Consider the following 71,607-nt stretch of genomic DNA (forward strand, 5'->3'; position numbering starts at 1 on the left):
TCGAACTAAACAGGGTACTTTATCGACTAAACTTTGGTCACTAAAATTTAGTCTAGTGACTAAGGGAACCAAACATGGCCTCAGCTAACTTGCCTGCCCTGGCCTTTTCTTGCCGACGCAAACAGCAAGAAAGCGCGACCAGACCAAGCCATTTTGGCTCGTTCGGTCGTTCCACAAAAGTAAGAGAAATCTTGCTAGCGAAAACTCCAAGATAGATAGCCAATAAAACCTAGCGGCTACACTCACTCATAAATCTTGCTTGGCGTGGCAGCACAAATGCCGATCTAAAAAAAACAAACAAACGCGGCCTAAGCTTTGCATAGAAACAATAACATGTGATAAACTCATTATGTCAATAGCATTATGTTATATTACATCCGTTCTTGAATATTTGTGGTCCGATAGCTTATTTTTAAACTAAAATGAGATGAATAAAATAGAATAAAGGGAGTAAATAGTAGGGTTTGTTCGATAGACACGGTTGTTAAAGCTGCCTCATTAGGGCCCGTTCGTTTGTCCAGGATTAGACCAGGATTCATTCCAACTTATCAAAACTTACATAAATTAGAGAAACAATCCGGCTAGGAACCGTTCCAGGCCTTCAATCCGTGAAAAACGAACAGACCCTTAGTGGATGCACTTCTCTCTCAGATGGGCAAGAAAGGGGGGGGGGGGGGCTGTACCTGCTATATCAAACACATCCTAAACTACACCTAATGCTAGAACACTCTGCGGTATCACATCCCAGCAGCATAACCTTAGAGGAGGCAGAAAACAAGTATGGGGAGGCCATGAGCAGAAAAGTACCTAATTAAATTAACAATCGCACGCGTCGATCGCTTATTCGCTTTCCAAAGGCATACGTACAACTTTGAAAACCGCCCGTCCATTGCCGAGCACTCGGGATCGGATATGGTATCCATGGCGCCATCACTTGAGGGCCTCCGGTCCAATCAGCGCCGTATATTCAGCATCCAATGAGCCGGCCTGCCTCCCCAGCACCAGCCCCAGCCAGGGCAGGACAGGACAGGACAGCGCCATCGAATCTGGATCCGACGGCGGCTAATGACACGCAGACGGCAGACGGCCCCATCGCTTTGCCGAGTCACGCAGACGCCCACCCCAATCGTCCAATCGCGGCGGGCTGGCGGCGTCACGCGGGACGTACGCGCGCGACCTGCCGCCCCACGTGGAACCACCCCCCTTCTTCGTCCTGGTCCTGGCGAAGCAGGGGCAGGGCAATGCTCCCCGGCGGGCCCCGACGGGCGGTGTGTCGGTTGGACGCATCCCGTCCCGTTGGTGCGCATGGGAGTGGGAGTGGAAGTGGAACAGTAGCCGACGGCGGCTGAGAACCTCGGGTGGGACCCGCGAGTGATAATGGTTCGGTGGGCCCGAGAAGTGGAGTTGGCTTGCGCACGGCACGGTGTTTGACTCGGGGGCGCCGGCAGCCGGCAGGCAGCTCGGACTCGCTCAACGGATCCGATCCACATCCACTGGTGTTCGCTGGCTGCTGGGAGTGGACGGCTGTAGTAGTAGAAATACTGGACAGTTGCTTCGACCTCGCATCCGTGCAGCCTTTCAGTACGCGAGCGTCTTCGGTTTAGTCCTACTATTTTTATTTGGGGGGTTGAACAAGCGGATAAGATCCACGTAAAACCGTTGCGTAGATAATCTGCAGATAGTAGTAACTTCTGCTGTAGTCAAGAAAGTGAGTCCAGAGGAAAAAAACAGAGCGTGCACTGTCTGGTTGGGTGCGTCAGATGACGCAGTGTATTTGGAGATGCATGAATCTAAACGCGGCAGTCACATGATTAGTCTATAATTAGAGCAGGGCTCACACAGGCTTCTGTAGTAGCCTGTCCACTACTTCCGCAGACGCGCCATTGGCTGGGTAATACTTTGGTTTATTCTTCACGGGGGGCATCGCTCGCTGTTTCGGAATCGGAATGGAACCAGAGAAAAGGCCGTCCGTGTCCGTGTGAACGCCCCCGCCTCCGATCAGATTCGCCACATATTGATGCGCAGCGGTCTCTTTCCTCGCTGCGGAGTACGGAGTGGACGTCGGAGTGCCAGGCAGACGATGCATCGCCTTCGCGCGTCACGCTCGTCCTCATCGCCAGCGTCACACGTGACGATTTCAACCTCTCCTTGATCCTAACTGATTAGCGAGGGCTTGCTTGGCATGCTTCTTTTTTTTTAAAAAAAAGTATAGCATATTGCGGCTTCTCCTCCGGTCTCGGATCCTCTCCCGCCAAACAAGTACTCGCTAATCAGTTGGGACTAAGAAGAGCTCGAAATCGTCATTGTACGAAGCTTGGCCCATGCAGCTTGCCAACCAATATATGGTCACATCGCTGTACTTGCAGGCTTAAGCTGTAGACCTGTAGTAAGCGCAGGCGCAGCTATGAGTAAAACTAGAGTTTAGTGAGATCAAACGTCAGCACATGAAAACAGAATATAACTATACTTCTAGGCAGTCAGTACCGTCAGTATTATTTTACGATTTGAATTTAAATTTTTTTGGTGGTTGAAGTATCGCCGCAGACAACTGGAATGAGTGGCCACGGCTCGTGGCAGCTAGGAATTCAGAAAGCGCCCATGGCAAACAGACGTTGGGCCTGTTTCGATGGTAACGCTAAAAATTAGCCCATCGCATAAAAATGGATTTAAAATATACTAATTATAGAATGGTAAAAAGCAATATGCACTAACCATTAATTGACCTCACTCGACTTTTATTAGCCTTGAATCGTTTATATTTACCTTTTCTAATTAGTATGAAAAATAAAAAGGGTTACCATTAGTCCCCTGGTCCAAACACTCCATCCAGAAGCATAAGATTTTTTTAAAAAAATAGAAGCGTCAATTCGCCGCGTATCTGTAGCAGGAAAGTGTCCGATGGATGGATGGCCCATGACATTGCGTGTTTCGAGAACTGAGATGACATTTTTCAGAATATGGACTATATATTGGATGGCGCTATCATATACTTCTACAGGAGTATTTCCTTTATATACACAGGAATATAAAACACGAAACCACGTGTTCCTCTACCCGTGCCCTTTCAAGCTCTAGTGGATGGATATCACATCTCGCTTCCGGCGTGTACTCCATTGAAGCCAAGTGGGAGAGGGGGTCAAGTGATCAAGTCTGCTCCATATTGAGCTCAAACAAACGTGGTCCACGATAGGGATGGGTCCGGATATTTATTCGGATGTCAAATTTTTGGTCTTTTTTCTTTGATTATGAACAAATAACATATAGAATTTGCTATATAAATTTATATTCTTATTTTTAGCATTGAGGCTATTAATCTTCACAAAAAATAAACATTAAATTCATTCTATATATTTTTAAATAATTGATATAAACTTCGGATGTCTATTCGAATACGGATTCAGATGTTTTTTTCACCTTTTTTGTTGTAGGGAGAAAATAATATACATAAAAAATTATATAAAAATTTATTTAAATACTTCATAATATTCTTAATAACATTATAAAAAAATTAGCTTTAAATTCTATGTATATCTATGCTAAAATATTAGATTTATGATACAATTCGGATGTTTTAGGAACATCCCTAGTCCACGAGCAACGAGCTTCAAACTCATCGGCCGACTGTAATGTAATTTCCTTATTATTAAAGCAGAAAGGAAATCTGCTTCTATATGCGTCCACGTCGGCAAAATTTCCTTGGCCGTTTGATCGTAGATCATCGGTTCCTGTTCTTTTCCGTGCAGCCCGTGTGTAGATGCTTCTAGGTGCTTCTCTCCTCGCATCTTCTCTGCGTCTCCGTCCTGCACATCTCGCGCTCCCTCCCCCGCCCGTTCGTAGCTCCGATGACAGCCGCCATAGCTTCGGGCTCCAGATCCCAGCGCCAGCGCCAGCGCCCCAAAGGTCCAGGTAAGCGGAGGCGGATCTTCCCCTTCTCCCCCATTCGTTTTCCTTGCTAGGGTTCGTCGTCCCCTCCTCATTCCCTTCCCGACGAGCTCTCTCCCCATTGCTAGGGTTCGTCGTGCTGGGGTTGGAGTAGACACGGCGGCGGCAGTGGCTCTTCCCCTTCCCCCCTCATCCATTTTTCCTTGCTGGGGTTTGACTAGACACAGAAATTCCTCATGCTGCCATTTAGGGTTTAGGGTTGGTTCTCCTACGTTTCAACCTCGAGGTATCAATGATTCTGAGGCATACGACATATTTTTTGCGGTACGACATGTAGCAACTACAAACCTGCTTGGGATTACTGTCTTTTGGGTCTGGGTGTGGAGGTATTTGAAGATATGAAGAATAATGTCTGAATTGGACCACACTAATTGTTGTTGACATGTTCTGCCATATGGAGATGGAAAGTGATGCCACTTTTCTTTGCAACATTATCAACGTCTATCCATATTTGACTATTTAATCTTAACGACGTGATGTTTATTTTTCTCATATTCTCAAAGGGGAACACTCACATTCCAAGCGCATCTCTCAAGGTGCCCAAGATATACTAAGCAAAAATCTTGTATCCTAATCTGATAACATGCATAAATGTGGATGGAATAGGGGCATATGACTGGTTCAATCAAGGCCATGCTCCTGCTGTGACATTTTAATGCTAACGAATAAGATATCAGCATCGATGAAAACAGCCTGAACATAACCCAGGTAACCTATGTCAGTTGTACTTACATTTTCCATATAACACCATGGCTTTAGGCTTCTATCAAACTGATGAAGACTGAAATTTGTCTAAGTTTTTTTAAAGCATACTAACATTCAAGACAACATAGCAATAAACCAAATCAATACTTCTAGCTCATTGGAATGTCCTCCTGCCTTATTTTATCCGAATTCTTTGAGAAAGAGGTAAGCTCAATGTTTGTTTCAGTCTAATTTTTTTAGTATGTTTTAATTTCTTCGCATCTGCTGAAGACTTTAAATTTGAACTAAGTCTCAGGAGAAGCATTTGAATTGTTACAGGTACTTTTGGTCTCACCTAATTGTGTGGTATTTATAGTTTGCTCATTTGTATACAATCATCGGCTTTACAACCTTGTTTGCTCAACCCAAAAAAAAGGGTGGACAGAGACTGTCTGTTTCATCACTCACCAAGCACACCCAACGTACATTTAAGGAGAACAGCACAAGAAGACAAGAAGCACCTAAACGGAAGTGAATAATTAATTAACCATGTAAAACCATGTCCTCACACGTTTAAATTGTTTACATTTCCTCATAAATGAATTTGTACCAATTCAAACAAGCTTGTTAGCAAGTACGAGTAGCATTTGTGTTAGAAAAATACAAGAAAAAAAGATCTCTTAAGTTCTCAACTTTTGCTTGATCTTGTGTGTTAGACTGTTAGTGTTCATATGGCGCATCCCAAATATTCCTGTCCTGTAATTGAACACAGATAGCCCAAATACTCCTTCTGTAATTGAACACAAGAATATGTTTAGTTGATGGTCTGGTCATGGAGCTCAAATTTGGTTCAACATGAATTATGATACTTACTGTGTACTCTAGATATTTATGTTTATTTTTTGCAATTTTTTTGTTCATTTCAGACATGGATGCACCCGATTTTCCCTGCCCTCTTCTATGCCTGTGAAAGAGTCATCAGGAAATTTCATGAGAACGACTACCATTCAGGTATTGTGAGGTAAGCTATTGAACTGTATTGATTTGGCTCATTCGGAGTTTCAAATTGTCAGTTGTTAATCAAATGCTATTATGTACATGCAAGCAGTAATTTATCTGGGAGATGTGCTCTCTATTCACATGAAGAAGCCTCGGGGTTTCAAGTACTAAAGTGGAATGCATCTTTTTTTTGTAAAATACCAGGTCTTACCTTTCGACTGGTATCATTTTATTAATTATTGCACACATATCCGAGAAGTAATTTATCTGTGGTTCTTGCTTACAGTTTTCCCATATATACAGGCACCCCTTCTCTATAACTCTGGCACCAGGAGATAACTACTTGACTGTGCATATCCGCACGCTGGGTGACCGGACATCCAAACTTTCGATTCTCTGAGATTTTGAACTTTGATGGCAGTGAAAGGGATCAGGCTCCGAAAACAGGGAGCAAGAATATGTGAAAGGGAAATGTGCCCTTGGGCCATTTCTAAGTGTTTTGGTGATTTAGTGTCCAACACAAGTGCCTAAGTGTAAAAAGGTAGACAAAGTACAAATCAAGGATAAAGGTATGTTTCTCAGACTTAGTACATTGTTTTATGGACTAATGTATTGTGTCTAAGTGCTGGAAACAGGAAAAATCCAATTGGAAATGTCTTGGCTCGAGCAGCCAAGAATCTGCTGAGTCTGGGAGCACCGGACTGTCCGGTGGTGCACCGGACAGTGTCCGGTGCGCCAGGCTGGCTCGAGTGAACTGGCCGCTCTCGGGAATTCACCGGCGACGTACGACTATAATTCACCGGACTGTCCGGTGTGCACCGGACTGTCCGGTGAGCCAACTGTCGGCCGGGCCAACGGTCGGCCGCGCGATCTGCGCGGGACACGTGGCCGAGCCAACAGCTAGAAGGGGGCACCGGACTGTCCGGTGTGCACCGGACATGTCCGGTGCGCCAACGGCTCTCAGGCTGCCAACGGTCGACTGCGCCACGTATGGAAAGAAATCTGGCACCGGACATGTCCGGTGTGCACCGGACTGTCTGGTGCGCCAGTCGACAGAAGGCAAGATCAGCCTTCCTAGATTGCTCTCAACGGCTCCTAGCTGCCTTGGGGCTATAAAAGGGACCCCTAGGCGCATGGAGGAGAACACCAAGCATACTCACAACATTCCTAAGCACCAAGACATCGATTCCGCGCATTTGTTTCTTTGTGATAGCATATAGAGCTCTTGTGGAGTTGTGAACTCATTGGGTTGTGTTGCGAGCTCTTGTTGCGACTTGTGTGCGTGTTGTTGCTCTGATTTGTGAGTCTTGTGTGAGTTGCTCATCCCTCCCTTACTCCGTGATTCTTAGTAAACATCAAAAGTGTGAGGGCGAGAGGCTCCAAGTTGTGGAGATTCCTCGCGAACGGGATAAGAAAAGAAAAGCAAAACACCGTGGTATTCAAGTTGATCATTGGATCACTTGAGAGGAGTTGAGTGCAACTCTCGTCCGTTGGGACGCCACAACGTGGAGTAGGCAAGCGTTGGTCTTGGCTGAACCACGGGATAAACCACTGTGTCATCTCTGTGATTGTTCTCTTGTGGTTATTGTGTTTTGCTAAGACTTCTCTCTAGCCACTTGGTGATTATTGTGCTAACACTTAACCAAGTTTTGTGGCTATAAGTTTAAGTTTTACAGGATCACCTATTCACCCCCCCTCTAGGTGCTCTCAATTGGTATCGGAGTCGTTCTCTTCACAAAGGGACTAACCGCCCGAAGAGATGGATCCTAAAGGGAAGGGAATCGTGATCAACGACAAGGAGAAGGAGTCCTTCGTCAACGAGCCAAGGGATGACAAGTCCAACTGAAAGGGAAATGTGCCCTTGGGCCATTTCTAAGTATTTTGGTGATTGAGTGCCAACACAAGTGCTTAAATGTGAATTCATGCTTATGGATGGAAAAAGTGCAAAACAAGAGCAAAGGTATGTTTCTAAGTCTTAGTACATTGGTTTTGTGTACTAATATACTTGTCTAAGTATTAGAAACAGAAAGAAGAAGAAAAGAGAAGAGTTGGCTGTGTACAGCCAAAAGGCTGTTTCGGTCTGGGGCACCGGACTGTCCGGTGGTGCACCGGACAGTGTCCGGTGCGCCAGGCTGCCTCGAGCGAAGTGGCCGCTCTCGGGAATTCGCCGACGGCGTACGACTAAAATTCACCGGACTGTCCGGTGTGCACCGGACTGTCCGGTGAGCCAACGGTCGGCCGGGCCAACGGTCGGCCGCGGAATCCGCGCGCGACACGTGGCTAAGCCAACGGTCGGAAGGGGGCACCGGACTGTCCGGTGTGCACCGGACATGTCCGGTGCGCCAACGGCTCCCAGATCTGCAACGGTCGACTGCGCCATTTCTGGAAGGAAATCGGGCACCGGACAGTGTCTGGTGTGCACCGGACTGTCCGGTGCGCCCGATGACAGAAGGCAAGAATGGCCTTCCAGATTTGCTCTCAACGGCTCCTAGCTGCCTTGGGGCTATAAAAGGGACCCCTAGGCGCATGGAGAAGTACACCAAGCAACCTAAGAGCATTCTTGATCATCCACACTCAGTCTTTGCGCATTTGTTTGTCATTCTCAGTGATTCGAGCTCCGTTCTAGTGAGAACCTTGAGATAGTCTTTTGAGCTCGATTCTTGGCCGTGTGTGTGCGCATTTTGCTGTGGATTTGTGTGTGTTGCTTCCCTTCCTTACTCCGTGATTCTTTGTAAACATCAAAAGTGTAAGGGCGAGAGGCTCCAAGTTGTGGAGATTCCTCGCGAACAGGATAAGAAAAGAAAAGCATAACACTGTGGTATTCAAGTTGATCATTGAATCACTTGAGAGGAGTTGAGTGCAACTCTCGTCCGTTGGGACGCCACAACGTGGAGTAGGCAAGTTTTGTACTTGGCCGAACCACGAGATAAACCACTGTGTCTTCTCTGTGTTGAACTCTTTGTGGTTATCGTATTGTGCAAGATCTTCTCTCTAGCCACTTGGCATTAACTGTGCTAACGTTTAACCAAGTTTTGTGGCTTAAGTTTTTAAGTTTTACAGGATCACCTATTCACCCCCCCTCTAGGTGCTCTCAATTGGTATCAGAGCCGTTCTCTTCAAGAAGGGACTAATCGCCCGAAGAGATGGATCCTAAAGGGAAGGGAATCGTGATCAACGACAAGGAGAAGGAGTCCTTCGTCAACGAGCCAAGGGATGACAAGTCCAACGACTCGGGCTCGGGCCACAGACGCAAAGATGGGAAGAAGAAGAAGACAAGACGCATCAAGGAGATCGTCTACTACGACAGCGATGAGTCTACTTCCTCCCAAAAGGACGACGACCACAACGACTACGAGAAAAAGAAACCGGTCAATTCGAACTTTTCTTTTGACTACTCCCGTATTCCGCATAGTTCAAGTTCACATTTGCTCTCCATTCCACTCGGCAAGCCCCCACACTTTGATGGAGAGGACTACAGATTTTGGAGCCACAAAATGCGTAGTCACCTATTCTCTCTCCATCCTAGTATATGGGAGATTGTAGAAAGTGGAATGCACTTTGATAGTTCGGATAGTCCCATGTTCATTAATGAGCAAATACATAAGAATGCACAAGCTACTACTGTTCTTCTAGCTTCTTTGTGCAGGGATGAATATAACAAAGTGAGCGGCTTGGATAACGCCAAGCAAATATGGGACACCCTCAAGATCTCTCATGAGGGGAACGACGTCACCTTGCTCACCAAGATGGAGTTGGTGGAGGGCGAGCTTGGACGGTTCGCAATGATAAGGGGCGAGGAGCCAACTCAAACATACAACCGGCTCAAGACCCTTATCAACAAAATAAGGAGCTATGGAAGCACGTGATGGACGGACCACGACGTCGTTCGACTGATGCTAAGGTCCTTTACCGTTCTTGATCCTCATTTGGTGAATAATATTGGTGAGAATCCCAGGTACACCAAAATGTCGCCCGAAGAAGTCCTTGGAAAATTCGTAAGTGGGCGAATGATGATCAAGGAGGCAAGGTACGTGGACGATGCCTTGAATGGACCGATCAACGAGCCGCAACCTCTTGCTCTCAAAGCAACAAGAAGCAAGGAGGCGCTACCTAACAAGGTGGCACAAATTGAGGCGGCCGGACTTAATGATGAAGAGATGGCTCTCATCATCAAGAGATTCAAGACGGCGCTCAAGGGTCGCAAGGGACAGCCAAGCAAGACCAAAGCCAAAGGGAAGCGCTCATGCTTCAAATGCGGTAAGATTGGTCATTTTATTGCTAACTGTCCCGATAATTGTCGGGGACCATAATTAGGGGTACCCTCAAGACGCCTAATTCTCAGCTGGTAACCCCCATCAGCATAAAGCTGCAAAGGCCTGATGGGTATGATTAAGTCAGGGATCAGTCCACACGAGTGACTCGATCACGCTTCACCCGAGCCTAGCCTCGGCCAAGGGCAGCCGACCTCGAGAGACTTCTGTCTCGCCCGAGGCCCCCCTTTTTACGGCGGACACATCACCGGCTCGCCCGAGGCCTTGGCTTCGCTCAGAAGCAACCCTGACTAAATCGCCACACCGACTGACCGAGTTGCAGGAGCATTTAACGCAAAGGTGGCCTGACACCTTTATCCTGACACGCGCCCCCCCCCCCCCCCCGGCAGAGCCGACGTGACCGCCGTCACTCCACCGCTCCACTGACCAGTCTGACAGAAGGACAGCGCCGCCTGCGCCACTCCGACTGCGGTGCCACTCGACAGAGTGAGTCTGACAGACAGTCAAGCCTTGCCAAAGGCGCCACGGCGAACTCCGCTCCGCCCGACCCCAGGGCTCGGACTCGGGCTAAGACCCGGAAGACGGCGAACTCCGCTCCGCCCGACCCCAGGGCTCGGACTCGGGCTAAGACCCGGAAGACGGCGAACTCCGCTCCGCCCGACCCCAGGGCTCGGACTCGGGCTAAGACCCGGAAGACGGCGAACTCCACTCCGCCCGACCCCAGGGCTCGGACTCGGGCTAAGACCCGGAAGACGGCGAACTCCGCTCCGCCCGACCCCAGGGCTCGGACTCGGGCTAAGACCCAGAAGACGACGAAACTCTGCCTCGCCCGACCCCAGGGCTCGGACTCCGCCCTGGCCTCGGCCGAACGACCTCCGCCTCGCCCGACCCCATGGCTCGGACTCGGCCTCGGCAACAGAAGACAGACTCAACCTCGGCTTCGGAGGAGCCCCCACGTCACCCTGCCTAGGGCACAGACCCGCCACGTCAACAGGAAGCGCCATCATCGTCCTACCCCGAATCGACTCGGGTCACGGAGAACAAGACCGGCGTCCCATCCGGCCAGCTCCGCCGGATGGGCAATGATGGCGCTCCACAAGCTCTGTGACGACGGCGGCCCCCAGCTCTCTTACGGAAGCAGGACGACGTCAGCAAGGACTCGACCGCTCCAACAGCTGTCCCTCCGCCAGGCTCCGTCGCACTGCTTCCTATTTGGGGTCTACCTAGACTGGTCCGACAAGCCCATCACCTTCGACCAGGCCGACCACCCCGACCATGTGCCGAGCCCGGGGAAATACCCTCTCGTCGTCGACCCCGTTGTCGGTAATGTCAGGCTCACCAAGGTCCTGATGGATGGGGGCAGCTGCCTCAACATCATCTACGCCGAGACCCTCAAGCTCCTGCGCATCGATCTGTCCTCCGTCCGAGCAGGCGCTGCGCCCTTCCACGGGATCATCCCTGGGAAGCGCGTCCAGCCCCTCGGGCGACTCGACCTCCCCGTCTACTTCGGGACGCCCTCCAACTTCCGAAGGGAGACCCTGACGTTCGAGGTGGTCGGGTTCCGAGGAACCTACCACGCCGTGCTAGGGAGGCCATGCTACGCGAAGTTCATGGCCGTCCCCAACTACACCTACCTGAAGCTCAAGATGCCGGGCCCCAACGGGGTCATCACCGTCGGCCCCACGTACAAACACGCGTTCGAATGCGACGTGGAGTGCGAGGAGTACGCCGAGGCCCTCGCCGAGTCCGAGGCCCTCATCGCCGACCTGGAGAACCTCTCCAAGGAGGTGCCAGACGTGAAGCGCCATGCCGGCAACTTTGAGCCAGCAGAGACGGTTAAGGCCGTCCCTCTTGACCCCAGTGGCGACACCACCAAGCAGATCCGGATCGGTTCTGGGCTCGACCCCAAATAGGAAGCAGTGCTCGTCGACTTTCTCCGCGCAAACGCCGACGTCTTTGCGTGGAGTCCCTCGGACATGCCCGGCATACCGAGGGATGTCGCCGAGCACTCGCTGGATATTCGGGCCGGAGCCCGACCCGTCAGGCAGTCTCTGCGCCGATTCGACGAGGAGAAGCGCAGAGTGATTGGCGAAGAGATCCACAAGCTAATGGCAGCAGGGTTCATCAAAGAGGTATTCCATCCCGAATGGCTTGCCAACCCTGTGCTTGTGAGGAAGAAAGGGGGGAAATGGCGGATGTGTGTAGACTACACTGGTCTCAACAAAGCATGTCCGAAGGTTCCCTACCCTCTACCTCGCATCGATCAAATCGTGGATTCCACCGCTGGGTGCGAAACCCTGTCCTTCCTCGATGCCTACTCAGGGTATCACCAGATCCGGATGAAAGAGTCCGACTAGCTCGCGACTTCTTTCATCACGCCGTTCGGCATGTACCGCTATGTCACCATGCCGTTCGGTTTGAGGAATGCGGGCGCGACGTACCAGCGGTGCATGAACCATGTGTTCGGCGAACACATCGGTCGCACAGTCGAGGCCTACGTCGATGACATCGTAGTCAAGACAAGGAAGGCTTCCGACCTCCTCTCCGACCTTGAAGTGACATTCCGACGTCTCAAGGCGAAAGGAGTCAAGCTCAATCCTGAGAAGTGTGTCTTCGGGGTGCCCCGAGGCATGCTCCTAGGGTTCATCGTCTCCGAGCGAGGCATTGAAGCCAACCCGGAGAAGATCGCGGCCATCACCAGCATGGGGCCCATCAAGGACTTAAAAGGTGTACAGAGGGTCATGGGATGCCTCGCGGCCCTGAGCCGCTTCATCTCACGCCTCGGCGAAAGAGGTCTGCCTCTGTACCGCCTCTTAAGGAAGGCCGAGTGTTTCGCTTGGACCCCTGAGGCCGAGGAAGCCCTCGGCAACCTGAAGGCGCTCCTTACAAAGGCGCCTGTCTTGGTGCCCCCGGCGGATGGAGAAGCCCTCTTGGTCTACGTCGCCGCGACCACTCAGGTGGTTAGCGCCGCGGTTGTGGTCGAGAGGCAAGAGGAAGGGCATGCATTGCCCGTTCAGAGGCCGGTCTACTTCGTCAGCGAAGTGCTGTCCGAGACCAAGATCCGCTACCCACAAGTTCAAAAGCTGTTGTATGCTGTGATCCTGACAAGGCGGAAGCTGCGACACTACTTCGAGTCTCATCCGGTAACTGTGGTGTCATCCTTCCCCCTGGGGGAGATCATCCAGTGCCGAGAGGCCTCGGGCAGGATCGCAAAGTGGGCGGTGGAAATCATGGGCGAAACGATCTCGTTCGCCCCTCGGAAGGCCATCAAGTCCCAGGTGTTGGCGGACTTCGTGGCCGAATGGGTTGACACCCAGTTGCCGACGGCTCCGATCCAACCGGAGCTCTGGACCATGTTTTTCGACGGGTCGCTGATGAAGACAGGAGCCGGCGCGGGCCTGCTCTTCATCTCGCCCCTTGGAAAGCACTTGTGCTACGTGCTGCGCCTCCATTTCCCGACGTCCAACAATGTGGCCGAGTACGAAGCTCTGGTCAACGGGTTGCGGATCGCCATCGAGCTAGGGGTCAGACGCCTCGACGCCCGCGGTGATTCGCAGCTCGTCATCGACCAAGTCATGAAGAACTCCCACTGCCGCGACCCGAAGATGGAGGCCTACTGCGACGAGGTTCGGCGCCTGGAAGACAAGTTCTTCGGGCTCGAGCTCAACCACATCGCTCGGCGCTACAACGAAACCGCAGACGAGCTGGCTAAAATAGCCTCGGGGCGAACGACGGTCCCCCCGGACGTCTTCTCCCGAGATCTGCATCAACCCTCTGTCAAGATCGACGACGCGCCCGAGCCCGAGGTACCCTCGGCTCAGCCCGAGGCACCCTCGGCACAGCCCGAGGTACCCTCGGCCCCCGAGGGCGAGGCACTGGATGTCGAGGAAGAGCAGAGCGGGGCCACGCCAGATCGAGATTGGCAGGCCCCGTACCTGCAATATCTCCGTCGAGGAGAGCTACCCCCCGACCAAGTCGAGGCTCGGCGGGTAGCGCGACGCGCCAAGTCGTTCGTCCTGCTTGGCGATGAAGAGGAGCTCTACCATCGCAGCCCCTCGGGCATCCTCCAGCGATGCATCTCCATCGCCGAAGGTCGGGAACTGCTGCAAGAAATACACTCGGGGGCTTGCGGCCATCACGCAGCGCCCCGAGCCCTTGTCGGGAATGCTTTCCGACAAGGCTTCTACTGGCCAACGGCGGTGGCTGACGCCACTAGAATTGTCCGCACCTGCGAAGGGTGCCAATTCTATGCGAAGCAGACCCACCTGCCCGCTCAGGCTCTGCAGACGATACCCATCACCTGGCCCTTCGCTGTATGGGGTCTGGACCTCGTCGGTCCCTTGCAGAAGGCGCCCGGGGGCTACACGCACCTGCTGGTCGCCATCGACAAATTCTCCAAGTGGATCGAGGTCCGACCTCTGAACAGCATCAGGTCCGAGCAGGCGGTGGCGTTCTTCACCAACATCATCCATCGCTTCGGGGTCCCGAACTCCATCATCACCGACAACGGCACCCAGTTCACCGGCAAAAAATTCTTGGATTTTTGCGAGGATCACCATATCCGGGTGGACTGGGCCGCCGTGGCTCATCCCATGTCGAATGGGCAAGTAGAGCGTGCCAACGGCATGATTCTACAAGGGCTCAAGCCTCGGATCTACAACGACCTCAACAAGTTCGGCAAGCGGTGGATGAAGGAACTCCCCTCGGTGGTCTGGAGCCTAAGGACGACGCTGAGTCGCGCCACGGGTTTCACGCCGTTTTTCCTGGTCTACGGGGCTGAAGCTATCTTGCCCACTGACCTGGAATACGGCTCCCCGAGGACGAGGGCCTACACCGATCAAAGCAACCAAGCTAGCAGAGAAGAATCGCTGGACCAGCTGGAGGAGGCTCGGGACAGGGTCTTACTACACTCGGCGCGGTACTAGCAGTCCCTGCGACGCTACCACGCCCGAGGGGTCCGGTCCCAAGACCTCCAGGTGGGCGATCTGGTGCTTCGGCTGCGGCAAGACGCCCGAGGGAGGCACAAGCTCACGCCCCCCTGGGAAGGGCCATTCGTCATCGCCAAAGTTCTGAAGCCCGGAACATACAAGCTGGCCAACAATCAAGGCGAGATCTACGACAACGCCTGAAACATCAAACAGCTACGTCGCTTCTACCCTTAAGATGTTTCCAAGTTGTTCATATACCTCGCACCTACGCAAAGTTTAGTCGTCAAGGAAGGGTCGGCCTAGCCTCGGCAAAGCCCGACCCTCCCTCGGGGGCTAAAAGGGGAGAGACCCCCTCTGCGTCGAATTTTTCCTCGAAAAAAGGATCTCTTTTTAGCAGGATTACTTTCGTGCTTCTTGACTACTTCGGAAAGCGGATCCTGGAAACGACGGAGTACACGTAAGCAGCCAAGGCTGACCGAGCCGAGGGACTCCTACGCCTCCGGGATACGGATACCTCACTCATCACCTTCTGCGATAAGTAACTCGCGCTCGGATAAAGCGACTCCGTGGACCGAACAAGTCTTCACGTTCGGAAGCTCTCCTGCCAAAGCAGTCCTTCAAGCTTTCTCGACTAAGTCGGGGACAGGGCCTCATGGACGGGTGAAGAGTCCAGATGCTCGAAACAAGAGGAAAAAAGACGCAGCTTCGCAAGCACGGCGAGGGTGTGTTTTCTGGCCTCGGCGGCCGCAGAAGGCACACGCTACAAGACGATCTGATCCTGCAGGCTCGGGTTTTCATGCTGAAGGGAGCCGTAGCACCCTCGGCATCGACGACGTCTTCAGCTAAGTCCGACCCAGCCTCGGACGGCGACGCGGTCCAGGGACCACTCCGGGAATCCGGCCCGAGCAGGCGGCTCGGCCGGTTACCCCTGGGGCCTCGGCCAACCGGCTTCCAAGGGCGCCAGCCCGACCCGAGGCCTCGGCGGATCGACTTTGGCGTCGGCTCCGCTGACGGACAACACGGCTAGGCTCCGGCCAACCAGGTTCCCATTCTCGAGCCAACTCCGCCTCTGTTCATACTGATATCGCTACCCCTGGCCTTGGCTCATCGAAGGGCGGCCGAGGGGTCTCTTTAACTAAGCTAGAGGAGCCCCAGACAACAAGGCCGAACGGGCCGAGGGATTCCTACGCCTCCGGGATACGGATACCTCACTCGTCACCTTGACACGGGGCGACTCATGCTTGGTAAAGCGGTTCAGATAATCAACAGGCGAGACTTAGTGCTCGAAAATGAGGAAAAAACACGGCTCCGTGCCGAAATTACATACATGTTCAGGCCCCGACAGCCGCAATGAACAAACACACTAGCATTCGAAGTGCCATTACAAACGGAACTCCGGTTCCCCCTCCGCAGGTACGAACAACCCCACTTCGAGGGGGAAGGCCTGCGGAGCAACGGAAGGCCGACGAACGGCGCGCCGTCACCTGCTCCAGCAGCGGCGACGACGACGACTTCTGCTCCGGGGGGTCGAACAGCGGCAACACTGACTCTAGGGCGGATGCTGCTGCCAGGAGGCCCCCGCCCACGACAAAACTCGTGAGGCAAGGACTGACAGAAGGCCGTAGAGTTGGAGGTCAGTCCATGGCCGGCCCCGGCTATCGCGCCGGCGGAAGAACCTCTTCCAGCTGCCGTGGCGGACGCCGGCGCCGCGAGCGGCTCCGAAGCCACTCGCGTCTGAAGACCGGGCACGCTGCAGCTGCCAGCGCCACGGACAATAACCGCTCCTCCCCCCCATCACTGAGTGAAGGAGCGGGCCGCCGCCCACGCGGGGGCCGACCTCAACTCGGCGCACTCCCCTCCCCAGCCCTGGTGATGAAAATCCTTGAGGCTGAGGGAGGGGCAGAGGCCGCAGCCCGGCTCGCTTTCCCCCACCATCAAGCCGGAGGTCACCATCTCGGGTGACCGCCGGTGGAGGGGAGCAGCCGGGCTGCATGATGAAAATCCTTGAAGCCGAACGATGGCTGAGAGGTACCAACTCCCATGGGGTTGCGTTCCTCCAACGAGGAGGCGGAAAGGCGGCGGAAACCCCCCATCCGGGGGCTTGGAAGATGGAAAGACACGACGCATAAGGGAGGAAGAAGACATGGTTGCCTTCTGAAAGGAGTCTCCCTCCTTTTAAAGGCAACTCTCCCTACGTGCGCCCCCAGACGCCGCGGGCTGAGTCTTCTCCAACACGCTCCAAGGCCCTCCCCTGCGACTCGGGGGCTGGGTCCCGCATGTCATGCAAACCAGCTCAGGGCAGAAGAAGCCAAACCGCCGCGCGAGGTGCGCACGACCGTCCAGCGTTTACAAGCGACCCCCCACTTTTGCCCAGACCAACGGGCGGAAGGGGCGGGCAGCCATGCAGACGGCATGCAACCACGCCGGGTGGACGCGCTTCTCCGACTTCTGACACGCCAGCTTGGAAGCCCAGGCCCACGCGTCAAGCAACCGGCGCGCCAGTTGCTGCATGCAAGCAACCGCACCGCCACTTGTGCCACCGTCGCGCCTCTTCGGTTGCGGAGCCTATGCCGCGACTCGAGGCGACCCAGCAGCGCCAGCCTGGCGCGTTGGTCAAAGCGACCGAAAGTGGGCCGGCAGTAATGGCGGTGGCAGGCGGGCGGGCGCAGCAGACACGTCGTCAGCCAGGCTCACGTCTCATCCTGGGACAGCAAGAGAGCCTTCTCCCACGGCGTGAAGACGGTGCACCCGTGACCCGTTACTCGAACGGATCGCGCACGCGCAACGGCCGCCCCGCCAACCACTCGCCCCGTCGCATTAACTCCACGGCGGGACAGGCGTCGCCTCTGACGGGAGGAGCGCGCGACGCTTCACCTTCGCCGTAATAACCGTGTCAGAAAAGGTACGCCACGTCGTTCGATTTCGTATCCTTTTCCTTTTTCCTCTTTCTCTATCTCTTGCAACAGGGACCGGGAAAGGGGGATACCCCGAAAAGGATCCTTCTCCACGAAGGAACCGGGCTCCGAGCCCCCCTACTGATCAGGGGTTCGAAGACTGGCCCTCCGAAGGGTTCAACAGTCGCCTCAGATCGCGTGGGCCCGACACCCACTACTGGTCAGGGGTTCGAAGGCCAGCCCCCCGAAGGGTTCCATGGCCGCCTCAGGCTACTCGGGCTCCGCGCCCATTACAGATCAGGGGTTCGAAGGCTGGCCCCCGAAGGGTTCACAGTCGCCTCAGACACCGAGCGAGGGATGACCAGGGGTACATTCGATACATAACCGAGGCTCGGGCTGCGCTCCCGAGGTACCCTAGGACATTTCTGAGACCAGCGGGAACGATCTTGTAACGGAATCCCATCGGAGGGAGGCATCGAGCCCTCGGACCCCGTCGCCAGGGGACCGGGTCCGGCAAATCACCTGCAGGTACTTTTGGGCGTGCCTCTGGGCCCCTAGCCGACCCCCAACGAACGGGGCACAGACGTCCACTCGGATTACCCGCTTGCAGCTCACCGGAGACACCATGTTCGGTGCCCATCGAGGGTAACATGGCGCACTCCCCCCTCCTCCTTGCGGAAAGGCGACGTAGGGGCGTATGTAAAAAGTCGAGTCTGTCCCTGATCGTCCTCTCGCCCTGTGCAGAGGCTCGGGGGCTGCTCTCGCAAAATCCGGCTCCGGCCAAACCGTTGACAGCGTCAACATACCAGCCCGAGAGCTTGGGCCCCGACCGTGCACCCGGGCTACGGCCAGTTCGCATGAGGGAACGACCAGACCAGCCGAAGCATTACGCGAGGTATTAAGACCTCGAAGGAGTGTAACCACTCCTCCGAGGCCTCGGGGGCTACACCCGGCGGGTGCGCTCGCGCGCACCCACCGGAACAAAATGCAACCGAGAAAGGCTGGTCCCCTTGCAAAAAAGTGCGACGAAAGCCTCCAAGCGAGTGATAACACTCCCTTCGAGGCTCGGGGGCTACTGTCGGGGACCATAATTAGGGGTACCCTCAAGACGCCTAATTCTCAGCTGGTAACCCCCATCAGCATAAAGCTGCAAAGGCCTGATGGGTATGATTAAGTCAGGGATCAGTCCACACGAGTGACTCGATCACGCTTCACCCGAGCCTAGCCTCGGCCAAGGGCAGCCGACCTCGAGAGACTTCCGTCTCGCCCGAGGCCCCCCTTTTTACGGCGGACACATCACCGGCTCGCCCGAGGCCTTGGCTTCGCTCAGAAGCAACCCTGACTAAATCGCCACACCGACTGACCGAGTTGCAGGAGCATTTAACGCAAAGGTGGCCTGACACCTTTATCCTGACACGCGCCCCCCCGGCAGAGCCGACGTGACCGCCGTCACTCCACCGCTCCACTGACCAGTCTGACAGAAGGACAGCGCCGCCTGCGCCACTCCGACTGCGGTGCCACTCGACAGAGTGAGTCTGACAGACAGTCAGGCCTTGCCAAAGGCGCCACGACGAACTCCGCTCCGCCCGACCCCAGGGCTCGGACTCGGGCTAAGACCCGGAAGACGGCGAACTCCGCTCCGCCCGACCCCAGGGCTCGGACTCGGGCTAAGACCCGGAAGACGGCGAACTCCGCTCCGCCCGACCCCAGGGCTCGGACTCGGGCTAAGACCCGGAAGACGGCGAACTCCGCTCCGCCCGACCCCAGGGCTCGGACTTGGGCTAAGACCCGGAAGACGGCGAACTCCGCTCCGCCCGACCCCAGGGCTCGGACTCGGGCTAAGACCCGGAAGACGACGAAACTCCGCCTCGCCCGACCCCAGGGCTCGGACTCCGCCCTGGCCTCGGCCGAACGACCTCCGCCTCGCCCGACCCCATGGCTCGGACTCGGCCTCGGCAACAGAAGACAGACTCAACCTCGGCTTCGGAGGAGCCCCCACGTCACCCTGCCTAGGGCACAAACCCGCCACGTCAACAGGAAGCGCCATCATCGTCCTACCCCGAATCGACTCGGGTCACGGAGAACAAGACCGGCGTCCCATCCGGCCAGCTCCGCCAGATGGGCAATGATGGCGCTCCACAAGCTCTGTGACGACGGCGGCCCCCAGCTCTCTTACGGAAGCAGGACGACGTCAGCAAGGACTCGACCGCTCCAACAGCTGTCCCTCCGCCAGGCTCCGTCGCACCTCCGACAGCCACGACATCACGCCAGCAAGGTGCCAAGACCTCTCCGGCTGCCACATTGGCATGTACCTAGGGCGCTAGCTCTCTCTCCGCTAGACACGTAGCACTCTGCTACACCCCCCATTGTACACCTGGATCCTCTCCTTACGACTATAAAAGGGAGGACCAGGGCCTTCTTAGAGGAGGTTGGCCGCGCGGGACCGAGGACGGGACATGCGCTCTCTTGGGGCCACTCGCTTCCCTCACCCGCGTGGACGCTTGTAACCCCCCTACTGCAAGCGCACCCGACCTGGGCGCGGGACGAACACGAAGGCCGCGGGACCTCCACCTCTCTCACGCTCGACTCCGGCCACCTCGCCTCTCCCCCCTTCGCGCTTGCCCACGCGCTCGACCCATCTGGGCTGGGGCACGCAGCACACTCACTCGTCGGCTTAGGGACCCCCCTGTCTCGAAACTCCGACAATAATGAAAGTGACCAGGAACTCGGGAGCAAGAGGGAAAAGAAGAAACATTACAAGAAGGCCAAGGGCGAGGCATATATCGGAAAGGAGTGGGATTCGGATTGCTCCTCCTCCGACTCCGACAATGAAGGACTCGCCGCCACCGCCTTCAACAAGTCGTCCCTCTTCCCCAACGAGCATCACACATGCCTCATGGCGAAGGAGAAGAAGGTATGTACTCGAGAAAGTACCACTTATTTTTCTAGTGACGATGATTCTAGTGACGACAATGAAATAGACTATTCTAGTTTATTTAAAGGTCTAGATAGAATTAAAATTGGCAAAATTAATGAGTTAATTGATGCCTTGAATGAAAAGGATAGGCTTTTAGAAAAGCAAGAGGATTTGTTATATGATGAACATGATAAATTTGTAGAAGCACAAAAATCTCATGCTTTAGAAGTTAAAAGAAACGAAATGCTTTCTTGTGAATTATCTTCTTGCCATGAGACAATTTCTAGCTTAAGGAGCATTAATGATGACTTGAATGCTAAGATTGCTAGTAAATCTAACTCTTGCGTAGAGAATGTTATAACTTGCACTAGGTGTAAAGATATTAACATTGATGCTTATAGTGAACACCTAGCTTGCATTTCTAAATTAAATGAAGAGGTGGCTAGTCTTAATACCCAACTTGAGACTAGCAAAAGTGATTTTGAGAAACTAAAATTTGCTAGGGATGCCTACACGGTTGGTAGACACCCCTCAATTAAGGATGGACTTGGCTTCAAGAGGGAAGCCAAGAACTTAACAAGCCATAAGGCTCCCATCTCCGCCAAGGAGAAAGGGAAGGCCCCTATGGCTAAAAGTACTAAAAGGAACCATGCTTTTATGTATCATGATAGGAGACAAACTAGAAATGCTTATAGGAGTTATAATGCTTATGATGACTTTAACTCTCATGCCATGGTTGCTTCTAGTTCTTCCTATATGCATGGTAGAAATATGTCTAGGAGAAATACTATTCATCATGTGCCTAGAAAGAATATTATTCATGCTCCTAGGAAAGTAGTGAATGAACCTTCTACAATTTATTGTGCTTTAAATGCTTCCTTTGCTATTTGTAGAAAGGATAGGAAAATAGTTGCTAGGAAGTTAGGGGCAAAATGCAAGGGAGACAAAACTTGCATTTGGGTCCCTAAGGATATTTGCACTAACCTTGTAGGACCCAACATGAGTTGGGTACCTAAGACCCAAGCCTAAATTTGCCCTGCAGGTTTATGCATCCGGGGGTTCAAGCTGGATTATCGACAGCGGATGCACAAACCATATGACGGGGGAGAAGAAGATGTTCACCTCCTATGTCAAGAATAAAGATTCCCAAGATTCAATTATATTCGGTGATGGGAATCAAGGCAAGGTAAAAGGGTTAGGTAAAATTGCAATTTCTAATGAGCACTCTATCTCTAATGTGTTTTTAGTTGAGTCTCTTGGCTACAATTTGCTATCTGTTAGCCAACTATGCAATATGGGATATAATTGTCTTTTTACAAATGTAGATGTGTCTGTCTTTAGAAGAAGTGATGGTTCACCAGCTTTTAAGGGTGTATTAGACGGCAAACTTTATTTAGTTGATTTTGCAAAAGAGGAGGCCGGTCTAGATGCATGCTTAATAGCTAAGACTAGCATGGGCTGGCTGTGGCATCGCCGCTTAGCACATGTAGGGATGAAGAACCTACACAAGCTTCTAAAGGGAGAACACGTGATAGGTTTGACTAACGTACAATTCGAAAAAGATAGACCTTGTGCAGCTTGTCAGGCAGGTAAACAGGTGGGAGGAACGCATCACAGCAAGAATGTGATGACCACATCAAGACCCCTGGAGCTGCTACATATGGACCTCTTCGGACCCGTCGCCTATCTGAGCATAGGAGGAAGTAAGTATGGTCTAGTTATTGTTGATGACTTTTCCCGCTTCACTTGGGTGTTCTTTTTGCAGGATAAGTCTGAAACCCAAGGGACCCTCAAGCGCTTCCTCAGGAGAGCTCAAAATGAGTTTGAGCTCAAGGTGAAGAAGATAAGGAGCGACAACGGGTCCGAGTTCAAGAACCTTCAAGTGGAGGAATTCCTTGAGGAGGAAGGGATCAAGCACGAGTTCTCCGCTCCCTACACACCACAGCAAAATGGTGTGGTAGAGAGGAAGAACAGGACGCTAATCGACATGGCGAGGACGATGCTTGGAGAATTCAAGACCCCCGAGCGTTTTTGGTCGGAAGCTGTGAACACGGCTTGCCACGCCATCAACAGGGTCTACCTTCACCGCCTCCTCAAGAAGACTTCGTATGAGCTTCTAACCGGTAACAAACCCAATGTATCTTACTTTCGTGTATTTGGGAGTAAATGCTACATTCTAGTGAAGAAGGGTAGAAATTCTAAGTTTGCTCCCAAAGCTGTAGAAGGGTTTTTGTTAGGTTATGATTCAAATACAAAGGCGTATAGGGTCTTCAACAAATCATCGGGTTTGGTTGAAGTCTCTAGCGACGTTGTATTTGATGAGACTAATGGCTCTCCAAGAGAGCAAGTTGTTGATCTTGATGATGTAGATAACGAAGACGTTCCAACGGCCGCGATACGCACCATGACGATTGGAGATGTACGGCCTCGGGAGCAATTGGAGCAAGATCAACCATCTTCCTCAACTATGGTGCATCCCCCAACTCAAGATGATGAACAGGTTCATCAAAAGGAGGCGTGTGATCAATGGGGAGCACAAGATGATCACGTGATGGAGGAAGAAGCGCAACCGGCACCTCCAACTCAAGTCCGAGCGGTGATTCAAAGGGATCATCCCGTCGACCAAATTTTGGGTGACATTAGCAAGGGAGTAACTACTCGATCTCGATTAGTTAATTTTTGCGAGCATTACTCTTTTGTCTCTTCTATTGAGCCTTTCAGGGTAGAGGAGGCCTTGCTAGATCCGGACTGGGTATTGGCCATGCAGGAGGAACTCAACAACTTCAAGCGCAATGAAGTTTGGACACTGGTGCCTCGTCCTAAGCAAAATGTTGTGGGAACCAAGTGGGTGTTCCGCAACAAACAAGACGAGCACGGAGTGGTGACAAGGAACAAGGCTCGACTTGTGGCAAAAGGTTATGCCCAAGTCGCAGGTTTGGACTTTGAGGAGACTTTTGCTCCTATGGCTAGGCTAGAGTCTATTCGTATCTTGCTAGCATATGCTGCTCACCATTCTTTCAGGTTGTACCAAATGGATGTGAAGAGCGCTTTCCTCAATGGGCCGATCAAGGAGGAGGTGTACGTGGAGCAACCCCCTGGCTTCGAGGATGAACGGTACCCCGACCACGTGTGTAAGCTCTCTAAGGCGCTCTATGGACTTAAGCAAGCCCCAAGAGCATGGTATGAATGCCTTAGAGACTTTTTAATTGCTAATGCTTTCAAGGTTGGGAAAGCCGATCCAACTCTTTTTACAAAGACATGTGATGGTGATTTGTTTGTGTGCCAAATTTATGTCGATGACATAATATTTGGTTCTACTAACCAAAAGTCTTGTGAAGAGTTTAGCAGGGTGATGACGCAGAAATTTGAGATGTCGATGATGGGCGAGTTGAACTACTTCCTTGGGTTCCAAGTGAAGCAACTCAAGGACGGCACCTTCATCTCCCAAACGAAATACACGCAAGACTTGCTAAAGCGGTTTGGGATGAAGGACGCCAAGCCCGCAAAGACTCCGATGGGAACCAACGGACACACCGACCTCAACAAAGGAGGTAAGTCCGTTGATCAAAAAGCATACTGGTCCATGATAGATTCTTTGCTTTATTTATGTGCTAGTAGACCAGATATTATGCTTAGCGTATGCATGTGTGCTAGATTTCAATCCGATCCTAAGGAGTGTCACTTAGTGGCGGTGAAGCGAATACTGAGATATTTAGTCGCTACGCCTTGCTTCGGGATCTGGTATCCTAAGGGGTCTAACTTTGACTTAATTGGATACTCAGATTCCGACTATGCTGGATGTAAGGTCGATAGGAAGAGTACATCGGGGACGTGCCAATTCTTAGGAAGGTCCCTGGTGTCGTGGAACTCTAAGAAACAAACTTCCGTTGCCCTATCCACCGCTGAGGCCGAGTACGTTGCCGTAGGACAGTGTTGCGCGCAACTACTTTGGATGAGGCAAACCCTCCGGGACTTTGGCTACAATCTGAGCAAAGTCCCACTCCTATGTGATAATGAGAGTGCTATCCACATGACGGAAAATCCTGTTGAACACAGCCGCACAAAGCACATAGACATCCGGCATCACTTTTTGAGAGACCACCAGCAAAAGGGAGATATCAAAGTGTTTCATGTTAGCACCGAGAACCAGCTAGCCGATATCTTTACCAAGCCTCTAGATGAGAAGACCTTTTGCAGGCTGCGTAGTGAGCTAAATGTCTTAGATTCGCGGAACTTGGATTGAATTGTAGCATACATGTGTTTATGTCCTTGATCATGTTCATTCTGCATTTTGTTGCTTATTGTGGTGCTCAAGTTGTACAAACATTCCCCGGACCTCACAAGTCCTTGTGTAAGTGATGCACATATTTAGGGGGAGTTGTGCTACAACTTGACCCTTTGAGACTAACCATATGCTTGAGTTTGGTTGTTTTAGTCTCCAAGGAGGATTGAAAGGGAAAAGGTGGACTTGGACCATGCAAGACTTCCACTGCACTCCGATGAAAAGAGTAACTTTTCCAAGTTCATCTTTAAACTCTTATTGCCTATTTTGCTCTTAATTGAAGAATTTGGTGAGGCAATGGGGTTACAGGGCCAAGATTGATCCCGTTTTGGTGCTTGATGCCAAAGGGGGAGAAAATAAAGGCCAAAGCAATAGATGGATCAGCTACCACTTGAGAAATTTTGAAAATAGTAGAATAGAGCTTTTGGTTTGTCAAAACCCTTGCATTGTCTCTTTTGTCAAAAGTTGGCCTCTTGTGGGGAGAAGTGTTGATTATGGGAAATAGGGGGAGTTTTTGAAATCTTTGATCAATCTCTTTTGGAATGACTCTCTTTATGCTTCAACATGTGTGTTTGACTTAGAGAATAGAGATTTGAGTTTGATTTGCAAAAACAAACCAAGTGGTGGCAAAGGATGATCCATATATGCCAAAAATGAATCAAAATAAATTTGAGTTTTATTTGAAGTGATTTTGCACTTACTCTAGTTGCTTTATGTTGTGTTGGCATAAATCACCAAAAAGGGGGAGATTGAAAGGGAAATGTGCCCTTGGGCCATTTCTAAGTATTTTGGTGATTGAGTGCCAACACAAGTGCTTAAATGTGAATTCATGCTTATGGATGGACAAAGTGCAAAACAAGAGCAAAGGTATGTTTCTAAGTCTTAGTACATTGGTTTTGTGTACTAATATACTTGTCTAAGTATTAGAAACAGAAAGAAGAAGAAAAGAGAAGAGTTGGCTGTGTACAGCCAAAAGGCTGTTTCGGTCTGGGGCACCAGACTGTCCGGTGGTGCACCGGACAGTGTCCGGTGCGCCAGGCTGCCTCGAGCGAAGTGGCCGCTCTCGGGAATTCGCCGACGGCGTACGGCTAAAATTCACCGGACTGTCCGGTGAGCCAACGGTCGGCTGGGCCAACGGTCGGCCGCGGAATCTGCGCGCGACACGTGGCCGAGCCAACGGTCGGAAGGGGGCACCGGACTGTCCGGTGTGCACCGGACATGTCCGGTGCGCCAACGGCTCCCAGATCTGCAACGGTCGACTGCGCCATTTCTGGAAGGAAATCGGGCACCGGACAGTGTCCGGTGTGCACCGGACTGTCCGGTGCGCCCGATGAGAGAAGGCAAGAATGGCCTTCCAGATTTGCTCTCAACGGCTCCTAGCTGCCTTGGGGCTATAAAAGGGACCCCTAGGCGCATGGAGAAGTACACTAAGCAACCTAAGAGCATTCTTGATCATCCACACTCAGTCTTTGCGCATTCGTTTGTCATTCTCAGTGATTCGAGCTCCGTTCTAGTGAGAACCTTGAGATAGTCTTTTGAGCTCGATTCTTGGCCGTGTGTGTGCGCATTTTGCTGTGGATTTGTGTGTGTTGCTTCCCTTCCTTACTCCGTGATTCTTTGTAAACATCAAAAGTGTAAGGGCGAGAGGCTCCAAGTTGTGGAGATTCCTCGCGAACGGGATAAGAAAAGAAAAGCATAACACTGTGGTATTCAAGTTGATCATTGGATCACTTGAGAGGAGTTGAGTGCAACTCTCGTCCGTTGGGACGCCACAACATGGAGTAGGCAAGTTTTGTACTTGGCCGAACCACGGGATAAACCACTGTGTCTTCTCTGTGTTGAACTCTTTGTGGTTATCGTATTGTGCAAGATCTTCTCTCTAGCCACTTGGCATTAACTGTGCTAACGTTTAACCAAGTTTTGTGGCTTAAGTTTTTAAGTTTTACAGGATCACCTATTCACCCCCCCTCTAGGTGCTCTCACCAACGACTCGGGCTCGGGCCACAGACGCAAAGATGGGAAGAAGAAGAAGACAAGACGCATCAAGGAGATCGTCTACTACGACGACAGCGATGAGTCCACTTCTTCCCAAAAGGACAACGACGACAACGACTGCGAGAGAAGGAAACCGGTTAATTCAAACTTTTCTTTTGACTACTCTCGTATTCCGCATAGTACAAATGCTCATTTATTATCCATTCCACTTGGTAAACCTCCTCACTTTGATGGAGAGGACTACGGATTTTGGAGTCACAAAATGCGTAGTCATTTGTTCTCTCTCCATCCAAGCATATGGGAGATAGTTGAGAATGGAATGCATTTTGATAGTAATGATAGTCCCATGTTCATCAATGAGCAAATTCATAAAAATGCACAAGCTACTACTGTTCTTCTAGCTTCTTTGTGCAGGGATGAATACCACAAAGTGAGCGGCTTGGATAACGCCAAGCAAATTTGGGACACCCTCAAGATCTCTCATGAGGGGAATGATGTCACAATGCTCACCAAGATGGAGTTGGTGGAAGGCGAACTTGGGAGATTCGCTATGATAAGGGGAGAAGAGCCAACTCAAACGTACAACCGGCTAAAGACCCTTGTCAACAAGATAAGAAGCTATGGAAGCACGCGATGGACGGATCACGACGTCGTCCGCCTAATGCTAAGGTCTTTTACTGTCCTTGATCCTCATCTTGTAAACAATATTCGTGAGAATCCTAGGTACACCAAGATGACGCCTGAAGAGATACTTGGAAAGTTCGTGAGCGGGCGAATGATGATCAAGGAAGCAAGATACGTGGACGACGCATTGAATGGTCCAATCAATGAGCCTCAACCTCTTGCTCTCAAGGCAACAAGAAGCAATGAGATGCTACCTAGCAAGGTGGCACAAATTGAGGCGGCCGGACTTAATGATGAAGAGATGGCTCTCATCATCAAGAGATTCAAGACGGCGCTAAAAGGTCGCAAAGGGCAGCCAAGCAAGACCAAGACAAAGGGGAAGCGCTCATGCTTCAAATGTGGTAAGCTTGGTCATTTTATTGCTAACTGTCCCGACAATGATAGTGATCAGGATCAAGGGAACAAGAGGGAGAAGAAGAAGAACTATAAGAAGGCAAAGGGCGAGGCGCATCTAGGCAAGGAGTGGGATTCGGATTGCTCCTCTTCCGACTCCGACAATGAAGGACTCGCCGCCACCGCCTTCAACAAGTCATCCCTCTTCCCCAACGAACGTCACACATGCCTTATGGCTAAGGAGAAGAAAGTAAGTACTCGAAACTCTACTTATGCTTCTTCTAGTGAGGATGAGTCTAGTGATGATGATGAAATAGACTATTCATGTTTATTTAAGGGCCTAGATAGAACCAAGGTAGATAAAATTAATGAATTAATTGATGCCTTGAATGATAAGAATAGGCTTTTAGAAAAACAAGAAGATTTGTTGTATGAAGAACATGACAAATTTGTAGAAGCACAAAAATCCCATGCTTTAGAAGTTAAAAGAAATGAAATGCTTTCTTGTGAATTATCTTCTTGCCATGAGACGATTTCTAGCTTAAGGAGCATTAATGATGATTTGAATGCTAAGATAGAAATAGCTGGTAAATCAACAACTTGTGTAGAAAATGTTGTTATTTGCAATAGATGTAAAGACTTTGATATTGATGCTTGTAGTGAACACATAGCTTCTATTGCAAAGTTAAATGATGAAATGGCTAGTCTTAATGCCCAACTTAAGGCTAGCAAAAGTGATTTTGACAAATTAAAATTTGCAAGGGATGCCTACACAATTGGTAGACACCCCTCAATTAAGGATGGTCTTGGCTTCAAGAGGGAAGTCAAGAACTTAACAAGCCATAAGGCTTCCATCTTCACAAAGGAGAAAGGGAAGGCCCCTATGGCGAGTAATGCTAAAAGGAACCATGCCTTCATGTACCATGATAGAAAATATTCTAGAAATGTTCATGATGATAGGAGTTTAATGCTTATAATGCTTTTGACTCTCATGCCATGTTTGCTTCTAGTTCTTCCTATATGCATGGTAGAAATGTTGTTCATATGCCTAGGAGAAATGTTGTCAATGAACCTTCTACAATTTATCATGCTTTAAATGCTTCCTTTGCTATTTGTAGAAAGGATAGGAAAATAGTTGCTAGGAAATTAGGGGCAAAATGCAAGGGTGATAAAACTTGCATTTGGGTCCCTAAGACAATTGTGACTAACCTTGTAGGACCCAACAAGAGTTGGGTACCTAAGTCCCAAGCCTAAATTTGCCTTGCAGGTTTATGCATCCGGGGGTTCAAGCTGGATTATAGACAGCGGATGCACAAACCATATGACGGGGGAGAAGAAGATGTTTACCTCCTACGTCAAGAACAAGGATTCCCAAGATTCAATAATATTCGGTGATGGGAACCAAGGCAAGGTAAAAGGGTTAGGTAAAATTGCAATCTCAAATGAGCACTCTATTTCTAATGTGTTTTTAGTTGAGTCTCTGGGATATAATTTACTATCTGTTAGTCAATTATGCAATATGGGATATAACTGTTTGTTCACAGACATAGATGTGTCTGTCTTTAGAAGGTGTGATGGTTCACTAGCTTTTAAGGGTGTATTAGACGACAAACTTTATTTAGTTGATTTTGCAAAAGAGGAGGCCGGTCTAGATGCATGCTTAATTGCTAAGACTAGCATGGGCTGGCTATGGCATCGCCGCTTAGCACATGTAGGGATGAAGAACCTTCACAAGCTTCTAAAGGGAGAACACGTGATAGGTTTAACTAACGTGCAATTCGAAAAAGATAGACCTTGTGCAGCATGTCAAGCAGATAAACAGGTGGGAGGAGCACATCACAGCAAGAATGTGATGACCACATCAAGGCCCCTGGAGCTGCTACATATGGACCTCTTCGGACCCGTCGCTTATCTAAGCATAGGTGGAAGTAAGTATGGTTTGGTTATTGTGGATGACTTTTCCCGCTTCACTTGGGTATTCCTTTTTACAGGATAAGTCTGAGACCCAAGGAACCCTCAAGCGCTTCCTAAGGAGAGCTCAAAACGAGTTTGAGCTCAAGGTGAAGAAGATAAGGAGCGACAACGGGTCCGAATTCAAGAACCTTCAAGTAGAGGAGTACCTTGAGGAGGAAGGGGTCAAGCACGAGTTCTCCGCTCCTTACACACCACAGCAAAATGGTGTGGTAGAGAGGAAGAACAGGACGCTAATCGATATGGCGAGGACGATGCTTGGAGAATTCAAGACCCCCGAGCGTTTTTGGTCGGAAGCTGTGAACACGGCTTGCCACGCCATCAACAGGGTCTACCTTCACCGCCTCCTCAAGAAGACGTTGTATGAGCTTCTAACCGGTAACAAACCCAATGTATCTTACTTTCGTGTATTTGGAAGCAAATGCTACATTCTAGTGAAGAAGGGTAGAAACTCTAAGTTTGCTCCCAAAGCTGTAGAAGGGTTTTTGTTAGGTTATGATTCAAATACAAAGGCGTATAGGGTCTTCAACAAATCATCGGGTTTGGTTGAAGTCTCTAGCGACGTTGTATTTGATGAGACTAATGGCCTCCAAGAGAGCAAATTGTTGATCTTGATGATGTAGATGAAGAAGATGTTCCGACGGCCGATATACGAACCATGGCGATTGGTGAAGTACGACCACAGGAACAAAAGGAGCAAGATCAACCTTCTTCCTCAACTATGGTGCATCCTCCAACTCAAGACGATGAACAGGTTCATCAACAGGAGGCGTGTGATCAAGGGGGAGCACAAGATGATCATGTGATGGAGGAAGAAGCGCAACCTGCACCTCCAACCCAAGTTTGAGCGATGATTCAAAGGGATCATCCCGTCGATCAAATTCTGGGTGATATTAGCAAGGGAGTAACTACTCGATCTCGATTAGTTAATTTTTGTGAGCATTACTCCTTTGTCTCTTCTATTGAGCCTTTCAGGGTAGAGGAGGCCTTGCTAGATCCGGACTGGGTGTTGGCCATGCAAGAGGAGCTCAACAACTTCAAGAGAAATGAAGTTTGGACATTGGTGCCTCGTCCCAAGCAAAATGTTGTGGGAACCAAGTGGGTGTTCCGCAACAAACAGGACGAGCACGGGGTGGTGACGAGGAACAAGGCTCGACTTGTGGCAAAAGGTTATGCCCAAGTCGCAGGTTTGGACTTTGAGGAGACATTTGCTCCTGTGGCCAGGCTAGAATCAATTCGTATCTTGCTAGCATATGCCGCTCACCATTCTTTCAGGTTGTACCAAATGGATGTGAAGAGCGCTTTCCTCAATGGGCCAATCAAGGAGGAGGTGTACGTAGAGCAACCCCTTGGCTTCGAGGATGAACGGTACCCCGACCATGTGTGTAAGCTCTCTAAGGCGCTCTATGGACTTAAGCAAGCCCCAAGAGCATGGTATGAATGCCTTAGAGACTTTTTAATTGCTAATGCTTTCAAGGTTGGGAAAGCCTATCCAACTCTTTTCACTAAGACTTGTGACGGTGATCTTTTTGTGTGCCAAATTTATGTCGATGACATAATATTTGGTTCTACTAATAAAAAGTCTTGTGAAGAGTTTAGCAGGGTGATGACGCAGAAATTCGAGATGTCGATGATGGGCGAGTTGACCTACTTCCTTGGGTTTCAAGTGAAGCAACTCAAGGACGGCACCTTCATCTCCCAAACGAAGTACACACAAGATTTGCTAAAGCGGTTTGGGATGAAGGACGCCAAGCCCGCAAAGACGCCGATGGGAACCGACGGACACACCGACCTCAACAAAGGAGGTAAGTCCGTTGATCAAAAAGCATACCGGTCCATGATAGGTTCTTTGCTTTATTTATGTGCTAGTAGACCGGATATTATGCTAAGTGTATGCATGTGTGCAAGATTTCAATCCGATCCGAAGGAGTGTCACTTAGTGGCTGTGAAGCGAATTCTTCGATATTTAGTCGCTACGCCTTGCTTCGGGATCTGGTAACCAAAGGGGTCTAACTTTGACTTGATTGGGTACTCAGATTCCGACTATGCTGGATGTAAGGTCGATAGGAAGAGTACATCGGGGACGTGCCAATTCTTAGGAAGGTCCCTGGTGTCATGGAACTCTAAGAAACAAACCTCTGTTGCCCTATCCACCGCTGAGGCCGAGTACGTTGCTGCAGGACAGTGTTGTGCACAACTACTTTGGATGAGGCAAACCCTCAGGGACTTTGGCTACAATCTGAGCAAAGTCCCACTCCTATGTGATAATGAGAGTGCTATCCGAATAGCGGAAAATCCTGTTGAGCACAGCCGCACAAAGCACATTGACATCCGACATCACTTTTTGAGAGACCACCAGCAAAAAGGAGATATCGAAGTGTTTCATGTTAGCACCGAGAACCAGCTAGCCGATATCTTTACCAAGCCTCTAGATGAGAAGACCTTTTGCAGGCTGCGTAGTGAGCTAAACGTCTTAGATTCGCGGAACTTGGATTGAATTGTAGCATACATGTATTTATGCTTTTGATCATGTTCCTTTTTTGCATTTTGTTGTTCAGTATGGTGCTCAAGTTGTACAAACACTCCCTGGACTTCACAAGTCCGTTGCAAAGTGCTGCACAGTTTTAGGGGGAGATATGTTACAACTTGACCCTTTGAGACTAACCATGTACTTGAGTTTGGTTGTTTTAGTCTCCAAGGAGAATTGAAAGGGAAAAGGTGGACTTGGACCATGCAAGACTTCCACTGCACTCCGATGAAAAGAGTAACTTTTCCAAGTTCATCTTTATACTCTTATTGCCTATTTGCTCTTGGTTGAAGATTTTGGTGAGGCAATGGGGTTAAAGGGCCAAGATTGATCCCGTTTTGGTGCTTGATGCCAAAGGGGGAGAAAATAAAGGCCAAAGCGATAAATGGATCAGCTACCACTTGAGAGATTTTGAAAATAGTAGAGATTTTGAAAATAGTAGAATAAAGCTTTTGGTTTGTCAAAACTCTTTTGTTGTCTCTCTTGTCAAAAGTTGGCTTCTTGTGGGGAGAAGTATTGATTATGGGAAAAGGGGGGAGTTTTTGAAATCTTGAATCAATTTCTCTTGGAATGACTCTCTTTATGTCTTAACATGTGTGTTTAACTTAGAGATAGAAATTTGAGTTTGATTTGCAAAAACAAACCAAGTGGTGGCATAGAGTGATCCATATATGTCAAATTTGAATCAAAATAAATTGAGTTCTTATTTGAAGTGATTTTGTACTTGTTCTACTTGCTTTATGTTGTGTTGGCATAAATCACCAAAAAGGGGGAGATTGAAAGGGAAATGTGCCCTTGGGCCATTTCTAAGTGTTTTGGTGATTTAGTGTCCAACACAAGTGCCTAAGTGTAAAAAGGTAGACAAAGTACAAATCAAGGATAAAGGTATGTTTCTCAGACTTAGTACATTGTTTTATGGACTAATGTATTGTGTCTAAGTGCTGGAAACAGGAAAAATCCAATTGGAAATGTCTTGGCTCGAGCAACCAAGAATCTGCTGATTCTGGGAGCACCGGACTGTCCGGTGGTGCACCGGACAGTGTCCGGTGCGCCAGGCTGGCTCGAATGAACTGGCCGCTCTCGGGAATTCACCGGCGACGTACGGCTATAATTCACCGGACTGTCCGGTGTGCACCGGACTGTCCGGTGAGCCAACTGTCGGCCGGGCCAACGGTCGGCCGCGCGATCTGCGCGGGACACATGGCCGAGCCAACGGCTAGAAGGGGGCACCGGACTATCCGGTGTGCACCGGACATGTCCGGTGCGCCAACGGCTCTCAGGCTGCCAATGGTCGACTGCGCCACGTATGGAAAGAAATCTGGCACCGGACATGTCTGGTGTGCACCGGACTGTCCGGTGCGCCAGTCGACAGAAGGCAAGATCAGCCTTCCTAGATTGCTCTCAACGGCTCCTAGCTGCCTTGGGGCTATAAAAGGGACCCCTAGGCGCATGGAGGAGAACACCAAGCATACTGACAACATTCCTAAGCACCAAGACATCGATTCCGCGCATTTGTTTCTTTGTGATAGCATATAGAGCTCTTGTGGAGTTGTGAACTCATTGGGTTGTGTTGCGAGCTCTTGTTGCGACTTGTGTGCGTGTTGTTGCTCTGATTTGTGAGTCTTGTGTGAGTTGCTCATCCCTCCCTTACTCCGTGATTCTTAGTAAACATCAAAAGTGTGAGGGCGAGAGGCTCCAAGTTGTGGAGATTCCTCGCGAACGGGATAAGAAAAGAAAAGCAAAACACTGTGGTATTCAAGTTGATCATTGGATCACTTGAGAGGAGTTGAGTGCAACTCTCGTCCGTTGGGACGCCACAACGTGGAGTAGGCAAGCGTTGGTCTTGGCCGAACCACGGGATAAACCACTGTGTCATCTATGTGATTGTTCTCTTGTGGTTATTGTGTTTTGCTAAGACTTCTCTCTAGCCACTTGGTGATTATTGTGCTAACACTTAACCAAGTTTTGTGGCTATAAGTTTAAGTTTTACAGGATCACCTATTCACCCCCCTCTAGGTGCTCTCAATATGTGTGTTGTCTTGCAAGTCCCCTTTCACGAACGAGTTGCTTCTTTTATTTTTTTTAACATCTAAATATCCATTCAAAATTATACACAGTACTTCACTTTGTTCTTCATGTTATACAGTTCACTAAGTCAAAAGGAACCTTGTGCCTCCTGTGTTTCCATGCTTTACTATTGAACAATGAACATATCTGATTCACAATGATTTAGAGAACAAAACAACAAGGGGATTAACATTTTACTTTCACTACTTTAGGCCAGCACTCCTGTCCGTTTTTTTGTATCCAATAATAAAGGCCAATTTCTGGCTTCTCTTTGCAATATGCTTTGTTGGGATTGAATCTAGAATCACTGTTCTTAATAATCTAGCACAAATATGAACTGCTGCCAACACCACCATCTTGCTCTTTGTCTTCAATATCTAGAACTTTTTTGGCTGGCTGGGGGAGGTGTTCTTATTTCTGAATTGATTCAAGACATCGATACTCCCTTAGCCAAGGGTGAAAGGGCTATAAAGCCAAGAAGACGAAGAAGGGTGAAGAATTCAGGTTTTCGGAAGCAATAGTGAAGACTATTTTTTGGCTTCTCTTTGCAATATGCTTTATTGGGATTGGATCCTCGATCACTGTTATTAATAATCTAACACAAATATGAGCTGTTGCAGATCCTATTGACACAACCATCTGACTCTCTACCTTCATTTTTTTGCAATTTTTGGTTGCCTGGGAGGTGTTGTTGTTCCTGAGTATCTTGTCAGGTAACATGATATTTCATATCTACTCTTGGAAATAATAGCTTTTGTATGGTGAACCATGCACAATTAAACATAGAAAAATCATGCTCCTTTTGTGTGATTCGATGGAATCCAACGATAAGATGTCTGTTACTGTCAAACTGTGTATGAATGATTTAGTCTACATTTTGGAAGTGTCATTCACAGTTGATTTAATTTATTGTTCTATGTTGAGAACAAGAGGTCCGAATAATTTCCTTATCTTTAAAGCCGGAAGGAAACAACGACTATAACATTGTCCACGTCGGCTCAAATATATCTAGGCGTCGGATTTCCAATCAACGGCTACATCATGACGACACAGTCTTGCCTTGGACGCATCGCGAACCTCCTTGTTCTGTACACTCCTCGATCCTTCTCGTCGGTACTACGTCTTGTCGCCTCCTTTCGCCCCAGCGCTGCAGGTCCTCTTGGTCCTCGCTCTCTTTGCCGCTTCCTCCTACTCAATCCCTCCGCCGATTCTTTATCCAAAAAAATCTCACGGAAGATCCAGCTTCCTCCATTTTCACTCCTTCAGTTTTCGTGTTCCAGTCCGCGCTTCCTCCATCTTCGCACTCCTTCAGTCTTCGTGTTCTAAACTTCTAATCTGCGCTTGGGTTCATTTTTCCCCCACGGCTACTGCAGATATTGTTTATCATGTTCAGATCCCATTTCTTGAATCATTTTGTTCACCGTTTGCTCGACTTCATGGTTTTAGGGTTCGTGTTCTTTGTGGATGAGATCCTCCTCTGTTTGCTAATTGCAGTTTCGTCGTTTGCGGAGCAGCATATTCTTCAAAAATGGAATACCGAAAATCTTTTGGTGCTGCTTCAACATTTTTGTTCAGTGCATTTTAGTTTACTTTTCTGCTTTCGCAATGGTTCGTTCCCCAAAACTTTTTTTATTTAGTGAAAAAGGGGTCGTCCACCTCCTTGATTTTCTATTTGTGTTGTGCAAATTCTAATCCTCTTTTGCTGTAGAGAAAGTATGTGGCCACGCAACAAGCAAGTAGAGTTTGCATATACGGAAGTAACTCTTCTCATAGGCTCTAATTGAAAATGTCATGCATTTTTAATGACCTGCAAAAAAAGGAGATTGACATTGTAGCAATTTTTTTCCCTTTTTTATCGGTACTGCAGCTGCTGCTCCACCAAGAATCAGATAACTCTGCGCAGTTGTCCCAAGTTTGTGATTCTGAATGCCCAACAACAACTCAATCAAAACAATGTAATTATTGGTGTTATAGTGTCCTATTGTTTTCAGATTGACACGGAGCAACTGCTGGCCCATCTAGTAGAAACAGAAATGATAAAGAGAACGATAATTTCCATTGTTGTTGTTATTTCTTGTTTTTTTTCTTCTCTGAACCTCTGTCCATAGTGATTGGGGATGTTTGATATTTCAGAAAGAAGGAAGGTACAAGGGAAGGAAGTTCAGTTCAGTATGTCATTTCTTTGGATATCAGGCTCGAGGATCTACACCATCAAATTTCGACTGTGACTATGCTTATGTGAGAACTATTTCATTGAGATTTTGGAAAATTGAATGTTCTGATGATCTGATCCTTATGTTATTCATGCTAACACTGAACATTTTAGGCTCTTGGACGTATCTCCCTGCATATGATTGCAGTTGGATTGACTGACTATATGGCAATTGTGGCTAATCTGAAAGACCCTGTTGACAAATGGAGATGTGCTGCTGCTCCTTTAACTATAATAAGATGTCACTGACCATGCCTTCAAGATCAGACGCTGAAAGGTTACTTATCTATTTATGTTGACCTAGTTGCACAATCTGTTGTCTCTACCAGGCGATGATGAGTGTGAAAAGGCATTTACGTGGCCCTGGAGCAATCCCTATAGGGAGGCCTTCCATTCACCCTTCTCCAATTGACCTAAAAGGGAATGCTTATGAGTAAGTCCACATTGTTCAGGGCTTTGATACCTGGTCCTGCTTTTTTTCCGATAAGTAGAGGAAAGGATGCGACCTGGAAGGAAGGTGAACGGGATTGACTTTGTTCCTGCATCATTCAGGTTGCTGCGAGAGAAGGCTTCAAGCTTCCTCCTTGACGACTTCTACAGGACTCCAGGAGGTATTCAGTTCGAAGGGCCTGGTTCAGATGCAAAGCCCATCACGCTGACCATTGAGAACCAGGACTACATGGGTGACATTGAGATACTGAAAGAGTACCTTGGCAAGGTTGTGATCGGGAATCCTTTCATCTGCTTCCGAGTAGTTTCAGATTAAAAGGAAAAAGCTTTTCATTTAAGAAGCAGGTCCCTTCCTAACATTGGCATGCCCAACGATGATGTGGTCCCAGGTTAGGACCATGGTGAAGCCAGGGTGCTCCTGGGAGATCCTGAAGGCGGCGATCAGTTCCATGGTGTCGGTGACGGATGTGCTGACTGTGATGTCCCACCCCCTCAACGCCGAGCTGCCCCTCTACCATTTCAAGCTGCATATATTCAACATTATGAATGCATGGTTCGTGTACTTTCTGTGCCACTTCGATTTTACCAACACATTGTGCTTTATGTTCTACAATTTTCATGTCATGCATTTTATTTTTACATAGTAGCCAATCACTGTTATCCTTTTGAAACTATTTAAGTTGCTATTGAATGTTGTCAGTATCTACCTATAATAGACTATCTGATCTAGGTTGTCAGTATCCACTTACGATACACTATCTGATCTGGGTTCTTTCATAGCATCAGACTACATACCAACAAAAGATTGAACCAAACCAAACTAAATCACATATACAAAATTTCACAAATTCTATCTTATGATAGACGCTATTTTCTAAGATTTCTATAAGGATAGCGTATTTGATAACATTGCAATCAGTCAGTAAAGGAAACATATATGATAAGTATTTTTCTCTTTTAGTTCTTGCTAATTAACACATTTATATTACAACTTCAAATCCCTCTCATCAACTATCACGCGACCACATATCCTTGATTTTTATATATCTTTTTAAAATTGTAAAGTTACACAAAATCTTAAATAACTTTGTAATCATATCTACTGCTACATACTAAATATATTGGTATTTATTATCCAGTATTTATACTATTTTTGAGCAATGTGAAACCTATTAAGCCACTAGCTATTTCATATTTACCCTCTGTCTTTTACCCTTTTAATGCTTTTCCCCCTATTTTTGTTTCTTTTGAGTTTGATCCCTAGCCTACCCATAATTGCTCAGGACAAAAATCTATGTTGGTGTTATGTTGTTCGTATCAACAAAAGAAAAAGGTAGTTTGGCAAACAAGTGTCCATGGCCGAGGGCGGTGAAGTATTTATATCTAACACAAGGATTTTAACCACCTTAGGTAACTATGTTTATCAAGATATTGCTAACAAATGCTAAATTTATAGCTTCACAACATTGATACAACAAATTAAAAAAAACATCGATAAAAGGTCACAAAATAACTTCTCAACTTCTGTTTTACATTAAACATGCTATTTGACATTTCTTATCCACTTAATACAGGTTGACGACTAACTTTCAGATGAGCCTAAGAAGTATGTATTATCCAAAAAAAAGAGAAGCAAACCAAACAACAGATACTTTTGATTTTTGTATTTATGAATCATAATTCATTCTAACATCACAAAACACATATAAGATCAAGACTAGCCAACTCCACGAACAACAATAAGGTTCTACAGACCCTAGACCCATAACTGTTAGATCATCGTTGTTGCCACCAAGGTACTACACCATCTATTCTCATTCGCTCTACATAGTTTGTAATCAATATAATTTGCATATTATTGTTCACTATCCTTCATAACCATTGAACAACAATACAGTAGCTCACATATTCTTTAACAACTGATGTTTCCTTTTTTCTATACAGGTAACTATTTTGCATGCCTATGACGAGAATCATCACTTTTGGAGCATGGGTGCTTTGTGCACATATAACCAAACTGCTAAAATATTTGCAGTTATGTATATGTTTAAGCGATCCCTGACCAACTCTTCAATTATGCCACTAATGTACTAAATAAATATGTACGACCATATCGGTTGATTCAACAGCTTCTGTTAGCGCTAGAATTATCATCTATGTACACTATGAGCTCTTTAAACGCTAGAGTTTTGTTAAATTTGATTTTGCACTTATATACTTATTTACTCCATAACGTACACAACATACATTATACTTTGTTGTTCAGCTATCGACAGGCGTGCATGGGCGCGCCCCATACACTAGTGTAATGTAAAACACTACCAAAGCCACGGTGAATAGCATTGTTTTTTTCCAGGACTAAGCAAATGCCTACCAACGAAGCAACCTTTTCGCTAAAAGAGGTCAAGCCATCAACTAAAGTATATGCCATGATTAAAAGAAAGAAAGAAATAAAGAAAGAAAGAAATAAAGCACGTTGCACTCAAAATAATACCTTTTGTCTTAAAATGGTATTTTTTAGACAAAAAAAGTGTGACGTGGATTGGCAATTTTCTGGTGGCTTTCGGCTCGCACGAACCCTACTCCATTAATCATCCCTTCTTGGAAACGTGGCTAAGCCAAAAAAAGACTCATGTGGCAAAAAAAGCGAGAATAGAAAACTAGAAAATTCAATTTACCTCTTCGAACTATTGTTATGCTATATTTTCCTTTCTCGGACAAAAAAAAAACAGACGTCTCGCTCGGAAGTCTCAAGATTTCATTAACTTCATTGTCCTATTTTTAACTAGACATTTTTCTCCATGCAACTAATATGTGTCGTTCCTTCTATAATAGTAAGAGCGCGGTGACAAAGAACACGCTAATTCAATAGTTGGACGATCTGCGTGTTTGATTTGAGAAATGAGGTAAATTATTATCTTTTCACTCCTCGATTTCTTGTTTGGTTTGTGTAATGAAATGAGTTGATTAATTACCATTGCATTGCATTCCTCGTAGGCTAATGATTAATAATAATATGAGGATTGAGTTTATTCTACCAAATTTGTAGAATAGACTCATGACGCACCACTTTATTTAGAATGTATTAATTCTTCAAATCAAACACCCCCTATATGTATGGGTGCGGCTAGGATGGTAATGGATTGTAGTCACAATATGTTAGGCCCTAAAAAATTTTTAGTTAAAAAGTTAAAAAATAGAGCATAATGCTTAAATTTTATATTGTAAAATTTAGATTCCATTTTCACCCCTAGCTGCGGCATATATGAATATATGAGCCACATTTGCTCATCGTCTCCTCTCTAGTTACTTCCCTAATCGGGCGTGTCACTCTAAACTCTAAACTGGCCCCTACGTCGGTCTCATGATAGGGTGACTGCACCACAACAACCTTTTGAGCCTTTCCGCTTGTCACTGCTAGAGCCCTGTCCCCCGTGCAGCCGTGAGGATGGCGACGAGCCATTCGGTATTCTTTTGTTCTGCTATACAGATGGCCGCGACAGCTCGGAGCGCTCCTTTTGTTCTGTAAACCTATACGTACTGTGGAACAAGTAGAGCCAAGCTGTTGCTGCTGGCTTTACAAAAATACTGATATCTATATACTTTTTTTTGAATTATACAGTATAAGGCGCACACTCATCTCTAAAAACGCACACACCGATGAGCATCTGAGGACTGACCTAACAAAATCTTGGTATTGGTAAAGTTATCATAGACGTCTCACGTCTCGTCTCGTCGTTGATAAGAACGAACGTACGTACGTCATCTGCCACTGAAAACACAACTCTGATATTCGGTGGAAACTAGTACTAGTTAGATTCCTCGAACAACAGCCAAAGGTATCGCAAAGGCCTGGTGGAACTGGGCCACAACGCCATTATGATTCCGTTAGAAATGGGCCGCAAGCCCGCAACGTTACTATGGTTTCCCGACTTGTTCCTGTTGAGAATTACGTCACCACGGATCACCAGATCCGCTCACTTCCCTCCCGTCAGCAGTAGAGGCGCGAGAAGCTGTAGAGAACTCGTCTCCCTTCCCAGAAACACGACAGAGTAACACACGAGACACATGATATAGGGTTGGGCCTCTGGCCTCTTTCTCTTCTCTGTATTACGAGGAGGTGTACAGGTTCCTTATATAGAGATGTGAGACCCCTCAGGGGTAAAGCAGATATTTGCCCACATAACCCTAACTAGGGTTACTTAACACTCCCCCTTGGGCGAATAACGCGACCAACACATGCCTCGTTAAAACTCCGAAAAACCCAGTGGGAAAAACGTGGAGAAAGAATGCATGGTGATACAAATTGCATTTGCACTTTGTTGCCTCGTTAAAAAACCTCATGTGAGAAACTTCAAGAAAATTCACCAAGGGAAAAAGAGTACAACAGTTGTCATCGTGACAGATTTTGATCCTCTGGGATCTAGATTCTATCGAATCTTCTACAAGGGCTAACTTTATAAATGTGCTCCCCCTGATCCTTGCAAAACCATATCAATAAGGCAAAACATCTTCTTCTGGAAGTATATGCACATAAAGATTTAGCAAACGGATTGCATATCCTTGCAAAGGACTATTTTAGGAACTTTACCTCTGCTCACTTCTAGGATATATGAGGTAAGTGCACGTATCAATATAAATAAGCCACTTTGACTGATGAAGTTCGATCGACTGGATCTATATATTTGATAGAAAGTTCCATAAAGGTTTACATATTGATCATCAAGCTCACGCCTTCAGGGTATAGAATATGACATTTATTGTCTCACGATTGTGATCAATATAAGCATTCACTCCCCCTGACGATGACATCTGTCAAAGTCGTTATCCCTCATAACTCAAGCATATTCTTCAAGATATATGTCTCATTGTTCATCTAGAATAACGAGAATGGATGAGGTTGGGGTGCTATCATTTTCTATCTTACACCATAATTTATACATAGTTGTGCAAAGCAAATAACATGTCCTTCAATAGGACTTAGGGGATAATATAGTTGCAATAGTACATATTCTAAATATGACACATCGCTCCAGGTGTTCATCCTTTGCAACATCTATGATGGTGTAACAAAAGTCCATCAAAGATCGTAATCCAACAGGGATTTTTCATCGATCAGATATATTGTTATAGTCTGTCATTCTGGCACAATGGGGATATTTTGCCAGTAACACCTAAACCTTATAGGTTTCTGCCATCGTGGCTTTAGAGGATACCGTAATTTCACATCTAGTGGAAATTACCATGAGTAAAGATCGTGGAATGCACATGTGCTTATTCGGTGAACTTCAAGTCCTTTGGTACCTCATCTTATTCCTTTTCGGGTATGTATGGGTCTTTATCCCTTTATAGGGATCATCAAACTTTGGTGTTTAACACAGACTTTATTTCTTCTAGAAAGGTTCCATCAAGGAACTATAATCTCATCTAGGAGATATTCTCTCTATATATGAGAGTGCTCATTCGTCAGGAATGTATTATTCGGTACGAGATTTATATATTGCATATTTATAATTCAAAGATATGAGTCCTCCTAGGATCTCATGACGGATCTTCAGGATCCTATTAACTGCATATTATAATTCATGCCATTTGTCAGATATATTACATAGTGGAACTGTGTTTATTCAACACATACGTGGGATGGGTCTCTCACAAGACCACTTGAACCATCACATTCACCACACATTACTTCAATAGTGCCCATAAATGTCCGAACTTCAAGCTCGCGACTTTCATTTTGCGATTATTGGTTCAGCCTCGATTGCTTTTATCAATGACCCGATAAGAGAGCTTAAAGCACTCATGCCTAAGACTTTGTTTTGGATCCTTTTGCAATCTAGAGAGGCAAGATAGGTGTCGACATATTTGTCTCCCACATTTAATAATGATCTCCGTCATTTCCCAAAATGAAAGATTCATTGTTCCGAATTCCTAGCACAATGATATTGCGCGCTTTGCTAGGAATTTCATCATCAAGATGAACCTCTTCGTGAGGCAAATCACCATCAGGGTGAATTAATCGGAGGAGAGTTAACACAAACCACGTGAATCTGCAATCAGAGCATATGCTTTGACTAAGGCCAATGGATCATATTTGCAGGCGTCCCCGAGAATAGATCAAATTCCAATAAGTCAAATGTGGATATGATATTAATCCCGGGTATATCCACATCTACATCAGGTAGAAGCATTCAAACCAATATGGTTACTCCTCAACGATTTCTGGCAAACTCCATATACACAGGAGTACACTCCGAACGACGGGTTCAGTTTGGCTTTTGTGCGTTTAATAGAATATTGAGGCATTACACTATATGGGCATTCCTCCCCCTAATGCCGAGATGTTCTAAAAGCATACAAATAAAATCCCCAACCACAATCATCCAGTTGTGGGCAATGTATGCTATTGTGGTGATTTATTTGGGAAATCTTACACACATTACAGATAGGGGTTTTATGCAGTGAGCTTTGGACTTAGATTAATGTAGTGGCATGAATACTACATATTTGTCCTTCAACATGAAGGGTTAGTCTCAACATCCAGCGAGACACGCAACAACAAGTTGCTTCATGGTTACAATTCTGTAAACTTATTGTTATTATTACCAAATGCTTAGTCAATCATTAATATTTAGACTAACATGATTTAGACTAACATGCACAACACTATTTTATCCATAAGGCTTCTTCAGGGGCTCATGAATACCATTCGTCATTTGGAGCCATTAGTTGACTTCAGATCAACAAGTAAAATGACCATCAGGGTCTAACGCTCACAAAGACATTCACTGGTTGCATTGTGCTATGAGGCACATAGGAAAATGTGTTTATATTGGTAGTAAAGTGCACGACATCAGGCCAATGCTGCCAAGCAAAGATTTTTATATGCAGAGATGTATAGTCCAACTCGTTTTTATCACTGCCCATGGTTTACCCAATTACTCATACCGCTCTAAAATTGGGTATCGATTAATGCAACATTTTTAGGTATAATAATTTTGAGAGAGAACTTATAACAATAGTCAATTATTTATGGTGTTGCCAGCAGGGCAAATATTTTTCCTCATATTATATACCAACTTGTTCTATAAAGCATTATTTTGATCTCTTCATTGTTTAGCAAAAAGAGAAGCTTTGGAATAAAACAGACAAGGCCAGGAATTCATTTTTATCTGGAAAAATCACCATATAACTAGCTTTTCATGAAACAAATGATGATAACTGCTTGGTGATAGTCGCCTAGAGGGGGGGTGAATAGGGCGAAACTGAAATTTACAAATATAAACACAACTACAAGCCGGGGTTAGCGTTAGAAATAAAGAAACGAGTCCGCGAGAGAGGGCGTAAAACAAATCGCAAGCAAATGAAGAGTGAGACACGTGGATTTGTTTTACCGAGGTTCAGTTCTCGCAAACCTACTCCCCGTTGAGGAGGCCACAAAGGCCGGGTCTCTTTCAACCCTTCCCTCTCTCAAACGGTCTCTCGGACCGAGTGAGCTTTCTCTTCTTAATCACTTGGAACACAAAGTTCCTACAAGGATCACCACAAGATTGGTGTCTCTTGCCTCAATTACAAGTGAGTTTGATCGCAATGAAGGAGTCAAGAAAGCACGATTAAAAAAGCCAAGCGACAAGAGCGACAAATAACACACGGATCACTTTCTCTCTCAAGTCACTAATCACTAATGATCTCTTTTCTCAATTGAAAACTTGGAGAGATGGAGGCTTTGAATGTGTCTTGGAATAGATTGCTAGCTCTTGTATTGAATGTTGAAGGTTGGAATGCTTGGGTGTAGTGAATGGAGGTGGTTGGGGTTGTATTTATAGCCACCAACCACTTCCTAGCCGTTGGGCCATTCTGCTGAGCGCGGACGGTCCGCCCTCCTGGTGCGGACAGTCCGCCCCTGTAGATCAACGGCTGAAAATGCAACGGTCAGCAGTAACGGCTATATCAACGGCTATATTGCATTTAATGCGTCGTCAGATGTCAGACAGAGCCAGTCGCGGACGGTCCGGTCGTGCACCCCGGACGGTCCGCGAGGCCCCCTATAATTCATTTCTCCGAACCCGTCTCCTTCGGGTTTTTCGGTTTCTTACCGACCGGACGGTCCGCGCCTGAGGCCGGACAGTCCGCGCGAGAGCTCGGACGGTCTTTGCTTTTCCTTCGGACAGTCCGTAGTGGAAACTTGTGTTTTTGCATTGGTTCTGTCCGAGGGTCATTCTTGTGTCGCGGACGGTCCGCTGCAAGGGCCCGGACGGTCCGCGCTTGGCCTGTTTTTCCAAAAAGCTTCTCCTGTCCGGAATAATCTACGGTATTCCGGACAATCGATTTCGTATAGTTATAGATGAACCTTTGGCACCTGTAGAACATATAATCTAGAGCAAACTAGTTAGTCCAACAATTTGTGTTGGGCAATTCAATCACCAAAATAATTTAGGAACTAGGTGTAAGCCTAATTCCCTTTCAATCTCCCCCTTTTTGGTGATTGATGCCAACACAACCAAAGCAAATATAAAAGTGCATAATTGAACTAGTTTGCATAACGTGAGTGCAAAGGTTGCTTGGAATTTATGCATGAATTGTTTCTTTCTTATATAACATTTTGGACCACGCTTGCACCACATGTTTTGTTTTTGCAAACTATTTTGTAAATCCTTTTCAAAGTTCTTTTGCAAATAGTCAACGGTAAATGAATAAGATTTTGAGAAGCATTTTTCAAGATTTGAAATTCTCTCCCCCTGTTTCAAATGCTTTTCCTTTGACTAAACAAAACTCCCCCTAAATGAGATCCTCCTCTTAGTGTTCAAGAGGGTTTTGATATATCATTTTTGAAATACTACTTATCCCCCTTTTTGAACACAATAGGATATCAAATGATAAAATTCTTGAAGACACAAAGTTTTTGAAATTGGTGGTGGTGCGGTCCTTTTGCTTTGGGCTCATACTCTCTCCCCCTTTTTGGCATGAATCGCCAAAAACGGAATCATTAGAGCCCTTTTCTTTGATGCTCATGCTTTTCTCCCCCAAGAATGGAGAGTTGCTTGGAGGACGGCGAAGGATGAGTTACGGAGTGGAAGCCTTTGTCTTCGCCGAAGACTCCAATTCCCTTTCAATACACCTATGACTTGGTTTGAAATAGACTTGAAAACCCATTAGTCATAGCACATGAAAGAGACATGATCAAAGGTATATAAATGAGCTATGTGTGCAATCTAGCAAAAGAAATTGCGTGAATCAAGAATATTGAGCTCATGCCTAAGTTTGGTAAAAGTTTGTTCATCAAGTGGCTTGGTAAAGATATCGGCTAATTGATCTTTAGTGTTAATATAAGAAATCTCGATATCTCCCTTTTGTTGGTGATCCCTAAGAAAGTGATACCGAATGGCTATGTGCTTAGTGCGGCTATGCTCGACAGGATTGTCGGCCATTTTGATTGCACTCTCATTATCACATAGCAAGGGGACTTTGGTTAATTTGTAACCGTAGTCCCGCAGGGTTTGCCTCATCCAAAGTAATTGTGCGCAACAATGGCCTGCGGCAATATACTCGGCTTCGGCGGTGGAAAGAGCAACCGAATTTTGCTTCTTTGAAGCCCAAGACACCAAGGATCTTCCCAAGAACTGGCAAGTCCCCGATGTGCTCTTCCTATTAATTTTGCACCCCGCCCAATCGGCATCGGAATAACCAATTAAATCAAATGTGGATCCCCGAGGGTACCAAAGTCCAAACTTAGGAGTATAAGCCAAATATCTCAAGATTCGTTTTACGGCCGTAAGGTGAGATTCCTTAGGGTCGGATTGGAATCTTGCACACATGCATACGGAAAGCATAATGTCCGGTCGAGATGCACATAAATAAAGCAATGAACCAATCATTGACCGGTATACCTTTTGATCGATGGATTTACCTCCCGTGTCGAGGTCGAGATGCCCATTGGTTCCCATGGGTGTCTTGATGGGCTTGGCATCCTTCATTCCAAACTTGCTTAGAATATCTTGAGTATACTTCGTTTGGCTAATGAAAGTGCCCTCTTGGAGTTGCTTGACTTGGAATCCTAGAAAATACTTCAACTCCCCCATCATCGACATCTCGAATTTCTGTGTCATAATCCTACTAAACTCTTCACATGTAGACTCGTTAGTAGACCCAAATATAATATCATCAACATAAATTTGGCATACAAACAAGTCATTTTCAAGAGTTTTAGTAAAGAGTGTAGGATCGGCCTTGCCGACTTTGAAGCCATTAGCAATAAGGAAATCTCTAAGGCATTCATACCATGCTCTTGGGGCTTGCTTGAGCCCATAAAGCGCCTTAGAGAGCCTATAAACATGGTTAGGATACTCACTGTCTTCAAAGCCGGGAGGTTGCTCAACGTAGACCTCTTCCTTGATCGGTCCGTTGAGGAAGGCACTTTTCACGTCCATTTGATAAAGCTTAAAGCCATGGTAAGTAGCATAGGCCAATAATATGCGAATTGACTCAAGCCTAGCTACGGGTGCATAGGTTTCACCGAAATCCAAACCTTCGACTTGGGAGTACCCCTTGGCCACAAGTCGTGCTTTGTTCCTTGTCACCACACCATGCTCATCTTGCTTGTTGCGGAAGACCCATTTGGTTCCTACAACATTTTGGTTAGGACGTGGAACTAAATGCCATACCTCGTTTCTCGTGAAATTGTTGAGCTCCTCTTGCATCGCCACCACCCAATCCGAATCTTGAAGTGCTTCCTCTACCCTGTGTGGCTCAATAGAGGAAACAAAAGAGTAATGTTCACAAAAATGAGCAACTCGAGATCTAGTGGTTACCCCCTTATGAATATCGCCGAGGATGGTGTCGACGGGGTGATCTCGTTGGATTGCTTGATGGACTCTTGGGTGTGGCGGCCTTGGTTCTTCCTCATCCTCCTTTTCTTGATCATCTGCATCTCCCCCTTGATCATTGCTATCATCTTGAGGTGGCTCATCTTCTTGATTTTGCCCTTCATCATCTTGAGCCTCATCCTCATTTTGAGTTGGTGGAGATGCTTGCATGGAGGATGATGGTTGATCTTGTGCATTTGGAGGCTCTTCGGATTCCTTAGGACACACATCCCCAATGGACATGTTCCTGAGCGCGATGCATGGAGCCTCTTCATTACCTATCTCATCAAGATCAACTTGCTCTACTTGAGAGCCGTTAGTTTCATCAAACACAACGTCACATGAGACTTCAACTAGTCCAGTGGACTTGTTAAAGACCCTATATGCCCTTGTGTTTGAGTCATAACCAAGTAAAAAGCCTTCTACAGTTTTAGGAGCAAATTTAGATTTTCTACCTCTTTTAATAAGAATAAAGCATTTGCTACCAAAAACTCTAAAATATGAAATGTTGGGCTTTTTACCGGTTAGGAGTTCATATGATGTCTTCTTGAGGATTCGGTGAAGATATAACCGATTGATGGCGTAGCAGGCGGTGTTGACTGCTTCGGCCCAAAACCGGTCCGGTGTCTTGTATTCATCAAGCATGGTTCTTGCCATGTCCAATAGAGTTCGATTCTTCCTCTCCACTACACCATTTTGTTGTGGAGTGTAAGGAGAAGAGAACTCATGCTTGATGCCCTCCTCCTCAAGGAAGCCTTCAATTTGAGAGTTCTTGAACTCCGTCCCGTTGTCGCTTCTTATTTTCTTGATCCTTAAGCCGAACTCATTTTGAGCTCGTCTCAAGAATCCCTTTAAGGTTTCTTGGGTTTGAGATTTTTCCTGTAAAAAGAATACCCAAGTGAAGCGAGAATAATCATCCACTATTACAAGGCAATACTTACTCCCGCCGATGCTTATGTAAGCAATCGGGCCGAATAGATCCATGTGGAGTAGCTCAAGCGGCCTGTCGGTCGTCATGATGTTCTTGTGCGGATGATGAGTCCCAACTTGCTTTCCTGCCTGGCATGCGCTACAAATCCTGTCTTTCTCAAAATGAACATTTGTTAATCCTAAAATGTGTTTTCCCTTTAGAAGCTTGTGAAGATTCTTCATTCCAACATGGGCTAGTCGGCGGTGCCAGAGCCAACCCATGTTGGTCTTAGCAATTAAGCAAGTGTCGAGTTCAGCTCTATCAAAATCTACCAGGTATAGCTGACCCTCTAACACTCCCTTAAATGCTATTGAATCATCACTTCTTCTAAAGACAGTGACACCTACATCAGTAAAAAGACAGTTGTAGCCCATTTGACATAATTGAGAAACAGAAAGCAAGTTGTAATCTAAAGAATCTACAAGAAAAACATTGGAAATAGAATGGTCAGGAGATATAGCAATTTTACCCAATCCTTTGACCAAACCTTGATTTCCATCCCCGAATGTGATAGCTCGTTGGGGATCTTGGTTTTTCTCATATGAGGAGAACATCCTTTTCTCCCCTGTCATGTGGTTTGTGCACCCGCTGTCGAGTATCCAACTTGAGCCCCCGGATGCATAAACCTATAAAACAATTTTAGTTCTTGACTTTAGGTACCCAAACTGTTTTGGGTCCTTTGGCATTAGAAACAAGAACTTTGGGTACCCAAACACAGGTCTTTGACCCCTTGTGTTTGCCCCCAACAAACTTGGCAACGACCTTGCCAGATTTGTTAGTCAAAACATATGATGCATCAAAAGTCTTAAATGAAATGCTATGTTCATTTGATGCACAAGGAATTTTCTTTTTAGGCAACTTGGCACGGGTTGGTTGCCTAGAACTAGATGTCTCACCCTTATACATAAAAGCATGATTAGGGCCAGAGTGAGACTTCCTAGAGTGAATTCTCCTAATTTTGCTCTCGGGATAACCGGCAGGGTACAAAATGTAGCCCTCGTTATCCTGAGGCATGGGAGCCTTGCCCTTAACAAAGTTAGACAAGTTCTTAGGAGGGGCATTAAGTTTGACATTGTCTCCCCTTTGGAAGCCAATGCCATCCTTAATGCCAGGGCGTCTCCCATTATAAAGCATGCTGCGAGCAAATTTAAATTTCTCATTCTCTAGGTTGTGCTCGGCAATTTTAGCATCTAGTTTTGCTATATGATCATTTTGTTGTTTAATTAAAGCCATATGATCATGGATAGCATCAATATCAACATTTCTACATCTAGTACAAATAGATACATGCTCAACAATAGATGTAGAGGGTTTGCAAGATTTTAATTCTACAACCTTAGCTTGTAATATGTCATTTTTAGTTCTAAGGTTGGAAATAGTAGCATTGCAAACATCAAAATCTTTAGCCTTAGCAATTAAATTTTCATTCTCTAATCTAAGGCTAGCAAGAGATACATTCAATTCATCAATCTTAGCAAGCAAGTCAACATTATCATCTCTAAGATTGGGAATTGAAACATTACAAACATGTGAATCAACCTTAGCATTTAAGATAGCATTTTCATTTCTAAGGTTGTCAATCATCTCACGACAAGTGCTTAGCTCACTAGATAATTTTTCACATTTCTCAATTTCTAGAGCATAAGCCTTTTTAACCTTAACATGTTTTTTGTTTTCTTTAATTAGACAATCCTCTTGGGAATCCAAAAGGTCATCCTTTTCATGAATAGCACTAACCAATTCATTCAATTTTTCCATTTGAGGTATGTTAAGGTTGGCAAAAAGGGAACGTAGATTATTTTCCTCATCACTAGCATTGTCATCACTAGAGGATTCATATTTAGTGGAGGATTTAGATTTAACCTTCTTTTTGCCGTCCTTTGCCATGAGGCACTTGTGGCCGACGTTGGGGAAGAGGAGTCCCTTGGTGACGGCGAGGTTGGCGGCGTCCTCGTCGTCGGAGGAGTCGCTTGAGCTCTCGTCGGAATCCCATTCCCGACAAACATGGGCATCGCCGCCCTTCTTCTTGTAGTATTTCTTCTTCTCCTTTCTTCTCCCCTTCTTGTCGTCGCCTCGGTCACTGTCACTAGATATAGGACATTTAGCAATAAAATGACCGGGCTTACCACATTTGTAGCAAACCTTCTTGGAGCGGGACTTGTAGTCTTTCCCCCTCCTTTGTTTGAGGATTTGGCGGAAGCTCTTGATGACGAGCGCCATCTCCTCATTGTCAAGCTTGGAGGCGTCGATTGGTTGTCGACTTGGTGTAGATTCCTCCTTCTTCTCCTCCGTTGCTTTGAATGCAACGGGTTGAGCTTCGGATGTGGTGGCATCATCAAGCTCGTTGATCTTCCTCGATCCTTCGATCATGCATTCAAAACTCACAAAATTCCCGATAACTTCCTCGGGGGTCATTTTGGTATATCTAGGATTACCACGGATTAATTGAACTTGTGTAGGGTTAAGGAAAATAAGTGATCTTAGAATAACCTTAACCACCTCGTGGTCATCCCACTTTACGCTCCCGAGGTTGCGCGCTTGGTTCACCAAGGTCTTGAGCCGATTGTACATGTGTTGTGGCTCCTCCCCTTTGCGAAGCCGGAACCGACCGAGCTCCCCCTCAATCGTTTCCCGCTTGGTGATCTTGGTGAGCTCATCACCTTCATGCGCGGTCTTGAGTAAATCCCAAATCTCCTTTGCGTTCTTCAACCCTTGAACTTTGTTATACTCCTCTCTACTTAAAGAGGCTAGGAGTATTGTTGTTGCTTGAGAGTTGAAGTGCTCGATTTGGGCCACCTCATCCTCATCATAGTTTTCATCCCCTACGGATGGTACCTGCGCACCAAACTCAACAACATCCCATATGCTTTTGTGGAGCGAGGTTAGATGAAATCGCATTAAATCGCTCCACCTAGCGTAATCTTCACCATCAAAAGTTGGTGGTTTGCCTAATGGGACGGAAAGTAAAGGTGTATGTTTGGAAATGCGAGGATAGCGTAGGGGGATCTTACTATACTTCTTGCGCTCTTGACGCTTAGAAGTGACGGAGGGCGCATCGGAGTCGGAGGTCGATGTTGATGAAGTGTCGGTCTCGTAGTAGACCACCTTCCTCATCCTCTTGTGCTTGTCGCCTTTCCGATGCGGCTTGTGGGAAGAAGACTTTTCCTTCTTCTCTTTGTGGTGAGAAGAGGAAGACTTTTTCTCCTTCCGTTTGGAGGAGTCCTTCTTCTTCTCCTTCCTCTTGGTGCGGGACTCTTCCGATGAAGTGCTCCCGTGGCTTGTAGTGGGCTTTTCGCCGGTCTCCATCTCCTTCTTGGCGTGATCTCCCGACATCACTTCGAGCGGTTAGGCTCTAATGAAGCACCGGGCTCTGATACCAATTGATAGTCGCCTAGAGGGGGGGTGAATAGGGCGAAACTGAAATTTACAAATATAAACACAACTACAAGCCGGGGTTAGCGTTAGAAATAAAGAAACGAGTCCGCGAGAGAGGGCGTAAAACAAATCGCAAGCAAATGAAGAGTGAGACACGTGGATTTGTTTTACCGAGGTTCAGTTCTCGCAAACCTACTCCCCGTTGAGGAGGCCACAAAGGCCGGGTCTCTTTCAACCCTTCCCTCTCTCAAACGGTCTCTCGGACCGAGTGAGCTTTCTCTTCTTAATCACTTGGAACACAAAGTTCCTACAAGGATCACCACAAGATTGGTGTCTCTTGCCTCAATTACAAGTGAGTTTGATCGCAATGAAGGAGTCAAGAAAGCACGATTAAAAAAGCCAAGCGACAAGAGCGACAAATAACACACGGATCACTTTCTCTCTCAAGTCACTAATCACTAATGATCTCTTTTCTCAATTGAAAACTTGGAGAGATGGAGGCTTTGAATGTGTCTTGGAATAGATTGCTAGCTCTTGTATTGAATGTTGAAGGTTGGAATGCTTGGGTGTAGTGAATGGAGGTGGTTGGGGTTGTATTTATAGCCACCAACCACTTCCTAGCCGTTGGGCCATTCTGCTGAGCGCGGACGGTCCGCCCTCCTGGTGCGGACAGTCCGCCCCTGTAGATCAACGGCTGAAAATGCAACGGTCAGCAGTAACGGCTATATCAACGGCTATATTGCATTTAATGCGTCGTCAGATGTCAGACAGAGCCAGTCGCGGACGGTCCGGTCGTGCACCCCGGACGGTCCGCGAGGCCCCCTATAATTCATTTCTCCGAACCCGTCTCCTTCGGGTTTTTCGGTTTCTTACCGACCGGACGGTCCGCGCCTGAGGCCGGACAGTCCGCGCGAGAGCTCGGACGGTCTTTGCTTTTCCTTCGGACAGTCCGTAGTGGAAACTTGTGTTTTTGCATTGGTTCTGTCCGAGGGTCATTCTTGTGTCGCGGACGGTCCGCTGCAAGGGCCCGGACGGTCCGCGCTTGGCCTGTTTTTCCAAAAAGCTTCTCCTGTCCGGAATAATCTACGGTATTCCGGACAGTCGATTTCGTATAGTTATAGATGAACCTTTGGCACCTGTAGAACATATAATCTAGAGCAAACTAGTTAGTCCAACAATTTGTGTTGGGCAATTCAATCACCAAAATAATTTAGGAACTAGGTGTAAGCCTAATTCCCTTTCACTTGGCAAGAACGAAACAAGACTGGTATCCGCCTAGGATCCGTCTTCAACAACAGATAGTGTTGCTCTCATATGAAGGAATCATCCGGTCTCCACAAGATCTTCATAGTTATATCACAAATTACAATCACCAATAGCTTAGTGGTCAAGAATTATGGATCTTCCGGTGCCACAGACCAATGACATATTAATGTCCAATTTCGCTTCAAGCTCTATGGAAATATGAGATTTCATGGCTATTTTCTACTCTTCTTACTCCTGGTAGATCATAGATATATTACGGTAAGCATTTCAAAGGGTGGAATTCAATGTAGTTTTGCTATATAAACTCCAGGTATATGTCCATTTAGGACTGACCTTTACCATTTAGCTTAAAGCTATACCATACCAATCAAAGAACTATACCAAGTCAATTCTGTGACTATAAGTATTTACAATTCTGAGAGATGTATGCAACACAAGCATAGAGGTCCTAGATAGGACGAGTAAAGTGGTTCGACGGGAACACACAATGGTTTTTCACACAAACATTGTGAAAAAAATTCTCAGAATTACCTTCCGATGTACTCGCAACTTCGTGTTGCTAAGGTACTAGCCATTTATCTCAAAGTTCGCTTCATGCCGTTCAACGACAAATAGCAATGTGCCAATATCTAGTTGAGCAATGTATGACTGAGATTCTAGCATTTATTCATCTGATAAGGTCTTATTGCTTACTAATAAAATCTCAATTTGTGATGTTTTCTGTGCCAAAAAGGTTTTCATGCATTATATTATATACCTTCGAGTTACTTCGAGTAAAACTTTATGCATGAGGAGAGAGCAGAGAATTAACTTATCTGTGTTTCATTGTATTTCGAATTAATTTCCCAGATTCAATATAGTTGTTATGGCCACTTGGCGATATATATAAATATACGATGCCACACAACACAATCAAACAAAATATAAAGTGAAAACAAAATTGTTTACGAAGGTTGCACATAATGTGACTTCAGGACCTTGAACAACCCACCACAATCCACGCGAGTACAAGCTCTAGCGTATCTGACATCAACGCGTGTGCGGCCATCAGGGCTACGACAACATGGCAAGCCTTCGTGATAAGCGCAATAGGCGCAGTTGTGGTTCAATAGTCGGGGTACATGACAAGTTCATGAAACATGCACAACAGGCACAATTGTGGCTCGATGATCACAACAGACAAACAATGGCTACAGGGCGTGCGAAAAATGCGTGACTCGATGATGGTGGTCCGACTCAACAAGAGTGATCCGATTAAGCGAGAGTGCGACATAGCAATCAAATGACGCAGCCAAGTCCGTACGACATAAATACTGCGTCGTGTTGCCAGGGCGCAGCCAGTGCTCAGCCAATGCCATAACTCGATCGATTAATAACGTAGTCTGATCGACGTGTCTGAGTACCCACTATACAATTTAATCGCTCGACATGAGTCCAAAAGCTCAACACATCATAAATATTTAGAGCGATTCAGGTATACACCATATAGTCTTCACATGCACCTTTAATAATTTTCTACTATTTATCTACTACGGGAAATAAAGCAGAAAAATAATACAAGAATTAATGCATAAGTATAATCAGATCAGGTGCATGATGCCATTTTCCCATATTTAAGCATGCATTTTTCTACTAATTATCTACTCCCGGAAATAATTGATTAAAGTAGAAATTGTAACATAAAACATTATTTATTCTACTTGTTATTTGCAACAAGAAATAAATAGAATAAAAACATGAAGCATACATACCAATTAAAATTATACAAAAGTTAATTAATTCAACGTGAATTTATGAGAAAAAAAACTTTAAAGTCCATTAAACAACTTCATTCGTTTCATCCAAGCGCTCCGTTGGAGCACCGCATGCACGGTAGATTTGACCAACCCTTTTTTTATAGTTAAAAGCATGTATGACACTTTTGTACATGATGTCATGCCGAAAGTAATGTTTGCATGCACACAACTGCTTTAGAGCAACTCCAACAGATTGCTAAAAATTTGTTGCCAAAACCGTCATTTTGAGGGATGTTATAAAATTTTTTCCTAAAAACATCCAAACCCACGGCAGACTGCTAAAACATTGATCTTTAAAATTTTCAAACAACCAAACGTGGGCCTACGTAACCATAATCGGGCCTGTTTTGCAGCCCAAAAGCATTTGCTGCTCTTCTTTTTTCTTGACATGCACCTCCAGCAAATGTGCATGCGCCGCCATCTATATGTGCATGCGCCGCCATCGTCCATCATCTTGGAGGAGATACAACCAGGTGCATTCATAGGTAATTGATTCTAGAAAAACTAGACAACCATAATTGAAGTACATTATCGCATATCATTCATTTCCTTGGTCAGTCCTCATTGATCATGCATGTTCGTAGGTTTGTTTTTTTGCTGGGTCTTTGAATGTCCTGTTAGTCAGATCGCAATGAGTCGACGAAGTCTACCAATGCAATTGGTGCTGGATTCATCTTCAGATGATGACGGCGACGAATTCTTTTTCTCTAGTACTCATATGGCCATGAATGCGGATGAGTCAGATAACGAAACAAAACAACGTGGTTCTATAAAGGGGCACCGAGTACTTCAGCGAGATAGACAAGCAGGATATCAGAGGTTGTATCAAGATTATTTTTTAGACAATCCTACGTATGGGCATTATTATTTTCGACGACGGTATGTCACTCTATTGATTTTATTTATATGATACTTTAAAAATATTAATAGTACATATATGTGTTTTATTTTCACATGCAGGTTTCGAATGAGACGTTCATTATTTGTACGTATTTGGAAAGCCGTAGAACAACATGATCAATACTTTGTTCAGAAAAGGAACACAGCTGGCACTCTAGGCCTTTCTAGTCTGCAAAAAATTACTGCAGCATTTCGAATGTTATCTTATGGGGTAGCTGCTGATGCTACTGATGATTATGTTCGTATAGGTGAGAGTACTACAATTGAGAGTCTACGAAGATTTGTTTGTTCTGTTGTCGAGGTTTTTGGAGATGAATATTTGAGAACACCTAACGAAGATGATACAGCAAGGTTACTGGCCATTGGAGAAAGCAGAGGCTTTTCGGGTATGCTTGGTTCTATTGATTGTATGCATTGGAGGTGGAAAATTGTCCTTCTGCTTGGCAAGGTATGTATACCGGACATGTGCATGAACCTACAATTATACTTGAAGCTATTGCCGATAAAGATCTTTGGATTTGGCATGCTTTCTTTGGGATGCCTGGTTCACACAATGATATCAACGTGTTGCATCGATCGTCTTTATTTGCACGCCTAGCAGATGGTGAAGCTCCAAAGGTGAATTATACAATAAATAACAATGAGTACACAATGGGTTACTATCTTGCCGATGGCATATATCCCTCTTGGGCTACTTTTGTGAAGACCATTCCAGAACCACGCGGTAACAAGAAGAAATATTTTGCTACTGCTCAAGAAGCCTGTAGAAAGGACGTTGAACGAGCATTTGGAGTTTTACAATCTCGATTCGCAATCGTTAGGGGTCCAGCTCGATTTTGGGATGGGGACACACTCGGGCAAATCATGAGAGCATGTGTCATTATGCACAATATGATCGTGGAGGATGAGCGAGATGATGAGCATGATATAAATTACGAAGGGGTGGGAGACAAGGTTAATACTTCTCATGAAGAAACACCAGAACTCGAGGAGTTTATACACAACTACAGGAAAATAAAAGATAAAGGTATTCACACTCAACTTCAAGATGACCTCATTGAACACATATGGCAGCATCATCCAGATCTCTACAACTGATTATATGTACCCTCTATTTTTTACTTGTAATAATTTGCACTGAAGTACTATTACTTATTCAATCACTATAGCAGTGATTATGCTTATGAATAAAATTATGTGCACATTATGTGTGCAGTCAGATAATTATATGTGCTATGAGATCAGAAATGCTTTTCAAGTCATATATGTGATATAATTAAAGCATTCGGAACACGACAGCTAACAAAGAGATCCTACGAACATGACATAAAACAGTAAAGAACCAGGTAGCAGTGACACTAATTTTCGAGAAAAACACAAATTTAAATATGTTCGAACACAACATGAAAGCAAAAACTGACACTGACACACCTAAACTTCACAATTCAACTACTAGCAGTGACACTATACCACCTGGAACCTGCAAGTAGATAGGTACTCGTGTAATTAAATTGCAGTCACAAGGAAGAAGTTATTGAAAATCAATTCATTTTTACCTAAGCATCAGAAAGCTGGCCCATAATCTTAGCCCGCAACCTCATGTAATAGGTCTTTTGCTCTTCTGTCAATGCACCAAGATCCATAGCCATTATCCTCTCTTCGTCTCTTTGCTTCTGTAATTCAATCTCTTCTTTCCTCACCTTGAGAAGTGCTTTTTCCGTGTTAACTCGGTCGACTTCAAGTGCAAACGCTTTATTGAACCTCTCCTCTTTTTTCAGCTCTTTCTCAGCATCACTTTCTTTCTTTCCAGCCCACAAATGTTCTATTGCCGCAGTCACACTTTTCTTCTTCTCTTGTAAAAGTGTTGCTTTAGCTTTTTTCTTCCCATTTGGCCTTGTCAATTAGTTATTCTCTATTACTTGAACTTGAGATTCATTAGTTCCATTTGGTGGTGTTCCATTAGCATCACCATCATGAGTGGCCTTATGCCTCTTGTTTGAAGTTTTAGCAGCATACAAATCATCAACTTTAGCAAGCCATTTGGGTTGAATTCTCAGCTTATTCCAGCAGTGCATGAATTGAAAAGCTTTTTGATGTTCATCTTTGGACTTATACAACGCACATGCCTGGGCAAACTGGCCAAAAGATTTGCACGTGTTAGGTAGACATACCAAAGCTAGTCAAGAAAATATGATAATGTACGGTGATTAATCACCATGTCTTGCATTGAAGTACCACTCTGACGTCTTAACTGGATCCTTGATAAACAACCACAAAACTTGTTAACACATTTCTGAATTGTCTCCCATCGGTGCATTAGAGAATTAACGGTACGTTGTGATTGGCATGGTTTATGTTCATTGAAATACTCATAGATACGAGACCAATACCTCCCAACTTTTTGATCTTTACCCACCACAGGATCCATACTAATATTCAACCATGCCGAAACCAAAACTTCATCTTCTTGATCACTGAAATTTTTTGATCGCTTATGGTTTGGCCTCGATGTGGGGGCTGTTGGTCCAACTTGCCTTGACTGTGACTGATTATTAGGACATGTATTGCTATTAATATCGAATTCGCCGTCGATGTCGTTATCTGTCATCATGTTAGAAAAGTATCCATTCCCTGAAACTACATGTAAACAAATGGTTTTCTAAAGTCAAGGCAGGCTCCACTAAGTATAAATTGTTACAGACCACAGTATGGTACAAAATACAATATGTTGCATATATGCAGGTTCCACTAAGCAGTGGGCAGTGAACAGAATAAGCATAAATTGATACTGCATATATGCTACATATATTCAGACAAATCTTTTTGGGAGCAACATCATGGTCATACAAGATTCATTTTGGGACCAACAAAATTTAGACAAATCTGAACAACCAATATTCTGGAGCCATAAAATTCATACTCTGAAGACCTGTGAATGATTTATAAGAATCATGGTTCTTTCAAGAGGTTGGTGTCTGGGCAATCTAGTGGGACTCCTTGTTGTTTGACTAGTAAAGAGGAGAAATTCTGAAGGTATGTCTTCTAGAGTATGCGCAGCTATATACTCTAGAATGATTTATATACTCTATGTAGAGTCTCATTTTGATTCATATGAAGTGCGCCCATCCCAAAATAATATAGAAAAGTGAGTCATATATTTAATGCTTAAACTGTAAGAGCAAAGATGACTAAAAAGGATCGAAGTTAATATATTAGCAAAAGCACCTGTAACCATTGTGTACCATTATTTATTTCGTCATATCTAATGCCCCAGCAATGATCTCATGCAGTTAAATATTAATGATTCACCCCTAGAAGTATTCAGAAACATGAAATGCAATACTCTTCTTCAAGTTTGATGATGAAGATGTTCTGCATGCACATGTACTATATTGGGCCCCTTTCAGATAGCATCATATATCAGGAAACAAAATAAAGTAGTACATATGTAGTGAAAGGAATCAATAACTCATCATAGATAAAGTGGACGTCAGGCATATCAGCACACAAAAGGTTGATTCCAAGAGCACGCACAGCAGAGGCGCCTCTGGCTTTAGTACCTAGGTCGAAGAACTCCCTGCCGCCGAACAAGGATGAATCTAACGGATCTGCGACGACTCTCGCCCGTCCAGGCACACACGGGCGGAAAGCTACTCCACCTCCACGCAAGGTACCCCCGTCGTCGAGGTCGAGTTCACCGCTGTCGGTCACATGCATTTGGGGGAATCTGCCGCCTATGGAGTTCGCCGGCTCATTCGGATGAGCAGACCCAGCAGGCTGCATATCCAACTGCCAATACTCGCTGCCGCCTCGGCCTCCTCCTCCACCGCCGCTCTATCCTCCCCACTGGTACCACCTCCGCCACTCAAGCCAGATGACATGGACGCTTCCCGCACCCACGTGCAGCTCTAACACAACCTTGCGCGGGCAACTTTTTGCGGGAGTCTGATTTCGCGCGCGCATGGTCGATAGGGGAGGAATCGCCGAGGCGAAAAAATGCGGGGAGGAGGAGCTCATATTCGGGATGAGATGGTTTTGGGGGGAAAATGAAGAGACTGTTGGAGGGCAGAAAACGTGAAGTTTTGCCAAAAAATATTTTTGGGGGTGTTTTAAGTGATCTGTAGGAGTTGCTCTTAACCAGGTATTTCGGCTTTTTTCTTTAAAAAAAACTGCTCTCAAGTACTAGTGCCGCGCATGCTGCCAGCGGCTTTGACCGGGAGCGTGGCGCTCAACTGCCACCATCTTTATCCATTGGGATGCATGCACGCATGCAAGGTGGGCACGAGAATTTTGGACGCCAGGGATGGCCAACAGCGGTAGCAGCTGCAGGCTGCTACTCCCCGTCGCAGAGCGAGTAGGTCTCACAAGTTTTTTTCACCGCAATAAATTTCAATTTCATATCACTTTTCTTTATTTTTTTCCGATGAACGAATGAAGAACAGTAGATCCATCCTACTTAAAAATGCATACCACGTTTGCGTAGAGGGCAAATCAAAGACTGTCGCGTAGGACAGTTCGGCTAGACCAGTGACCTGCCGACTTGACGAAGAGTTGATGCAAATCTGATCTCGCAGCAACGTCGAGGTAGAGCGTGCTGATAACGTGTTGAGAATTACGTCACCACGGATCACCAGATCCGCTCCCTTCCCTCCCGTCAGCAGTAGAGGCGCGAGAAGCTATAGAGAACCTGTCTCCCTTTCCAGAAGCACGACAGAGTAACACACGAGACACATGATATAGGGTTGGGCCTCTGGCCTCTTTCTCTTCTCTGTATTATGAGGAGGTGTACAGGTTCCTTATATAGAGATGTGAGACCTCTCAGGGATAAAGCAGGTATTTGCTCACGTAACCCTAACTAGGGTTACTTAACAGTCCCCACTTCCCACGCCACGAGCAAATGATAACGATGTTTGTGCACAGCACAGCACAGTGCACCCATGCTGGCCGTCCTATAGATATGCGCGCGGGGGTCCTTGAAGTCTGAACCCATGCTGCGCTAGTCGTAGTAGTACATGGTTGCGACACAAAACAAGTGGCAACGATAGCGGAACTCGATTCGCCTGAAGTGCTTGCTGCTGCCGCCGCCTATTGGCTGGCACGAAACCAGGGCACCCGCCCTTTGCGCGCTATCTGTGGGCGACGCTACTAATATAGTAATGGGTTCGCATTACGCGTAGTAGTTGGATCTGATTCTGATTTCTGATGGCAGTCACAGAGCACTACGTACGCGGTCTCATTAGTCATTACCGGTAATAGTTTCGGTTCCAGCTCATTCAGGTTTTACAAATTTCAGCTAAATTTTATTAAAAAAAGGACCGCAATTTCAGCTAAAATACAGGTAAGCTGAACCCTGGCCTCACGTCGCTCTCACTGTCATGCATGGTCTAGAAAGATGCCCCGTGTCCGATCCGCGCTTCGTATCACGCCTCAACATCTCTGATTCCAGAAGCCGGGGACCGCACACTTGTCCGTCTCTGGTCTAGACGGGACGGTGTCACAGGCAAGGTGGAGGAAGCTGATATGCAGCTGTCTGAGGATGAGAAGGATACGGCTCGTGTGCAAGACCTGACGGAGAAGATGGCTGCGCCGGTGTCCCTGGAGGAGCAGAAGACTATCAAGCGCATGCGGAGGCCCAACGTGCGTGTGTGCGGCCCAGAGTGGCAGGTGTAACGCTCCTGCGTGAGCGCTGTGCGGCCCATGGAGCGGTGTGTGAGTTCCTGCGTGAACTCTGGTGCGTGCGTGGACTCGGGAAATAAATATCCCAGCCGAACAGGAGTCTGTAAGCAAGTTTTGAACCTTCAGAAATACAAATCCTCCTCTGTCCCTGCCCTATCTCCTTCTTCCTTATTGCCCCTTCTCCACGTATCTACTCTCTGTTACATTTGGTATCAGATAGCCACCGATCTCTCGGGACTGGCGTCAATCTGGATCAACCTCCGACCCACGGCTACGACACCAGATTTCAACGCCGACAAAGCAGGATGGATCAGTCTTCCAAACTGCTGCTGGATGAAATTGAGAAGAAGTTCACGGCTCTGGATCTCAAGTGGGAACAGCGCTTCGTCGACTTCAACCGTACCAAGGAGGAACGCCTGGTCGCCCTTGAGCAATCGAGCGCGGAGCTAGGCAAGTGGCGCCCCAAGATTGAGGCAACCCTGGACGACGTCAAACTTGAGTTGCGGAAGATGAACAAACAGTGGGATCAGGCGATGCTTGGCATGGCGAGCGTCGGGCAGGGCCTCCTCGGCAAGCCAGAGCCACCGATCGACCTCCACACGCCGATCCTGCAAGCTGACGGCCCCGCTGGGCACCGTGAAGAGTTTCACCACCGGGATCAGGGTTACGGGTCGGTCACGACCTTCATCCCTGCCCCGGTCAAGGGTACGCACACATCTTCTCATCCGCGTTTTCACGGTCCTTTGTTTGATCTATCCAGTAATCGTACTCGGGGATCGGATGTGTTAGCGCGTTCTCTGGGCAAACTTCCTAAGTTGCCATTTCCCATGTTTGATGGTGATAATCCCAGACTCTGGATATCACGCTGTGAAAATTACTTCGACATGTACGAAGTAGAACCCGAAGCTTGGATTAAGGTAGCATCCATGTACCTCTCACCCCAGGTAGCATGCTGGTTCCAAGCCATTGAACGTAAACATCACAATCTGAATTGGCCACTGTTATGTAGGTTGTTACATGATCGTTTTGGCCGTGATCAGTTACAGACCTTGTTACGTCAACTGTTTCGTATACAACAGCAAGGGAGTGTGGCCGAGTACCAGGATCGATTTGTTACTCTTGTAGATCAATTAGCAGTATACGAGTCTGTTCCTGATCCACTGTTTTTTGCCACACGTTTTGTGGAAGGGTTGCGTAGTGACATTCGTGCTGTTGTCATGCTTCAACGTCCTTTGGATTTGGACTCTGCGTGTTCCTTGGCCTTATTGCAGGAAGAGGTGACCCAGCCGTCCATGCGTGCTGATCTGCGCAAGGGTGAATTTCGTGCTTGGCCAAAATCTTCAGCGCCAAGCCCTCTTCCTTTACCACTACCTCCCCAACATACTGGACATAAAATGGGAGTTCCAGAGAAGAAGCTAGATCACTCGTCATCAGTGGACAGTAAGCTGAGTGCCCTTAAAGCATATAGGCGTGCTCGAGGCTTATGTGATCGTTGTGCTGAAAAATGGCACCGTGGCCATACTTGTAATGCAGCTGTGCAACTACATGCTCTTCAAGAGGTGTGGGATTTATTGCCTCAGGTGTCTGCTGATGACGTTTCTGCTAATGATGCCCCACACGATGAATCCATACTCATGTCCATCTCCACTGAAGCTATGTCAGGGTTATCTGCTAAACGATCTATGAGGTTTATGGGTCTTATGCAGGCAGTGGACATATTGATTTTGGTTGATTCAGGAAGCACTAACTCCTTTCTTAGTCAGTCTACAATTTTTAAACTGGGCCTGGAATCGGTGTCCGCAAGTCCTCTGCGTGTTCAGGTTGCAAATGGGGGTTTGTTATCCTGCACAAGAATGGTTCCCCAGGCGGTATGGAATATTCAGGGATACAATTTTGTTCAGGATTTGTATGTGCTAGACTTACCTTCCTTTGATCTCATATTGGGTATGGATTGGCTTGAACGTTTCAGCCCTATGCAGGTTCATTGGCAGCAGAAGTGGTTGTGTATACCGTATCAAGGCATGCAAGTGATATTACATGGGTGTTCTGCTGTTGTGCCAACAGATATTCTGCTGCACATTACTCCTGTCAGTGCATCTCCTATTTCTGCAGATGAGGTTGCTTTAGATCCAGCCATATCTTCTTTGTTGTCCCAGTTTGCTCCTGTTTTTGCCGAACCTACTTCTCTTCCACCTGTTAGGGCTTGTGACCATACCATACCTCTCATTCCTGGAGCCACTTCAGTGAATATAAGACCCTACAGATATCTGTCGGTGTTTTGGGTCCGACCGCACACCCGGGGTTGCCCCTCAAGGTGTTTTTAGGAGTAGGACGGTGTCGACGACTGTAGCAAAATGGTTCGTGCCGATCGCACGAGGGACAATGGACAAGATTTGCAGGTTCGGGCCGCTTGGAAGTGCGTAACACCCTACGTCCTGGTGAGTATATGAGCGTGGTTACAAGAGGATTCTCTGGATAGAGGGCGCAGAGAGTTTTTGCGGGTGGCTAAGTAGAACAGGGTCGATCCGAAGGGGTGCCCCCTAGGCCTTATATACTCGGCCGTGGAGCATTACATGTGATACGATAACAACAAGCAGCTGAAAGATAGTGAACCTCTTGAGTTTATCCTTACGTAACCTCCGCCGACTTATCCTCGCATGGCTCCGTTGCATGGGGGCTTCAGCGCGGGAAAGTCGGGTCTCTGTTTGTGATTCGTTCGACGTTGTGGGCCGCCTGTGTTTGCACTAATCAGTCCCACGTCTTCTTTATTGGTTGTCTTTCCCTAGGCCCACGAAAGAATGACCTTACGAATTATTGGGCCCTTGGGCTTTTCGTGGGGCCTTTTACTTCTTTAGTGGACCCAGGGGATATCTATCCCCCACAAGCCCCCGATCTTTGAGTTGATTTAGAGGTAATCGACTCAAAGATCCAAGGTCCAGAAAATGACTTCCTGCTGTCTTCTCTGGCTCTGATCACTCGTTCGACCAAAGTTTGGTTTTGTGCTTGTGCCTTAGAGGTCGGCATTTCGGATTGTAAGACTCTGGACTTCATTGGGTGCACCGGAGGTGCACCCAATGGGTGTAGCCCCCGACCTTTGAGTAGATTTTAGAAGATAATCTACTCGAAGGTCTTCTTCCAAAGGTTATCTCCATTCGCGCTCCTGCATCTCGGTTGAGGATTGGTCTTTTCAATTTTGCTCTATGCCTTAGAAGTCGGCGCCATGTCGGTTTAGAATAATACTCCATGGGGTGCACCGGAGGTGCACCCAATGGGTGTAGCCCCCGACCTTCAAATGGATTTTTAAAAGACAATCCATTCGAAGGTCTTCCTTCCGCTTGTGGAAACTGGCATGAAGCTATTTTGCATTATGCTTTTGAGGTCAGCATTATATCATCAATATTTTGCTGCAAAGGTCAGCGTATATTTTGTCTTTAGCAGCCGAGTTTGCAATCCATCCATATCTTGCTGGGTAGTGCAATTTATTTGCTTCTGCGATTGATTGGACGTTTGACGGACGTTTTCTGTCTAGTCTTCACGTCGCTTCTGTCGGCCATATCTTGTACTTTGCTGGTTATATTTGGCTTTCCTCTGATCCTTACTGATATCTCATTTTTGTCTTGAGGTATTCACTGCATGCTCTGCACAGATGTGACCGTTTGAAAAAAATATACTGATAATTCCTGGGCGTCCCCCCCCCCAATGGGTGTGGGCGAGGGACGGCTTGGTACGCTGAGTGTTTTAGCCGGTTGCCTCTGAGTAGTAATGCGATGGGACGGCTAGTGTAATCATATCTTTTGCACTGTTGACTGGAGTCCCAATGGGTGTAGTGTTGCATGAAACGGCGTCCGCCGTCTGACGTGTCTTCGGGTGGGTGGAAGTGCTTATTGAATGCCTTGCGACTGTTCAGTGACCGCGGTTAGAAGTGAGCGGTTGCCTTTCCCTTCTATAAATAACCCCTTTGTTTCTCTGGTTTCTTCACATCTCTTCGCTGCTCCTTACTGCCTCTTCCCTTTCTTCTCTCCCAAAGCTTCAATCATGGGCAAGAACAACAAGCGCAAGCGTGAGCCGACTCCTCCATCGGAGGAGTTTGGTGACTCGGAATACTCGGAGGAGGAGTTCTCCTCCGAGTCCGAGGGGTCTCCGGCTCCCGTCTCTCCCCCGGCGTCGTCCGATGACTCGGACGACTCCCAGGGGATAGCCGCAGAGGTCTGGACGTACATCCGGGCCGTCGAGCGCGCCGGGCTCGAAGGCTCGGATGAGTCGGAGTGCTCCTCGGATGAGGAGGACTCGGACGGCGGCGACGAGGGTGAAGACGACGACGACGACGACGACGACGACGGCGGCGGTGGCGGCAGTGGCAGTGGCAGGGGCGGCGGTGATGGCAGCAGGGACAGCACCAAGGGCGACAGCAGGGGCAGCACCAAGGGCGGCGGCAGGGGCAGCACCAAGGGCGGCGGCGGCGGCAGGGGCAGGGCCAGTGGCTAGACGCCACTGGTTTTCTTAGATATTAGTATAGTTTAGTATAGCTAGAATAACGTAGTAGTAATTAGTGTAATTTAGTAGTAGTGGTAATGTAGAGTAGTATATTGCAGTTTAGTAGTAGTAGTAATGTAGAGTAGAATTAGGGAAGTACCAACTCATAAAGAGTTGGTTTGTAAGCTCGTCAACTTCCCTTTAATGAAGTATATCGTTTATCCCCTCTTTTTGATGACTTGCCACTGCTTTTGCTGAATGTTGAACTGATTCTTTTGATATAGTAAAAACAGCGCCGAGCGATGTGAAGATTGACATCAGCGTTTTAGAAGTAGCACTGAGCAATCGAACATAAGACCAGCGTTTTAGAGGCAATGCCGAATGATAGAAGGTCAGCATCGGCATTTCAGAGGTAATGCCAAGCGACAAAATACGGGGCCGGCATTTTAGAAATAACGCCGAGTGATAGAATATCGGCGTCAGCATTTTAGAAATAATGCTGAGCGTTTGAACACGTGGTTGGCGTTTTAGAGGCAGCGCCAAGTGATTTGAAGGTCGGCGTCGGCATTTTTAGAAGTAATGCCGAGCGATTGAACACGTGGTCGGCGTTTTAGAGGCAGCGCCGAGTGATTGAAGGTCGGCGTCGGCATTTTAGAAGTAATGCCGAGCAATTGAACACGTGGTCGGCGTTTTAGAGGCAGCGCCGAGTGATTGAAGGTCGGCGTCGGCATTTTAGAAGTAATGCCGAGCGATTGAACACGTGGTCGGCGTTTTTAGAGGCAGCGCCGAGTGATAGAATATCGGCGTCAGCATTTTAGAAGTAATGCTGAGCGTTTGAACACGTGGTCGGCGTTTTAGAGGCAGCGCCGAGTGATAGCCAGCTTCTCAAGTTACTTTGAGGAAAATGGCCGAGTGATGAGGTGGCACATCGGCTTTCTTGGAAATAACTGTTAGATATCCACGTGGCATGCTGGGATTTCGGAGATGACCGCCGGGTGATGACTGGGCACTTTTGAAAAGGTATCTGGCTCAAGAATATCCCTTAAGAGTCGCGCTTTCAGCCGCCTTTGCTTTCCGTGCCCTAGTTCTTGCATTTCTGCATCTGAGTCTTCTCTGCCACTCGCCTCCTGCTCTGTTTCGCCGGCGAGAAGCAAGATGGCGCCCAAGAGGAAGACCGCGAACTCGTCTGCTGCAGTGATCCCCGCCATCGATCCCAACAGTCAGTTACCCTTCGCAGGTAACCATATGTCTGTGATTTCTGAAGTTGAGCTTCTCCGCCTTGTCTCCATCGGGGTTCTCCCTCCACGGGAACTCTGCTCTTGGCGCTCTTGCCATGGGACTACTGTCCCAACCGAAGATACCCACGAGTCAGTGGTTTACACTCCTTTCCTTCTTCGCGGCCTTGGCCTTCCCATATCTCCTTTTTTCCGTGGCATCCTTGATTTTTATCACATCAACCTGACTCACTTGAACCCTAACTCCATTCTCCAAATCTCTATTTTCGTTCACCTTTGCGAAGCTTATCTTGGCGTGCTGCCGCATTTTGGCTTATGGAAGTATCTGTATCACTGCCGTCCTGGGATGGCCGGGGGGCAACATCAATTGGTCGGAGGTGCCAGCTTAGAGATGCGTCGGGGGCGGAAGACCGAGTATCTCGAGATACCCCTTAAAGACAGCATTAAAGGTTGGCGTCTGGAGTGGTTTATAATGGATAATTATGGAAATTCTCTCCCTTCCCGCTCGGGAAGACAGGCAGACGTTCGTACTCCGAGTTGGACTGAATCTCCCACAGACCAAGAAGTAGCCGAAGCGGGCGTGTTGCTTACTGAAGTTGGATTACTGAAAGAGAGAGGTCTGACTGCCGAAGCCGTGGTCACAGATTTTGTGTTCAAAAACATTCAGCCGCTGAAAGACAGGGCCTATCCGGCATATCTTTACCGAGGGCTGGCCGACTCAACCCGGGTTACTAATAGTAGAATTCCTTCTGTAGATTTGGTGAGCCGACTTGAAATGATCCTCAGGGGTAAAGTTTCGAACGTTGGAGCTCCAGTGGCATACTCGGCTTGGAACCTACCTTCTTCCCAAGCCTTCACTCTTTTTGTGTCCAATCCACCCGTGACAGATAGCAATTTGGGTCCTAGAGTGCGACCTTCTGCTGAAGAGGTCCGCTCCTTAGTTGCTTCGCTCGGGGAGATACCTGATGATGAACGGCAGATTTATTTTGAAGTGCCCCTGAACCCTAGTGATGCAGACATAAATGACATGCTCGATCTGCTAGCTGAGGATTCATCTGATACTGCTCCTGATGGTACATTGGCAGTGGTGCCCCCTCCAGAGGTTGATGCGGCCTTGGACGTCTCGAAACCTGTCAGTACTCGCCCGAGGCGCCCTAGCCGAACCAGTCAGCCCGAGCCTTCTGCTGATGAGCAGAAGAAGAAAAGGAGACGCCTCCGGCGAGTGTCCAGCTTTGACGAGGATACCAGCACCTTAGCTCCTGCTATCGAAGAAATGTCTGCAACTGGCCTAGCTGACATTGATCCCAATGGGTGTGCTCCGCCTGCTGCTGACCCCAATGAGGGTGCTGCTTGTGCTGTTGCTGTGGAAGATGAGGAGGAAGAGAATGAAACTCCATTGACTCGGAAAAACAGTCGGCAGTTCGTCGTTAGCGGCGGTAGTAGTGGGGTTCCTTCTCCTGCCTTGTCTGCTCTTATTGGTCTGCAAGAACTGTCCATGGCCAATTTTGATCAAGCTCTAGAGGATATGGTCCCTGAGAACTTGTTGTTGGAAACTACAGACGTTGATGCAACAGAAACTGGCGCAGCCGTGCCAGATGCTGGCTTGAGGTCGTCCCGTGCCTCGTCGACCTTAGAGCACGGTCTCGAGGGTCGGGATGATGACTTGGATCGTCCTAATCCTATGGAAATAGCTGAAGGCCCGTCGACCTTAGAGGTGGTCACGGCAGAGAGCTTGGATCCCTTGAATAGCGCTGACATGCGCCCAGCCCCCGAGGGTGTCGCCGGGGAGGACTCAGCTCAGGTGAGGAGTGTAGGCCACTACCTAGCCCCCGAGGGTGTTGCCGGGGGTGATCCGGCTCAAGTGGGCAGTGCCAACCTTAACCCAGCCCCCGAGGGTGCCCGAGCGAGGTCTCCCTCCTGCACTTCCATGGATGTTCATGTGGGTTCACCTCCACACTCTGGCGGCATGATGGTGGCTCAAACTCCGGATCAGGGGGTCGCTTTGGAGGGCAGCATCCCCACTGGTCTGGCGTTAAACTCTGCTGAATGTACTGAGCTCGTTCCTGCTGGTCTACTGCAAACTGCTTCAGGTGGTGGTCTGACACCTGATTATCAGCTGATTTCTCCTGACTTGGGGATCCCTTCGTTCTTTTCCAACCTCCAGGTGATGTGCTTTAGTTTGATCTTTTTATGTTGCATGAACTGCTGTCATCATGCTCATCTGTTCTTCTCGTCAGGCTTTGGTGAATGGATTGGCCAGTCAGCTAAAATCGCAGGGTGCTTCCATCCCGGAGGTGGCTTCATCTCTTGAGTGTTGGAATCCGGTGTTGCTTCGGGGTCGCGTATCTGAGTTGGAGGCCACCAATGCTGGTCAGTGTCCTTTCTTCTTCTTCTTTGTTCTTGCCCGTGGGTTGTTTTACCTCCTGACCTCATTTTGTTTGAATACTTCTTGATAGGGATGACTCGGCAGATCACAGTTCTTGAAGAAAAACATTCTCAAGATCAAGCTGAAATGGCTCGACGATGCGCTGACTTCGAGGAGAAGTATTCTCAAAGTCAGATCGAGTTGAGTCAGGTCTCTGCGGCTTTGGATGATGCCAACGCTCTGAGTTCTTCTCTTCATGTCCAGCTTGACTCTGAGAAGGTAGCTTACGAACCTGTGCTTCGCCTTATGATGCTCTTGAATTCTGAATGAGTTGATTTTTGCTTGTAGGAAGAAAAACGCATCCTTGCTGCTTCTCGCGATAACTTGGACAGATTGTACCGAGATTCCAGCAACTCGCTGACCATCTTGGAGAGGAGCCACCGTTTTACGATGGAGGAGCTTGACAATCAGCGCCGTCGACTGCAAGAATCCTCGGACGAAGTGGCCCGCCTTACACAGTTGCTATCGGCAAAGGACGCCACCATCAAGGGACTCCGAGCTTCTAAGAAATCCATTGCTCAGGAGTTGGAAACTGCTCAGCAAGCTGTTAAAGTTGCTGAAGAAACTGCTGTCACTTTCAGAGCTCAGCGCGATAAGGCCCTGGACAAGGCCATTCGGGCGGGACGAATCTTGATGAGAAGACCCGGCGTGGCTGTCCCTGAAGATATAAGAGCCGACGTGAATGCTGCCCCTGATTCCTCGAATCGCCCTTCTTCGTCAGTCGTTCCTGAGAAAGACATTAGAAAATAAAGAAACAGTTCGCGTGCTCTGAGCACGCAGTTAGCATGATCAAGTATTCGTTTAGAGGTTTATCGGCTTATTATTCGAATGACGTGATTACTCCCTTATTGTATCAGAATTTATTAGTTTGCAAGTTTGCGGTAACGCTGCATGATGATTATGAAGTTTGCTTGTGGGATATGGAGATCATCCCTTGAACTGTATAAGCGCGAGTATGCTATTCTGGTTTGAGCCGTCAATGACTTTTAGCCGGTAACTTCCGTTAGTAGGGTATGGTGGTCACCCTAGGTAAAGTAAGCGTGAGCATGTTGCACCGCCTTAAGTCGTTGCTGACTTAAGTCGATTGCTCCGTTTGTAGGGCATAGTGGTCACCCCGAGTTAGGTAAGCGTGAGCATGTTGCACCGCCTTAAGTCGTTGCCGACTTAAGTCGATTGCTCCGTTTGTAGGGCATAGTGGTCACCCCGAGTCAAGTAAGCGTGAGCATGTCGCACCGCCTTAAGTCGTTGCCGACTTAAGTCGATTGCTCCGTTTGTAGGGCATAGTGGTCACCCCGAGTTAAGTAAGCGTGAGCATGTTGCACCGCCTTAAGTCGTTGCCGACTTAAGTCGATTGCTCCGTTTGTAGGGCATAGTGGTCACCCCGAGTTAAGTAAGAATGCAAGTCAATCATAAACGAACCGAGTATCTTTGAAATCTATCTTTATTGATGACATATTTCCACTTTTACAG

General features: G+C 47.1%; 2 protein-coding genes and 2 long non-coding RNA genes across 5 annotated transcripts; all 4 read left to right on the forward strand.

The window, feature by feature from the left end:
- Positions 1–3,764: 3,764 nt before the first annotated feature.
- Positions 3,765–7,173, forward strand: LOC103651229 (uncharacterized). Of its 2 annotated transcripts, none has more exons than XR_002268468.3 (4): positions 3,765–3,906; positions 5,553–5,647; positions 5,735–5,829; positions 5,929–7,173. It is a non-coding gene; the product is annotated as an uncharacterized lncRNA (long non-coding RNA). The 2 variants fall into 2 exon arrangements; XR_564635.4 differs by lacking the exon at positions 3,765–3,906 and adding an exon at positions 3,918–4,650.
- Positions 7,174–36,332: 29,159 nt separating this feature from the next.
- Positions 36,333–36,543, forward strand: LOC109945326 (uncharacterized). Its single transcript, XR_002268467.1, has 2 exons — positions 36,333–36,406; positions 36,486–36,543. It is a non-coding gene; the product is annotated as an uncharacterized lncRNA (long non-coding RNA).
- Positions 36,544–36,623: 80 nt separating this feature from the next.
- LOC103652493 (pyrophosphate--fructose 6-phosphate 1-phosphotransferase subunit alpha) lies at positions 36,624–39,367 on the forward strand. The gene is made up of 5 exons (XM_020551179.2): positions 36,624–36,732; positions 36,821–37,139; positions 37,259–37,424; positions 37,546–37,709; positions 39,101–39,367. Exons 2-5 carry the CDS (start codon positions 37,039–37,041, stop codon positions 39,102–39,104), a joined length of 435 nt encoding a protein of 144 aa, XP_020406768.1. The 5' UTR covers positions 36,624–36,732; positions 36,821–37,038; the 3' UTR covers positions 39,105–39,367.
- Positions 39,368–56,152: 16,785 nt separating this feature from the next.
- Positions 56,153–57,426, forward strand: LOC109945191 (uncharacterized). Its single transcript, XM_020551021.1, has 3 exons — positions 56,153–56,307; positions 56,389–56,714; positions 56,927–57,426. Exons 1-3 carry the CDS (start codon positions 56,153–56,155, stop codon positions 57,424–57,426), a joined length of 981 nt encoding a protein of 326 aa, XP_020406610.1.
- The last annotated feature ends 14,181 nt before the right edge of the window (positions 57,427–71,607 follow it).

This window comes from Zea mays, chromosome 3 (assembly GCF_902167145.1).
Source record: "Zea mays cultivar B73 chromosome 3, Zm-B73-REFERENCE-NAM-5.0, whole genome shotgun sequence".
Lineage (NCBI taxonomy): Eukaryota > Viridiplantae > Streptophyta > Magnoliopsida > Poales > Poaceae > Zea > Zea mays.

Excerpts from the sequence above, each read along its gene's own strand:
- LOC103652493 (XM_020551179.2), top strand. The coding sequence starts at position 37,039 with ATGATGAGTGTGAAAAGGCATTTACGTGGCCCTGGAGCAATCCCTATA. Across the intron at positions 37,140-37,258 it reads CTAAAAGGGAATGCTTATGA|GTTGCTGCGAGAGAAGGCTT; the intron begins GTAAGTCCACAT and ends TGCATCATTCAG. Across the intron at positions 37,425-37,545 it reads TGAAAGAGTACCTTGGCAAG|GTTAGGACCATGGTGAAGCC; the intron begins GTTGTGATCGGG and ends ATGTGGTCCCAG.
- LOC109945191 (XM_020551021.1), top strand. The coding sequence starts at position 56,153 with ATGAATGCGGATGAGTCAGATAACGAAACAAAACAACGTGGTTCTATA. Across the intron at positions 56,308-56,388 it reads CATTATTATTTTCGACGACG|GTTTCGAATGAGACGTTCAT; the intron begins GTATGTCACTCT and ends TTTCACATGCAG. Across the intron at positions 56,715-56,926 it reads AGAAAGCAGAGGCTTTTCGG|CAGATGGTGAAGCTCCAAAG; the intron begins GTATGCTTGGTT and ends TTGCACGCCTAG.